The sequence below is a fragment of the Magnolia sinica genome, chromosome 6, assembly GCF_029962835.1.
Source record: "Magnolia sinica isolate HGM2019 chromosome 6, MsV1, whole genome shotgun sequence".
Classification (NCBI taxonomy): domain Eukaryota; kingdom Viridiplantae; phylum Streptophyta; class Magnoliopsida; order Magnoliales; family Magnoliaceae; genus Magnolia; species Magnolia sinica.
In genome coordinates this window covers 20,791,376-20,863,464 of record NC_080578.1, presented here as the reverse complement: position 1 = coordinate 20,863,464, position 72,089 = coordinate 20,791,376, and the positions used below count along the sequence as shown (strand labels likewise).

General features: G+C 38.8%; 1 protein-coding gene across 6 annotated transcripts; it reads right to left on the bottom strand.

The window, feature by feature from the left end:
* Nucleotides 1-20,090: 20,090 nt before the first annotated feature.
* On the bottom strand, nucleotides 20,091-43,692 carry LOC131248489 (uncharacterized). 6 transcript variants are annotated; one of them, XM_058248771.1, is made up of 7 exons: nucleotides 43,179-43,691; nucleotides 23,765-23,880; nucleotides 22,611-22,699; nucleotides 22,405-22,500; nucleotides 22,217-22,327; nucleotides 21,478-21,573; nucleotides 20,091-20,537 (listed from the first exon to the last, which is right to left on the bottom strand). In XM_058248771.1, exons 1-7 carry the CDS (start codon nucleotides 43,565-43,567, stop codon nucleotides 20,268-20,270), a joined length of 1,167 nt encoding a protein of 388 aa, XP_058104754.1. In that variant the 5' UTR covers nucleotides 43,568-43,691; the 3' UTR covers nucleotides 20,091-20,267. The 6 variants fall into 6 exon arrangements, with proteins under 6 accessions (XP_058104754.1, XP_058104755.1, XP_058104760.1 ...); XM_058248772.1 differs by having other exon boundaries at nucleotides 22,426-22,500; XM_058248777.1 differs by having other exon boundaries at nucleotides 22,426-22,500; nucleotides 23,765-23,893; nucleotides 43,179-43,193.
* Between the last annotated feature and the right edge of the window lie 28,397 nt (nucleotides 43,693-72,089).

Genomic DNA, 72,089 nt, shown 5'->3' with positions numbered 1-72,089 from the left:
CGAATGGAGCGACATGATGCGCACGTGCGAAGTGCAAAGTGTGCCACTAGCGCCTTTACAATCACACTGCTTCACATGCCCATGCCTACGCCCTCGCACCGAGCCCGTGACCGAGACCGAGCTCGTGCCCGAGCACAAACGCGCGTGCGGGTGTTCCAGTGCTATGCACTGGAACATGCAAGTTTCATTCTCCTTTGGACCATGCGGGTAAGTACTATAATATTCCACACTTCTCATATAAACTACAAAAATTCCTCCTTTTTTTTTCAATGTGGGACTATTCTCAAAAACCACAAAAAAAGTGTTTTTCAAACACTTTTTATATATTATTTTTTATTTTAAATTATATTTATAAAATTAATATTTTATAATAACCTCCCACTGATTTTTATAAAAATATATTTTCTCGATAAAACATTTCTGCCAGAATAATCAGCTTATATGCATAAAGAAATATATCTTTCGATTTTAATTTTCCCTTGGTGTAAGTATCTCAAAACTCTACCAAAATGACTAGTAGCCGTAGCATTGAACCAGTTATTCCTAAATAACAGAGTCAGAGAAACTATACACATATTCGCTATGTGTTTGTTAGAGTTCTCACAATCTTATTCAGCACAATTAATGGTCATGTGCTTATCCTAATTCGTGAACGATCCCAAGAGAAAACTCCTAACTCTTATAAGAGACGGCACCATCTCTACGTTCATATAGGTGAAATCCTTCAAGTGTCTTCGTTACTATAAGACACTTATTGTCACACCCCAAACCCAGAGATCGGACTCACAGGAATCCCGATCGCCGAATCCGATGCCGACAGCCTCCGTAGTACTCCATTCTTGGCTCCCAACGCTCATACGCCAGATTCCGATCCTGAGATCTTACAAGGAGAATTTTCAACATAAATTTGTTTCATAGGAAGCATAATCACAGGTATACCCAATTCATAAGAACAACATCATCACCACATATCTACTAATATAATCATTTTAGTACAATACTGAAAAGGGAATACATGCATATAATAAAATCTCCAGAAGATCTGCCGCACGCTCTTGCCCTAACCCGACTGCGTCCTATCGTCACCTGCACGCATCTATCGTGCATAAGCTTATATAAAGCTTCTGAGGGTGGTGTAAGTGTGTGCACAAGATAAGTGTCAAGTATTCAATACAATGCCTTAATCATACAATATCAGAATTACTAGCATGAATCATACGATATCAGAATAGGCGGAAGTACTGTAAGTCCATAAAGATATCATCAACCTTATCCAGGATATGTGATAAAAAAAACATAACAAGTCAATGTCATATAAATCGGTTATGTAATGCGGAAACATAGTGAACTAAATATCAGATATCGTTGATGCAATACAATATGTAATTCGGAAGAGCTACGAATACCATCAGCCTTATTTAGGTCATATAAATGCAGAAATATAGCAACCCAAAATGTCATATGCCGCGGATGTAATGCAATATGCAGTGCAAATGGAATAACCATGCTGGAGTGTGAAGTTGGGATGATAGTACGTAGTATCGCAGGCTATGGAGTCCATCACAAACGACTTCTATTCAAACCAGTCCCATACCTAATTTGGATAGTCAGACTCAATGTGGCAAACTCCTGATCTCAGGTTAGTCGCGCGCCCCAACCGAAATCTCGGCCATTGCGGAGGTACACTTAACGAATAGTTGCGCACCACTAACCTGAGTGGATAGTGAATGAATGAATGAGTATGCAACTCCTGCTCCATAAATCAGTATTATACATCTCTGGAATCATCACCGGGGTCTAGTACACTCTACATGCAAATCGCCGCCCACTGACGTGCGACCATGCAAGTGGAAGAGACCTCACTATCCGCTTAGCCAGTAGTCAGCCAATATCTACCCGGCACGTCGATAGCGGACCCATTCACGAGCTAGTCAAACTCAACCTAGCTATGCCCCCTACTCTCGGGTGGGTAAGGCCATAGCCTCTCTCAATCGACCACGACATAGTAGGAGACGTAGCCTCCTGGTATTCGGCACTTGGTCGCTCATGTATCCACTCCGTCTCGACGTTGGGGTATCTCCTGGCCTCAGAGGTTTAGGGACTTTCACCCACGGACATCCAAAATGCCCAGATGCTAGAACCAAACATTTTCGGGATCCCATCTAACCATCCACGACATGCCTGTGGAGACTACGACCCTGATGTCACTAGGGCATATAGTAATCATAACACACAATCCAGTCATGCATCAATCCTGCATATACCATGCGCTCATATGAGGCAATCTCCACCTATAAGAGAGTCTCATTATAACCTACCCAATGACATATGCAATGGTCAACCACATCTCATAACAAACATGCAAATGATACATATGTGCATGAATCATGGTGTATGTCATGCACGATCATCAATCATAACAATGCTCGACCTCACACAATCACAATGAGCCTCATACATCGTAATAGGCCTCATCCAGTCAAGACGGGCCTCGCACAATGGGCCTCATACAATCACCATGGGCCTCATACCATCACAATGAGCCTCCTATAATCACAATGAGCCCCACATGGCCACAATGGGCCTCACATGATTACAATGGGCATCTTAAAATCACAACAGGCTACATATAATCACAACGCTACACTAGCTCATACACAGTGCGTATATTAACTCAATCGTAGTCAATAATCGGCTTAAATATGGCGGGGTCCATAGAAGGACAGTAGACCTAATCAGTAACATGAGGATCAGTCCTCGACAATCAGAATCGGCCTCGACAATTGGACTCGGCCTCGACAATTAGAATCAACAATCGGCCTCGGCCTCGACAATCGGCATTGGCCTCGACAATCGGCCTCGATAATCGCCTTCGATAATCGGAATCGGACGAACAAGGCCTAAGGGAAGGTCACAATGTGGACGTTAAACCATCATTGCCCAACAATGTGGCCATTTAACCAACATTGCTCCCAAGGAGTGGCCCACATAAACATTATTACATAAATCATGGCAAAATCACATATCACATCGGAGTTTGAATACACAACAGGTGGGCCCTGCACCTGGCCTCAAATACATCACGTGGGCCTCTCATATACATCACGCCGGGCATCGCCAAAGGTCACGAACACATCACAGTGGGCCTCCTCACGTGGGCCATATATACATCAATGTGGGTCTCGCCAAATGGGTCACAAATACATCATAATGGGCCTCATAACTGGGCCTCAATTACATTACGATGGCCCACAACTCATGGGCTTCAAATACGCAATAGGTAGGCCCTACACATGGGCCTAATATACATCACGGATGGGCCCTGCACATGGGCCTCATACACATCAGGTGGGCTACATCAATGGGCCGTACCAATGGCCTCATACACATCAAGTGGGCTACATCAATGGGCCGTACTAATGGGCCTCATACACATCAAGTGGGCTACATCAATGGGCCGTACCAATGGCCTTATACACATCAAGTGGGCTACATCAATGGGCCGTACTAATGGGCCTCATACATATCAAGTGGGCTACATCAATGGGCCGCACTAATGGGCCTCATAAATGGGCTATAAATATATCAAGGTAGGCCTCACAGATGGGCCACAAGTATATCAAGGTGGGCATCTTGAATGGGCCACAAAATACATCAAAGTGGGCCTGACAAATGGGCCACAAAATACATCAAAGTGGACCTCACAGATGGGAGCTTGGATTACATTTAAAATCTAAATAGTTGCAGGTACAACATGTGTATCACTATACACATCATTCCATGGGGCACATGGCCCACATATGATGATAAGCACCGTCCAAACATTGTCCATGTAAATCAGCATTGTCCAAACATTGTCTAGCACCGTCCAAACATCTGGACGGTGTGGATGAAACAAATACATCGCGGTGTGGCCCACATAACAAAACAGGTGGACGGCTTGGGGATCCCATACACCAAATAGGACCCACAGAGCTTGCTGACATCAAGTATAGCAGTTATGACTGCTGGTGTGAGGTATTCCAGTGGACCCAGCCTCCCACTGTCCAGAGGTTGGACGGTGAGGATGCAACACAGCCATCGTGGTGGGGCCACACGTGTGGCCCACCATAACGTCTATTCTCCATCCAATCTGTTAATAAGGTCACAAAGACCTGGATTAAGATGAAAAACAAATTCCATATAGATCTAAAACTCCTCTGACCAAAAAAAAAATTTCAATCGTAAACGTTCAATCATCTGCTGCTAGTGGTGTGGACCACTTGAGTGCCATGGACGGCAGATTTTTGGGGTAATCCCATGCTTAGAGGGGGCCCATCAAATGCACAGTGTGGATGCTCCACATGCATCACAGTGGGGGCCTGAGGTGGGGCCCACTGTCCCTGCCTACGTCCCAGCAGCAGCTTCAGCGTCCTCTGGACGCTGGACGTCAGCAACCAGGGCGTCAACCCCTGCCAATACATTTGTTTTTTTTTTTTGAAAAATTTATTTTTCCATGGTTTTTCATGGGTGGGACCCGCATCAGGTGGATCCACTCCACCCATTGGATTCTACAACTCAAGACAGTCTAAATGAGCCCAATATTCGAAGTATTTTGGTGTATAGAAACATCAAAGTGGGTCCTAACAGATGTAAACGGTAGAAATCACAGCTTTCTATGGTATGGCCCGCTTGATTATCGGATTGGCTTCATTTTTCGGCTCAACGCCTAAAATGGGTTGGGAATTAGAATGGACGGCGTGGATTAAATTCATACATCAAGGTGGGGTCTGCATGAGTGGCCCACCCAAACACTTTGAATCAAGATGATATCTGGTTTTTCCCAACCAGCATCCAGACGCTACTGGACAATCGTCCAACAAGTTCTGGCCCTGGCCATCTGGCCATGCTGGGCCCACCTAATATTTATGTCTTCCCATCATCCAGACCCTCCAAGAGGGGTAGCAAAACGGCTGCAACGTGGGCCCCGGTTGGGTCCACTTGGTGCCCAATAAGGATGAAATACATCCATTACAAGCGGACCATAAAATCAGGGAAAGAGAGAGAGAAAGAGAGAGATCAAGTGATGGAGGGACCCTGGTACTATGAGTCCTCCCTTCCATACATCACAACATACATTAAGTGAGTCCCATTACATGTGGGTCCACCGATCAAAATCAACGGTGGAGATCCTTTCTCCACTAAAATGCAATGTCTAGATGACCCTATTCATGCAAAGAAAATAAACATCATGATGGGATCCATGGAGAATGGCCCCATCATTAAATGATCATGAGAGTGTGCCATCGGCCACATCTAGGGTCTAAAGTGAGATCCATACCATCAATCAGTAGGCCACACTTGGTCCATCATCAAAGCATTAAATCTAGGCCTATAAAGCACCTACCTATTGACTTCCTCTTTAGCTCCTTGAACTTCTAGGCTCCTTGGCTTCGATCTTGATGGAGAGTGATAAAGATTGGACGGCTAAGATGGGAGATTAGGGTAGGGAAGTGGGCCACACTTGGGTTAGGCTTGGGAAGCTTAGACGTTGGTACTCCCTTGGTGCTTGGGATGGAGTGAGAAAATGAGGGAGAGAATGGGTTGTTGTAAGGGAGATGGGATGGAGGGTATGGTTTCTTTTAACTTTTGGTAAGAAGGGAATGGTTAGGTATGGGTGTTGTTGACTTGGTGAAGAGAGAGGTATGGGTGAGTGATGGGTTGTACTTGACTTATGATTGATGTGATTAATTGTAGAGATTCTCTCGGTATTCACAACGCATGGCGTTTTTCTCAAACTGAACATAGGCCCACATCTCCTGACCTAGGTATCGCTTCGGCTCGTAATACGCGGCATCGGAATCGCGACGATAGCGCGGTCGCGAGGATAAAAGTTTCGAGTTGAGCCGACTCTGATATACGGGACATGACTTAGGATCGCGAGCAAATATTGATAACAGATCGTGGGTCATCGAAATTCGACCGGGAGGACCGTGGACGTCTACGGAACGATACGGGCTAAGATACGGATCTTACAATTGTCTTTTAGACTAGATTTCATCAAGAGTTCTAAGACTCAACCCTCTTTCATAATACTCAACACTTATCTATTATGGATGAGGTTTTATAATTTAGTGTTGAAAACTTTTCACATATCAATGACTTGTTCTTACTAATTAAATCCGAAATTAGAGATTTTCTGACTTCATGTTGAGTTACCATTACTGGTGAAACTTTGGTTGAAGAGTTTCAACCCCATCCCTCTAGATGTAGCCTTTACTACCTCTCTCGGTAGAGGTTTAATGAAAGGGTCTGCTAGGTTATTGCTTGATTTCACATAGAAAATAGCAATGATTCCATCTTGAATCAATTGTCTGACATAATCATGTTGAAGACTGATATGTTTAGACTTACCATTATATGTGCCACTATAGGCTCTAGCTAATATGGCTTCACTATCACAATGTAGTGACACAGCCAATATAGGCTTTACACAGAAAGAAATTTCTAATAAAAGATCCCTTAGCCACTCAGTCTTTTTGCCTGTTACAGCTAGGGCAATGAATTCAGACTTCATATTCGAGTGCGTTATGCAAGTCTATTTCTTAGATCCCCAAGATACAGCCACACCTCCTAGGGTGAATACCTACCCTGTAGTAGACTTGTTGTCCCCTGCACTCGATATCCAGCTCTTATCGGTATATCCTTCCAATACGACAGGAAATTTTGAGTAAAATAGTCTTAAGTCTTTGATTGCTTTTAAGTAACCAAGGACTCTACTGATTGCATTCTAGTGTTCAGTATTGGGGTTACTAGTAAACTTACTAAGTTTACTCACGGCATATGCGATATCAGGTCTACTGCATTGCATAACATACATAAGACTCCCTGTAGCACTCGCATATTCTAATTAAGCAATTGTTCTTCCGTTATTATCTTTTAGCTTAATACTTGGATCAAATGGGGTCTTTGCTTCTTTTGTATTTAGATGGTTAAACTTGTGTAGTATCTTCTCAATATAATGAGATTGACACAAAGCCTAACCCCCACAACGTTTTTTAACTTTGATACCTAGAATGGTATCAACTTGTCCAAGATCCTTCATTTTGAATACGGAAGATAAAAATCTCTTTATTTCAGTCACACCTTCCATTTTATTACTTATTATTAACATGTCATCAACATACAGACAAATAATAATGATATAACTACCATCTACTTTAGAATATATGCATTTGTCAGCTACATTATGCATGAAACCATGAGATAATATTTTGGAATCAAACTTCTCATATAATTGTTTTGGTGCATGTTTTAATCCATACAAAGATTTGATTAATCTACATACTTTGTTTTCATTTCCTGGTAGAACGAATCCTTCAGGTTATTCTATGTATACCTCCTCATTGAGGTCACCATTCAGGAATGCGGTCTTTATATCCATCTGGTGGATGTAAAGATGATGTATGGAAGCTAGTGCAAATAATATCCTAATGGATGTTATCCTAGATACAGGAGAGTATGTGTGAAAGTAATATATCCCTTCTTTTTGTCTAAAACCCTTAGCTACTAGTCGAGCTTTAAAGGTTTGGATAGTCCCATCAGTGTGATATTTCTTCTTAAATACCCACTTACAACATATGGGTCTAGAACCTGGAGGTAAATTTACTAGTTCCCATATTTAAGTTGACATTATGGATTCCATTTCATCGTTTATAGCTTCTTTCCAGAAAGTTGAGTTTCTAGAGGATACAACCTCTTTATATGTTTTAGGATCATCTTTTATAGTCATCACTATAAGTATTTTTCTTAAACATTTTCTCTATCTCCTTCTACAAGATGGAAAACGCATTGTGAGTATATATAGTCATCTCCTAGACTCTTCTCTATTCTTGTCCTTTGACTCATACGAGGTTCAACAGGAGCTTCCACTATCTGTAGAGTTGTGTTACTGGTTCTCTATCAGGAGTTTGGATTTCATTATCCTTTGACTCCAAGGATAGTGAGTTCTCAAAGAACTTAACGTCTCTTGATTCTATTATTGTATTAGACTCTATATCTAGAAGTCTATAAGCTTTACTATTTTGTACATATCCTATAAATGCACACTTAATAGCTCTTGGTCCTAACGTAGTTCTTTTTGGATCAGGAGTTCTGCAGTATGCAAGACACCCCCACACTTTAGGATATCCTAGGTTAGGTTTTCTACTTCTCCATGTTTCATATGGAGATATTTTATATTTTTAGATGAAATTCTGTTTAGTATATGGCACGCTGCAAGCAATGTCTCACCCCATAGACTTAGTGGCAACTTTGTTCTTATCAGCATTGAGTTAACCATCTCTACTAATGTTCTATTCTTCCTTTCAATTATTTTGTTTTGTTAAGGTGTGTATGGCGCAGTACATTGATGTATTGGTTCATGTTCTTCACAGAAGTTATCGAATTCATTGGAGAAGTGTTCTCCTCCTCTATCGCTACGGAGAATTTTTATCTTCTTATTTAGTTGATTCTCTACTTCTGCTTTATATATTTTAAACATATTCAATGCTTCATCTTTTCTCTTTAACAGATAAACATACACATATCTAGAACAATATAAAGGTTATGAAGTACCATTTACCTCCCTGAGTAAGAATGTCGTTTAACTCATAGATGTCACTATGCACAAGATCCAACACTTGAGACGATCTTTCAATACTTGAAAAAGGTTTCTTCGTCATTTTGGATCGTATGCACACTTCACATTTATTGATTTTATTATCTATGTATGAGATTAAGTCATTCTTAGCCATGAACTTTAAGGTACTATACCCTATATAGGCTAGTCTATCATGCTACGGAGAATTTTTATCTTCTTATTTAGTTGATTCTCTACTTCTGCTTTATATATTTTAAACATATTCAATGCTTCATCTTTTCTCTTTAACAGATAAACATACACATATCTAGAACAATATAAAGGTTATGAAGTACCATTTACCTCCCTGAGTAAGAATGTCGTTTAACTCATAGATGTCACTATGCACAAGATCCAACACTTGAGACGATCTTTCAATACTTGAAAAAGGTTTCTTCGTCATTTTGGATCGTATGCACACTTCACATTTATTGATTTTATTATCTATGTATGAGATTAAGTCATTCTTAGCCATGAACTTTAAGGTACTATACCCTATATAGGCTAGTCTATCATGCCACAATTTAGCGGATTCAACCATATACGTAGAAGTGCTACTTTCATTCAGAGAAAACCAAGCATATCCCTATTAGTGTTCTCTACTGTATGTACCTTGGACAAGGTATTCCTGTTATCATTTTTTTCTGCCTAATTTACCCAGAAGATTCCCAGAAACTAAGTTTCGCCTCATGTCTGGGACATGCAGTACATTAGTCAGTATCACTTTCTTCCCAGAGGTGAATATCAGTTCGACAGTTCCTTTGCCGATGTCCTTCGATTAGACTTCATTATCCATTTGGACTTTTTGACCATCGGTCAATTCCTCATAGGTTTTGAAGGCTGATTTGTCGTAGCACACATGTACTGTAACGACAGTATCATACCACCAACCTGGAACTTTGCCTTGGATGGTATTCACCTCAGTGATCATAACTATAATATCGCCTTCTTTTACTACACTTGCCTCTTTTTAAGATTTGCGATATCGGCATAATCGAGCATAGTGCCCAGTTTTTCCACAGACATGGCATGGGCCTTTGAACTTTCCATTCTTCTTTTGGGCATTTTTCTTGAATTTTCCTTTATCGGGTTTTAGAGAATCGTCCTTTTCGGGATTCTTGTTAGTGTTCTCTACTGCATGTACCTTGGACGAGGCATTCCTGTTATCATTCTTTCTGTCACGGTTACGGGATTCTTCCTCAATTCTAAGGTGTTTCTGGATTTGTTCCAGTATGTAGTTCTCAGTTTTATGCAGTAACTTCTTTTTATAGTCTTTTCACATCAATGACAATTTAGCGATTATAGCCCCAACTTGGAATGATTCAGGAAGATCAATTTTGATGTCTTTGATTTTGTTTACTATTAGCTACAGTTCTTGGATTTGGGGCAGCAGTGGTTTGTTATTTACCATGTTGAAGTCAAAATACCTGGCGATGAGGAATTTGTTAGTACCTTCTTCTTTAACCTTATATTTGAACTCCAAAGCGGCCCAAATCTCCTTTGCTGATGATGTCTATTGGTACAGATCGTACAGGCGGTCGAAGAGTGCATTCAGAATGTGTCCTCGACACAAGAGTTCGTCTTCAGCTCGTTTGGTGCAGGCAGTCACTTGTTCAGGTGTGTCTTTGTCGGATGCTTCAGGTAGTGCTTATAGATTTGGATCTAATATGTAGTAGATCTTAAGCGCCGTCAGAAGAAATTTAAGCTTGTCTTATCACCTCATAAAATTGGTTCCATCGAATTGATCAAGACGTATCAAGTCCTGATTCATCAACTTGATGGATGAAACACTATTGGCTTCCATAAAAAATAACTCTTTAAGATTGTTGTGACTTCTACAGAATAATAATATTTCTGTAAAGTATGGGACCCGAAAATCAAGATGATCTAAACTAAGGACAGGCTGAAGCATGTCTGGGACACTGTCCTTAAAGCGTTATTTGCCCCTACTCAAAAAGATTGAGTATGTTGATAGGTTACAGGCAAACCACTTCTAGGGTACGACAAGCCTAGTGTGGGTCTACGTTCAACAAACACGAAGGCCCACAAATGGAACTCTTTTACACACTGTCTGGCAAAATTACAATAAAAGAAAAATCCCAAAAGAAAAAGAGAAGAGAAAATTTTGATTTAGACCACTACACTAGTCAGTTCTTCAGCCATTGGTTCAGTTGAACTGTTCTAGACTACTCCGTTGGTCTGTTTTCCAAGCGATGGTTCTGATCAACCTTGCTATATTGCTGATTTTTGGTTTGTAGGAGAGGAGAGGCCTTGATTCGTATTGGTATTGTTGGAGTGTGGTGAGATGGTTTGGAAACCCATCCAAGCCTTATTTATATCGGCTATGGTGGCTGGGGGTTATGGTCTAGGGAAATAAATCCTATGACTGTTTTCTAACTGTTGGAGAAAACTAGCCATTTTATGGCAGTTTTCTGATTGCTGTGCATGAGCCATTAAGCTGTTGTATGCTGACTGTCGTGAAACAGTAACTACCTGTTTTCTAGCTATTGGGCTAGCCATGCAGCAATTACGGCATGGTTTCTGCACTAATGGCACAGTTGTTACAAATCTGCTGCAACAGCTCTTTTTCAGCTCTCTATATATATTGAAGAACCTCTCTCTCAGTCCTCTAGTCTCCCTTCCAGCCAACCACTCACCTTAGCCACCTAGTCACACTGCGACTCGCACACGTCTCGCTTCGATTCGCCAAGGGAGCGACCCTCTGCGACACGATGAGCACGTGCGAAGTGCGCTACTAGCGCTTCTACAGCCACACTACCTCACATGCCCACGCCCTTGCATCGAGTCCGAGACCGAGACCGTGCCCGTGCCCAAGCCCGAGTGCGCGCGTGTTCCAGTGCTACGCACTGGAACACGCAAGTTCCATTCTCCTTTGGACCATGTGGGTAAGTATTATAATACTCCACACTTCTCATATAAACCACAAAAATTCCTCCTCTTTTTCCAATGTGGGACTATTCCCAAAAACCACAAAAAAGGTGTTTTTCAAACACTTTTTATATATTATTTTTTATTTTAAAATATATTTATAAAATCAATATTTTATAATATTCGACAAACCTCTATTCCAAGGTTAGTTTTTTGGGACAACTTTTGAGACATGGTCACTCAACAAATCATCAATCTAGCACTCTGCATTGCATAACCATGATTTCACTAGTAAGAACTGAAAACCTACACAAACTATGGAAATATTAATACTATCACCCGACGGGCCTGTCGATTCAACCAAGAAGCCCTCAGCCCCTGATGGAATGAAACAATTTCATCTCATGGATTGGTTTCTTTAAACTAAACAACCTTCTTGGATTTTTATTTTTATTTTTTGCTTTTTATTTTGCTTTTTATTTTTTTTTTTTTCAATTTCTAATGCATCAACATCACACCGGGAACCTGCTCCCCGGTCATTCTCTCCTTAGAAGGCGCCAACTACCCTAGTCGACCTTAGATCTGAAGACTATTCCATGTACTTTTACAGTAAAATAAATATCCACCAATAATATAATTGTTGAGATTTGTCAATATCAAATTATAAATTTATAATTAATGTTAAAAAAATGAAAATCGAAAATACAAAAGATTAATGACAGGCTGAAACACGTGTAATCATGCCATCCTTGAAGCGTTATTTGCCCATTCTCAAGGTAATTGAGATGGCTGACGGGTTGCAGGCAAATAGGTTCCAGGGTATGACGAGCCTATGTGTGGTTCTGCTTTCAACAAACACAAAAGAATCACTTGTGAAACTTTATAAAAACAATTTTATTGGCAAACGAAAGCTAAAAGGAAATTTCACATATGAAAATAGAGAGAAGTAAGATTAGCTCTACTAGCTTAGATGCACTAGTCTGAATCTTTAGACTTGTTGGCCTTCACACTCTTAAGTTTGATTTGATCCTGCTGACTTGATCAAAGAACACTTGGAGTTTGTTAGTTCAGATGAGAGAATGAATTGATTTGCTTGTGTTAATCAAATGAACCATCAAAGCTCTATTTATATAGGATAGTATAACCGGACATTTTTTGTCCAGAGTCAGAAACACAATACATTATTTTTTAACTATTGGAGTGAAACTAGCCATTTTTTATTTTTATTTTTTACAATTTCTGACTGTTTGAGAGGAACTAAATATTTTTTTTAATAGTTTCTAACCATTTTACATTTGAGAGATTAGCTGCATGTTAGCTGTTTAGACACAGTGGGTATATCATTTCTGACTATTGGGCTAGCCACATGCAGCAGTTTATGCATGGTCTATTTAATTAATGCATGAGCAATTACACCGGGTCTCTTAAACAACTCCACGGCTCCTATATGAGACAGAGATGTCTCTCTTAGATCTCTTGATTTAGAGCGGGTCATGGACACTTTCATAGCAAAGATGGACTAGAGAAGGCCTGATCGGATGTGAAAATGATCCAGACTGTCAGAACATTAAAACAGTCGTATCTCACAAACCGAAATGAATTTGTTTTTCAACGTATCATATATGATTTTGGGGTAGGAGAAGATACTTTAGCCAACGGATCCTTACTCTTGCTCCGGTGGTAGACTCTCAGGAGTTTCAACACCCGGTCAAGGGTTCGAGTATCCATAGGTGGTGAAATCCCACTATGGTGTGAGTGTGTGTGTGTGTAAAAAAAAAAAATTTAAAAAAAAAAAGATACTTTAGCTAACCAACCTGCTACGCCAGGTTTCCCATACCGGATTTGCGAGATTCCATCAGATTGACAGTCGAAAGTCCATTTTATTTGCATTTTTACTATAAATAACAAGTTTTAAGTCGATCATAACTTTTGATCCTTTGAGTTGTAAAAGTCATGCCCAACATGAAAAGGGCTTAAAAAAATTAGGAGAATAATGTGTTTAGGCCAAATTGGACATTTACTATTTTTGGCCGAAAACCATGAAATCTAGTAGGAATCATGACCATCTATAAATAGTACGTTTACTATTTATAGCCAGTCACGTTTTTTAGGGAGTTTGAGTCTAAAACTTTGTCTAGATTTGAGTTCACTATTTAAAGGATTGTAATTTCATTTTTTTTTAAATTATTAATCAATTTATTTTGAATTTATTAGAAATTATTTTTATTTTCATCCCTTGTGGATTCGAGGAATCTCTATGAGGAGTCTCGAGAGCTCCATGGATTCGGAGTAATTATCCCATGAGGAAGATGGTGATTGACCTCATCACGTCCTTCCCTTCGTTAATTGGTATCAGAGCGAGGACTCCCCTTGGGATAATGGCAACTAACAATAGAATGGACCAAAATCATGTAGATGGTGATTTAGGGATTCGTTATCTATTGGAAAGAATTGAAGCTTTCTACCGAGAGAGTTAGTTGACCATGTAAGGGCTGCAGGCGTTAATTCTTCCCTGAGCCCAAGGTGATGTTGAGTCGCTCGTGATTGTTGTAAGACACAACTTTGATTTTCGTAGAGCACTTCCGAAGGTGAATTATAAGGCTACCCTAGATAAGTTGAGCTCCTACGACAAGGACATTGGTGATGTCGTTGCTCGACGATCGATCCATTGAAACAATCGACTAGATTGTGCTGAAAAAGACTATTGAGGTAAGGCCAAACTCTCTAATTTTAATGGCTTATTACGTATAAAAGACTTTATCGATTGGTTAGCCGAAGTAGAACAATATTTTGATTACATGGACATGTCAGAACATAAGAAAGTAAAATTGGTAACGTTCAAATTAAAATCTGGTGCTTTTGTATAGTGAGAGCAATTACAACTCTCACGTGCCCAACAAAATAAGGTACACATTTGATCATAGCCACGGATGAGATGCCTTCTTTGATCAAGATTCATCCCCAATGATTAGGAGCAAGTATGTTTCAGTAATACTAAAATTGCCGACAGGGGAATCGAATCGTCACAGGTTACATTGAAGAATTCCAGCTATTGGCAACGCGGAATGACTTACTGGAGACTGAATCGAAAAAGGTAGCATGGTTCATAGGCGGTTTACGATCGACAATTTAGGAGCAAGTTTAAATGCACCCGGTCGGGACCATGGATGAAGTGTTTCAGTTGGCATGTAGGGCGAAAATGCAGCTTGCAAAAGTTTCTACTCGGCCTTATCCTTTGACTCGGCCCACCATGATAGGTCACATACAGGATTTAGCGTTGGCCAAAGGAAACGAACTAGTAGAAGGACGTCCTCAACCTCCTACAACCACAAACCATGACACAAGGAGCTGTCCATTTAGGCCCCAACGTATGACACCAACCATAACGAGTTTGAGTAAATTTCTAAATCCTTATAGTCGGCAAGGTCGAACAATTGTTACCATTATGGCCAACCGAGCCACTTATCAAACAGTTGTCCTCAACGCCCTACAATCCACTTGGCCATTAACGAATGGGGCACTAAAGGTTATGCAGCGAAAGAAGGCCCTTGATTTTGATGAAGATGAATAAGTCGTTGAGGAAGAAGCATGGAGAATGGAAAATCCTTGATCGTGAGGTGATTATTGTATACTCTAAAAAAGGAGGTGCACCCGCAGCGATACAATATATTACGTACGTAGTGTACTGTCAACGGCAATATCTGTGATGTAATCATAGACAGTGTCAGTAGCGAGAACATCGTCTCGAAAGTGATAGTGGATAAATTGCAGCTACCAACGACAAAGCATCATTCCCCTTACTCGATTGGCTAGATAGAAAAGGTGAACGAGACCAGGGTAATCGAACAATCACTGTCTTGTTTTTAATTGGTAAGAATTATAAGAATCAAGTACTTTGTGACGTGGTCAACATGAAAGCATGTCATATATTATTCGGTCAACTATAGCGATCGGACCATGATGCGACTCACGGATGATGAGACAATGTTTATGTCTTCGTCAAGGATGATCGAAATATAATCATTGCCCATATAGTACTAGAGAATCACTTTGAAGCTTCTAAAGTGGAGGGGGGCTCCATCTTGACCATTTGGGATTTTATGGAGGAATCCAAGAAAACTGGCAAGGTGTACGACGTGGTGGTAAAGGGCAAGGAATCGAAGCCCTTAATCATTCCTCCAAGTTTAAGGTCGTTACTGAACGAATTCAAAGAAATTTGTTTTGGAGAGTTACCCGATAGATTGCCCCATATGCAGGATATCCAATATCACATAGACTTCATCCCTGGAGCTAGCTTGCCGAACTACCCTCACTATCGGATGAATCCGAAAGAGTATGAGATACTTTAGGGGCAGGTGGAGAAATTGATCCGTAAGGGTCTTGTGAGAGAGAGAGCATAAGCCCATGTGCCATGCCAACGTTATTAACGCCTAAGAAATATGGGAGTTGACGTGTGTGTGTGTGTCGATAGGCGAGCAATTAACAAGATAACTATTAAATATTGGTTCCTAATACCATGGTTGGATGACATGCTCGATATGCTAGAAGGTGCCAATGTGTAATCTAAACTAGATTTGAGAAGTGACTACCATCAGATTCGTATCCGGCTCGATAATGAGTAGAAAATGACACTCAATACCAAGTAAGGGTTGTATGAGTGGTTGGTCATGCCTTTCAGTCTATCGAATGCACTGAGCACTTTTATGCATGTGATTAATCAAGTGTTGAAGTTGTTCATTGACCAGTTTGTAGTAGTATATTTTGATGGCATCCTGATATATAGCCATGATAAGACAGAGCACATAGAACATCTTAGGCAAGTGTTATAGGTCCTGATAATTAATAAGTTATACCTCAACTTGAAGAAGTGCAGTTTTTTAACAGATAGCTTGTTATTCTTAGGATTTGTTATGATGTCCATGAGCATCCATGTGGACGATGAAAATGTGCGAGCCATCAGAGAATGACCAATTCTGATGAACATTCATAAAGTGAGGAGTTTCTATGGGTTAGTGATCTTTTATCGCTGATCTGTGTGGAATTTTAGCACTATAGTCACACCTATTATAGATTGCATGAAAAAAGCCTGTTTTAGTGGACTGATGAGGTTGACAAGAGCTTTGTTGAAATCAAGCATCAATTGTCCACAACACTGGTCTTGGTTCTTCCCAGTTTCGATAAGTTGTTTACGGTTGAATGTGGCATTTCATATGTCGGAATTAGAGGAGTCTTATCATAAGAAGGCAAGCCGGTAGCCTCCTATAGCGAGAAGCTCAGCGAAGCTTGAAAGAAGTGGTCGACATACGAGCTTGAGCGCGCTATATGCAGTGGTTCAAGCGCTGCGATATTAGCAACATTATCTAAATCGGAGAGAGTTTGTTCCTTATACTGACCATCAAGCCTTAAAGTTTATTTATAATTAGACTAACGTGAATCATGTGCATGCTAGATGGGTCACATTTTTGCAGGAATTCACGTTCATTTTGAAGCATAAGTCAGAGAAGCAGAACAAGGTAGTTGATACACTTAGCCGTCGTGCAACACTACTTGTTACGATAAGCGATGAGGTTGTTGGCTTCGATTATCTCAAGGAGTTGTATGCCGAGGATGAGGATTTCAAGGATACATGAATGGGGTGCCAAGAGAGTTATCCCAGTGACCTACATATGCAAGACGGTTTCCTCTTCAAAGAGAAGAAACTATACATCCCCTAGAGTTCTCTAAGTGAGTATATTATTCAAGAGCTACATGAAGGTGGGCTTGGTGGATATCTTGGGTGAAACAAAATGTAGGCTCTTGTTAAGGAGCGGTATTATTGGCCTCGATTGGTACGTGACATGGGTAAAATAGTATAGCGCTGTCATGTTTGTTAGACCTCCAATGGGTAGTATCAGAACATGAGCCTCTACACTCCGTTAATTGTGCCTGACAGCCCTTGAGAGTACTTGTCTATGAACTTCATGTTTGGTCTCACACGAACACAACGTGGCATGGTTCAGTGTTTATTATGGTAGATCGTTTCTCAAAGATGGTGCACTTTATCACATGTAAGAAAACCCTCGATGCAACACACGCGACGAATCTATTCTTCAGAGGTTGTGCAGGTACATGGGGTTCCCAAGACCATTACATCTAACCGTGAAACGAAGTTCATTAGCCACTTATAGCAGACTTTGTGGAATTGGTTTAGTATGCAACTTCAGTTCAATAGTGCCTACCACCCATATACCGATGGGCAGACTGGAGTTGTCAATTGCACGTTGGGAAACCTCTTCTAGTGTATTTTAGGTGACAAACCGAAAGTGCGGGATTTGGTCTTGTCTTAAGACAAGTTTGCATTCAATAATATGGTGAACCGCTTGACAGGGAAGTCCCCATTTTAGATTGTTTATGGTTGAGTGCCCCCGCCAGACACTTGACTTGGTCCATTTGCCCAAGCTCCCAAGCATGAATGTTACAGCAGAACATATGAAGGACCGAATTGTGGGCATTCATGCAAATGTGCAAGCCAAATTTGCTCCCTCGAATGACAAGTACAAGGAGCAAGGTAACAAGCATCGTCGGTGAAAGGTGTTCGAGGTGGGCGAGCATGTTATGATCCAATCTATGCAAGGAGAGATTTTCGACTGTGACCTACAATAAGTTGAAGAATAAGAATATTGGACCGGTACCGATCCTCTGAAAGATCAATGACAATGCTTACGTTGTTGATCTTCTGGACAACAAGGAGATCTCGTGTACTTTTAACGTTACAGACCTAACCGAGTATCATGAACCGAAGCTGGATGAGAATTTGATGTCGAGTTCTCTTGAAGTGGGCGGGACTGATGTAGAGTGGGTCACTAACACTTTCATGGCAAAGATGGACCAGAGAAGGCCCGATCAAAGGCCAAAATGATCCAGATCGTTAGAACATTAAAACATCCGTTTCTCACAAACTGGAATGAGTTTTTTGATATATCATATATGATTTTAGGGTAAGAGAAGCTTCTTTAGCCAACGAACCCACTACGTTGGGTTGCCCACGCTGGATTTGTGAGATTCCATTAGATCGGTGGTAAAAAATCCATTTTATTTTTGTTTTTACTATAAATAGTAAGTTTTAACTCCATCATAATGTTTGATCCTTTGAGTTGTAGGAGTCATGCCTAACATGGAAGTGGCTTAGAAAAATTAGGAGAATAACGTGGTTAGGCCAAATTGGACCCTTACTATTTTTTGCTAACAACCATAAAGTCTAGTAAGAATCATGACTGTCTATAAATAGTAAGTTTACTATTTAAAGGATTGTAATTTCATTTTTTAAAATCATTAATCAATTTATTTCGTATTTATTAGAAATTATTTTCATTCCTCGTGGATTCAAGGAATCTTTGTGAGGAGTCCAAAGAGATCCGTGGAGCTCCGTGGATTCGGAGTAATTATCCCCTGAGGAAGATGATGATCGACCTCATCATGTCCTCCCTGCGCCATCTCTTCCCCACAATACTCCTCACCTTCAAATCCATGCGCCATCTCTTCCCCACAATACTCCTCAACTTCAAACCCATGCACCATCTCTTCCACACAATACTCCTCAACTTCAAACCCAACCACCTAATCCATCTCATTTAGCCATCGTCGCACTACGACTCACACATGCCTTACACCGGGAGCGACCCATCTATGATAGGTGCATACTAAGTGCAAAGTACTCCACTAGCGCCTCTACAGCCACACATGCCAATGCCCATGCCCATGCCCTCATATTGAGACCGTGCGTGTGTGTTTCAATACGAACAGGCAAGTCTCAGTATACCTCTGTCCCACCAAGCAAATACTAAGGTACTCAACACCCTATTTATAAAGTGGTTTTTTTTCTTCTTCTCTCCTATCATATATGAGATTATTCCCAAATGTGAAAAAATAAAAATAAAAATAAAAATAAAAAATTCACAAATACTAATATATAATACTCATTTTTTGTTTAAAATATATATTTTTTTTAAACCAACATCATTTTCCATAAATGATTTATGGTGCTATGTGCATGGAAACCTTCAGATGCACACGGTTCATTTTGAAATCTGGCATGCACATCGCCTATCTGGGCCATTCAGTACATCCAGTCCACTCTTCTCCACTAAGCAAAAATTACAGAAAAAATAATGGTCCTGGAAAAGCCTACCTTGGACTAACAAACTTGTCCATCCATTTACATGCCATTGACAGGACGGACTGGGTCATTCTGTCAGTGTGATTTTTATCAAGCCAGCCTATGAAGAGTGAACTAATGGAAGATTCAGACAGGTGATGCACATGCCAACAAATCCTTATTCAACTATGTGCATGGGGAGGTTCTCATACACTTAGCTAACAGTATAGAGGTTCCAAGTTTTTGAAGTTGCACTGTAATGATGTCGCATAGCACCATACACCACTTGCCACTTTAACACCATACACCAAGTAACAATATAATGAAACATTTTGACGTAATTCGCATGACATACATGCATGCTACCATTTTTTTTTTTTTTTTTTTAATCACGTATCACCTTTCCAATAGCCAAGAAATGGATCTCCCATATTATCTACAGAATTAATTTGGCCAGATGAACTTAACTGTCCAAACAATGGTCTCTGGAACAAGTTTGAAACACATTTGATTCCATTTTCCACTCAAATCATCAAATATCCAGTGATGCTTGCAAAATCAAGAACTGAAATCTTGTCAGTCATGCTATAATAGTGCAGTCTTGAGCTGTTCAAAGAGTACCCAAGCGATGATGCCTATCACAGTGTCTCGAATTAAACTTTTGAGAATGGTCTTGATCCAGCCATTAGAACCATCACCAAATGGCCTCTGACCAACAAGATCGCGAAAGCGCAAGTCTCCTTGATCTGACACTAATGCATATATGACTCCATTCATGTGGCCTCTTCCGATGACCCCAACCACGCTCTTGCTTTTATTTACAGCTTTGCTCCTCTTCAGAGACCATGCAAGGTACTGAAAAAACATCACAAATTGCCAATTTCATTTTGTTATACCTAGGAGCTCAACCAAGAAATAATGCAGTCGAAAGAGAGGAGAGAACATGCAGATTATTTTGCAACTCAAATACAACGAAATCTAAACAACCAACTGCTGTCAGTTACAAGGAGTGTGCTTTAGTGGTACTTATACACCAGCATAAGCTACAGCAATACCGAGCAGGTATGGAGCCTATGTGATGCATGTATAGAATCCAACCCATCCATTATGTGTCAGCATATGTACCCCTCTGAATCCTAAAATCAGGCTGACCCAAGGAATAAGTTGGGGAGGGAACATCCACCCTTGATTTTTGCAGAGGACCCACCATGCTGTATATATGAAATCCAGGCCATTCAGGTTCTTCATCTGATCTGGATGAAGGGTCAAGCCAAAAATCAGGCTCTTTTAAAATTCATGTGGGTCCCTGCGTAAATCAAGGGTGAGCGTCCCCTCCCACATTATTCCCCATTTTGTGGCTCACCTGAGTATTGAATCAGGCTGATCTTTGGCACCTGTAGGGGAAGGGATGCATATGATGGACGGGTTGGATGGGTTTCATACATCAGGAGGGCCCTGCATCTTCCTGATGTCACTGTAGCTTACAGTGGTACCCATACTACTTGAGTGGGACCCTAAGAGAAAATCTTAAAACTTGTATATTTTATCATCAAGAAAGAAGAGTCTGAAATTGCTAAAACTGCCCGAGTCTTTTGACCTTCACATAAGATTTTTGAAATTTCCTAACACCCTATGTGCCAAAAAAAGGTCATGCACATTTATATTGTTCTGTCACTTGGGAAAAGGAAGAGCTTTGCAATCATCAAGGAGATTTGGTGGTAAAAATCAAGCATCTCCGATTCCTTTCATGAGAAGTGAGGGGATATTTTGGTTGTTATGTAGTGGTTTAGCATACCGTGTCGCGCTCATGTACAAGAGGCTGCAGCAGTGAGGGATATGAAAAGCTTAGCAACTCGTACAACTGAAATGGGCTTCCCTCCATTTCCTGGTCCTACATCAAAATTAAATGGACAATAACTTTAAGAACACAGGAAAGCTACAGATTCAGAAATGAGACTAAACTTACCAAACACTCTCACCCTATAACTTGTGTTTCATGAGAGTCGACTACTTTCTCCTATTAAGGAAAATAAGCGCAGCAGTTAATAGCAGAAGCAACCATCCGTTTCCTCGCCTATGCTTGTTCCAATATCAAAAATCCCTACTTCCTCTTTATCGAGATTATCAATCTGAGAATCAGCAAAGACAGCTGGCTCAAAATTCTCATGGTCCAGATTAATAATGTTCTAATCCCGTGTTCTTTATGGATTCCAGCTTTGTGCCAACAACATTCCATTGTTCTTCCATGTATGCATGTCATTATTTAACAACTGCCTGCAGTTATGTTCCCTGAATGTCGCTGACCAAATTGTTCTATCATTTCAAACAGCTGCCATTTTAGGCAGGGACGGTTTGTCATGCGTTTCCAGTAATTGTGTGTGTGTGTGTGTGTGTGTGTGTGTGTGTGTGTGTGAGAGAGAGAGAGAGAGAGAGAGAGAGAGAGAGAGAGAGCTACTGCTTCAGCAAATAAATGGAACTGATAATAAGCAACAAATTCCGAAAATCTTGATGATGGAAGAACTTAAGAGAATTACCTTCAAATTGCTCCCAGAGGCATCTAATGATGGAGAACTTATGCCTCGAAGAATTGAGAGAACCAAACTTAGTTTCTCACTCCATTTGAGAGAGCTCCAAGCCCTTCCTAGCTGCAACAACAGATTATACCATCTGATAAGGCAGATAATTTCAACCTCAATGAATCCTAAAGCAATATCGCATGTACCACATGAATAAAAATGTATACAGTTATTTCAATTGGCCGATCCCCCAATACTATTTGAGCTCCAATCTCTTCAGATGATCTCCGAGCAGCACGAAACTGCAAGTCGGAGAGAGTGAAGAAAATGTGAAACAATGCATATTTTCTTTAAATTTACCTGCTTATATTATTTAGAAGTAGATTATAGCCAATTATCTCTAATCTACTACCTCATCTCCAAAAGGCCGGTTGGAATTGGAAGAGATTTTTGAAGAAAAAACTGCCAGAAGCAACCGTAAAGCAAGAGCAGTTTGGCCCCCTGTCATTGCAGGGCGCGATGAATTACTTCTATATGTAGTCAATATAAAATAATTTTATTTTACCCAAGAAACAATTAACATCTTGCATAATATGTTTAAGAACAGGGGGGGGGGTTGGGGGGGAGAGATGGCTAATTTTATTTAACTAATCCTCTCTGGTACCTGTTTATTCACATGAATGGGAGGATAAAGTTCTGTCACACATGCAGTGACACATTGTAATCCATGTGATCATGAATTACTATCTCAGTAATTTTTTTTCTTATGCTTTGCTTGAAAACCACTGCTATGATCTCATTTAACAGGGATAGAATTCAATAATACAATTAATCATGGTGAAGTAGAAGCAAATAATCATAAGAACCTATAACACCAAGAAACTAAGGTCATGTTTGGATTATAGTATTGTAATGTAATGTATCATTCAATGATTACTAACAATTCAATACTTCTGTAATTATATAGAAATTTTTTTTTTTTAATCAATGAAGATTGTGTTTTGATAGAAATTTTGGATGGGAAAACTATGTATTGTGGCTGGAGCTGGAAAAGCTCTATGGGCCCCACCATGGTATATGTGTTTTATCCACTCTGTTGATCCCTTTTGTGAGCTCATTTTGGGACATGAGCCTAAAAATAAGGCTGGATGGCAAATAAACATTACAGTAGACCTTAGGAAGTTTTTGATGGTCGCATTCAGTCACTACTGTTTCCTGTGGTGTGGTCCACCTAAGATTTCAATCTGCTTCGTTTTTGACTCATGCCTTGAAATGAACTCGTATAATGGACAGACAGCATAGATAAAACATGAGGATCATGGTGGGAATCATAGAGCTTTTCCAGCACTGACCTTTTAAATACCATTGACATGACGGCTCAGTAAGTCTTAAGTCAAAGTCAAAGCACCTGGTTTTCTTAGATGCTATCCAAATAGCCATAAAAAGCCATTATGACAAAGATACAGTAAAATACATTACTACAATACAAACATTCCCTAAAAAGTTGGTAACACATCCATATTTATCTGAAACCCTTAAATATTAAATGTAAATGTTACCACTCACCCAAATTTATGCTGCGACCGATTGCCCCCCAGAACCTTGCCCCACTCAAAGAGAACATATTTGACCTCAAAAGCGGGAGGCGCTCATCATCATCAGAAACATACATTATCCCAGCTCTGAAAATGAAATCTGCAAAAATTGAAGTTAAGCCGCAAGACAAAAAAACAAACAAAAAGTGTGATCAGCTCTTCATGTATGCATTCCTTTACGAAAAGAAACACACTTTCAACAACCATTTCTGCACAACAGTATAGTAGTAACTGGATTATAGTGATAACCAAGGTGATGGAAGAAACAATCTGAGATAAGCTCCCTTCACAACATAATCAATATTTTGGCATGATTTTTACATAATTGTTTTGTTCAAATGCTCACCATGTGTTCAGATCGCAGATTCATTGTCTATTATTAAAACCAATACTCTTCAAAGAGGGTGCCAGAGCAGAGACACCACTTTATTTCAAAATGGAACTACTGTACCCATACCAGAGGATAAAAACAGCTTGAAGTCACCTATCACAGTGCTGAATTATCCTACATTCATTTAATTTTTGACACTAATTCCTCCCACCATGACATGAAACAGAAGTCCGCTACAAAGGGAGGAGCATTCGCTTGCATGATGACCATTGACTGCACCCATGGTACCGCGGCTACCATACATGTAATCATGTACTATTCTCAAGCAGTGTTTTAAATATTGACGATATCAGCCGATATATCCCACGATATATCTTGTATCCTACCCGTGCGATACGAAACGCAGAAGTAGTGCCAATATATCCCACTTATTCGATCCAATGAGCATTTCGATTTTTGATCCATGTTTTTGTTGTTAGTCACGTTAAACTAGTATCGAATGGTTACAAATCTATAAATCTTCATATTTTTCATGAAAAATCATAGATTTGGAACTTCAATTTCGAGATTTAGGGGAGATGGTCAAGTTGCAGAAAATTGAGAAAAATCGAAATTTCTCAATTTCTCGCAAATCAATTGCAATCTTTCTATTCAAATACAAAATTAAACATATATGTAACCTGATCTAGTGATTTTTCTTTTGCTTTTGAATGTATTGCCTATGTTTCCATACATGTCTTCTTACATTTATAAATTATATGAATAAGACTTTTAAATATACTTACATCAGTTCAATTGGAAAGCGTATATATTAGGACCCCATACAAAAGAAACCCTTATCATGTGCAATTTTATTTTTGTAATGTTTTGATTTCTAAGTGTGTATCGATGTCGTTTTCAACAATCCCTAAAGTTTCATTGAAAAATTCGACCAATTTCCCAATGTTCCCATGTTTACCAACAATAGCGATACAACCGATACATCCCATACGATAACTGATATGTATCCGTATCCCAAGGGTGCGATACATTACGCGATAACGATATTTAAAACAATGTTCTCAAGCCTTACAACAATGAGATTCCAAATTTTTCAGAACTTTCCATGTTAGACATGCATGGCATGAATTTTGCTGGCTTTTCGGATTCAATGAAAGGAAGGGAAATACCATTTCCAAAGGAAAGGAAACTAAACTAATGGAGAGGATAATAGGTTTCTCCTGTTTGTTTTCTAGTAAAATTTTCCATCAAAATTGGGGCCCTTTTGCAAATCTTTTGGTTGGAAAACAAGACTTTCCATGGGAAATTTTACTTGCTCATCACCAGGGAAATTTCTACAATGGAAAATTTCCTTTTATGATAAGAAAAAAAGGTTTCACAAATAGAGACGAGGTAATTAAGTGGGAAGAAACTTCCTTCCATGGATCATGCACTTGGTAACATTTCTCTCTCTTTTTATTTTTCTACTTTAACTTTATGATACTGATCTACTTTTTGGCATCTAGATATGCTTCTCTATATTTTATGCTTTCCCAAACTAATATTACAGTATGTGGCGCTATGGTGCACCGCTAATGTCACGCCCCAAAATTCGAATACAGAGTGAGCACCCTCAGACCTGAGTTTCGGCTCATGACCCGTACACTGAGTGTACTTAATTCCTTCTTCATACAATTGTCTAGAAGCACAATTTAATGAATTCAAAGTTCACATCCAAATTTAACATCCATTCATTCACGTTTGTGTTATATTCATATAATTTCAATCATGATATATTCAAAACCACATCAACAAGAATCATTTGAGTCCACTCATTTGAAGCTTCATTCAACTTAAAAAAAATAAAAAATCAAATATCGTTCACCATGATCAGATTTACAATTAATGATGAATCACATTTAGGTACAAATATATGCAATACAGAAATCAAACTCCTAAATAATAAACATATAAATAATTCGTTAATCCAACATAGCAAGTTCATCTTTCGCCAAATACGGCAATTGGTCTCGCAATTCATCTGACAATCGGTCCTCTTTTTTTTCTTTTTTTTTGGCACTTGGTTCGGATTTATTATTTCATTCATCTCTGTATGGTTGTCAATGAGCAACGTTAGCTGGCCAAGCTAGTGAGTAAACCCATCATGGTTCATGCACATCATAATTAAAATAGAAATACATGAATGTTATGAGACACATGGATGCGTCCAGTGGGTAGATCTGTCTACTTGCTTGAGTTGGATTCCATCAACCCACCTCTCCCCTTTTTGGGTAGGCTTCCACATATTGTGGGCATCCAGGGATGATCCCCTAGGTCACCTTGTACTGTAAGTACCTACGGGTCATCCAGGGAGTGCCCCTAAGTATTCAGTGCAATTATGCGAGACATAGTAATGGATGTATGAGAATGACTTATGAATGGTATTAAAGTTTGTCACATATATACATAACAACATATGGTATTTCAATTCTCAAGAAATTCAACAACCATTCAATACAAAGGATAACAATCATCAAAACAATGAGATGACTATTCTAATTACAACGGAGAGGAAACATGTTAGGATCACTCACCTGGAAAGATAATAAAAAGGAACTTATGTATTGTTGGAATAATACGCATGAACGATCGAGATTAGCTTCACTTATACACAATTCTATGCAATTGTATGTTATTCGACTTGGTGGACGTTTCCACATGAATTGCCGGGATTTTCTACATGAAATCGCGTCTATTATTATATCAGATCCTAATTTAGAGTTTCTGGTTTAGAACCAAAACACAACCAAACAATACGTTGACTCAGTGAGTCGACTTAATGAGTGGCTATGAATCAAACTACAATTGGCGAGTGAATAAAAATCTAAAGTGTTGAAAGAGGGAAAAACTTATCTATTCGAATACCATGTATGGGCCTGACTCAGTCCTGGAATCAATTTGGATAGTTGGGGAAATAGGTCGAATCGCCAAGTCAACCCGATCGTTTATGCCTTCACTTTTTCCTCTCTTTCTTCTTTCTTATTTTTTCTGCTTTTCTCTTCGATTTCTATTCTTTTAAGATAGTTGGCAAGGCTTGGATTCGGATCAACTCAGTTAAGTTACTGAGTCAACTCGACATTGCACTTGGTTTTTCTCATACTCTTTTTTCGATCTCTCATCTCTTTCTGTTTCTCGATTCTTCCCTTTTCGTTTCTTTCTTGATCTCTTCTGATGGAAGGTTTTTATAACTTTCAAATTCGGAAACCACAATCATAACAGGAGAGGTCCTCTCACATCGATTTCTTGCACGGAAATTCCCTCATAACATGTTTTCAACACTGGTTTAGGTTATTACGAATAACATTCATCATATCTAATCATATCTTGATTAAAGAGCTCACATTAGGATCGTTTTTGCTACAAAATCGATGGTTCACAGATTCTAAGGGTGACAGATTGTTGGCGAGGAAGATGATGAGCTTTAATGGCAGTCTTCGACTCGATGCGTTTCTCTTCATTCTAATTCTTGGAGACGACTCAAATTGGTTGTAGGAAGCTCAAGGAATCAATTTTATTTTATTTTTTAAAGTTTCAAACTCATTTACCCAACAGGTTTGAGAGGAGAAGCTTGCAGCTGTAATACAAGGAAACACTGAAGGATGGTGTGCCAGGCTCTTTTCGTATTAATTCTGGGCTTCTAAAAGCGTTGGTGGACTATGATCCGTTAGATATATCCAAAACAGAAACGGAAAAGAGTTGGAGATGAATACGCATTCGATTTCATCTCATGTGTTGTATGACAAATTTGTTTCCTTCTTCTTTTTTTTGGACCAAAATCCACTCCATTCATTAGTTTTATCATATTACGTTGGGCCACGGACCCAAATATGAGACAGATATGAATCTTCGGTGGGCCACATCATAGCTAGAAAACTGTTCACCAATGAAAATTTTCCTAAAATAATTCAAACATACGTAAAACACCTTCTACACTACTTATTACAATTTTGCCATTTTTATGTCCAAATCTTTCACCTCGGGTAGAGTATAAATGCACCGTCCATTAGGGATAGAATTTCAGTATGACCCGCCAATTTGCGTGCTCTATTAACAGACTAAGTTTGGGCCTTGATCTCACAATGATGACTAAGATGCCATTTAATGGGTTCTTTACACACATCTAATGGAAAAGTTAGCCGGTAGATTTGACGTATACCCTACGATCTTCTAAATGATCGGTTTATTTAGGCATTGGGATGGCCTAGTTGGCAGATCAAACTGTGATAGATGATCAATTGATGGTCTAAAATTTAAGTAATTGGATGGTTATGATATTAATCATGTTTACAGGTTATTGTACTATCAGTTTTGTAAACGGATACGTTGAAAGTGGTTTTTGGATGTGGTCTATGTTAGGATTGTATACAGTTAGATTCAAGTGATTGGTTCACAGGTGTAAAATGCTTAGATCATAGATTTAATGGTAAGTTAAGCACGTTTATAAGTGACAAAGAAGATGAGTGGATTCAAATTTTAATTTAATGTGTGAACGAGTGGATATGAAGATCTGGTAATCACTTTACTTTGATCGGATGGTCCAAAATTAAAGTGGATGGTCAGATATATTTGTTCGATAGTAATATGTTATATCAATGGTTCGTTTTAATGTACGGATAAGAATACTAGGGTATTTGATGGTTCGTCTTATCAATTAACAATCGAAAGGTACTCCTTATGGTTTAGATTTAAGCTAAACTACAGATAGACGATTAAAAATAATGAGTCTACCAGTATACAGTTCAAACGAGTGTAATCGTATATTATTACGTGTAGGTAAACTTGCACTCAAAATTTCGTGTTGTTAGTTTTCAAATCTCGAGGACGAGATTTTATTTTAAAGGGGTAGAATGTAACAACCTGAAATTTTGAGTGGAATTTTATTCATACGTAAGAATACACGATTATGCTTGTTCAATTGTATACTGGTAGATCCATTATTTTTAACCATCTATCTGTAATTTACCTTAAATCTAAACCATGGGGAGTACTTTTCAACCGTTAATTGATAGGACGAACCATCAAATGCCCTAATATTTTTACCCACACATTAAAACTAACCGTTGATATAACATGTCACCATCAAACAAACATATTTGACCATCCACTTTAATTTTAAATCACCCGATTAAATTAAAGTAACTACCATATCTTCATATCCACTCGTTCACACATCAAATTAAAATTTAAATCTGCTTTTCTTCGTCACTTATAAATATGCTTAACTTACCGTCAAAACTATTGTCTAAGCATTTTCCACCCGTGAACCAATCACTTGAATCTAACAGTATACAATCCTAACATAGACCACATCCAAAAACCACTTTCAACGCATCCGTTTGCAAAACTGACCGTACAATAACCTGTAAAAATGATTAATATCATAACCATCCAATTACTTAAATTTTTTACCATCAATTGATCATCCATCACAATCTGATCTGCCAACTAGGCCACCCAAATGCCTAAATAAACCGATCATTTAGAATATTGTAAGGTATACGTCAAATCTACCGGCTAACTTTTCCATTAGATGTGTGTAAACGTTATTTTAGATCACGACGTATGAGAACCCATTAAATGGTATCGTAGTCATCATTGTGATTTCAAGGCCTAAACTTAGTCTATTAATAGAGCACGCAAATTGGCAGGTCATACTGAAATTCTATCCCTAATGGACGGTGCATTCATACTCTACCCAAGGTGAAAGATTTTGACATAAAAATGGTAAAATTGTAATAAGTAGTGTAGAAGGTGTCTTACGTATGTTTGAATTATTTTAGGAAAAATTTCAATGGTGAACAGTTTTCTAGCTATGATGTGGCCCACCTAAGATTTAGATCTATCTCATATTTGGGCCCGTGGCCCAACGTAATTTGACAAAACTTATGAATGGAGTGGATTTTTGTCCACATCGTTGTAGGTCCACAAAAAAAAAATAATAATAATAAGAGAAAAAAGAAGGAAACAAATCTGTTATACAACGCATGAGACGGAATGGAATGCGTATTCATCTCTAACTCTTTTCCGTTTCCGTTTTGGATATCTTCTCGACCTGTGAGATCCTCATAGACCAAATCCAGACCGTCCACTTAACAAATCTCCTTTCCAACTGTTAATCCTAAAATTCTGATCAGCCTCATCTTTATGCTTTTGCCATATCAGGACCCAACAAACCAGCTGAACAGAGTAGATTTCATAACAATCATCATAGCGGACCCCACTTAGTGACCCAACATTATAAGCATTATCTAGGTATCGTCCGTCTCTAGGTTTCATTCCAGCGCCAAATCAACTAGTTAGCTGGCAAGCTTTCTCCACTGCCGGATCACCTCTTCCTTATCCTATATCTAACGGATCATAGTCCACCAGCACTTTCAGAAGCCTAGAATTAATACGAAAAGAGCCTGGCACACCATCCTTCGGTGTTTCCTTGTATTACAGTCGCAAGCTTCTCCTCTCAAACCTGTTACGTAAACAAGTTTGAAATTTAAAATATAAATAAATAAATAAATAAAAGATTCCTCATGCTTCCTATAACCAATCCGAGTCGTCCCTAAGAAGTAGAATGAAGATAAACGCATCGAATCAAAGACTGCCATTAAAGCTCATCATCTTCCTCGCCAACAACCTTTCACCCTTCGAATTTGTGAACCATCGATTTTGTTGCGAAAACTATCCTAACGTGAGCCCTTAAATCAAGATATGATCAAATCTAATGAAATGTTATTTGTAACAACCCAAACTAGTGTTGAAAACACGTTATGAGGAAATTTCCGTACAAGAAACCGATGCGAGAGGACCTTTCCTGTTATGATTGTGGTTTCCGAATTTGAAAGTTATAAAAACATTCCATCAGAAGAGATCAAGAAAGAAAAGAAAAGGGAAGAATCAAGAAACAGAAAAAGATGAGAGATCGAGAAAAGAGGATGAGGAAAAGGGAAGAATCGAGAAACAGAAAGAGATGAGAGATCAAGAAAAGAGGATGAGAAAAACCAAGTGCAATGTCGAGTTGACTCAGTGACTTAACTGAGTTGATCTGAATCTAAGCCTCGCCGACTATCTTAAAACAATAGAAATCGAAGAGAAAAGTAGAAATAAATAAATAAATAAGAAAGAAGAAAGAGAGGAAAAAGAGAAGGCGTAAACAATCAGGTCGACTCAGTGAGTCGACCTGCTGCCCCAACTATCCAAATTGATTCCAGGACTGAGTCAAGCCCATACATGGTATTCGAATAGATAAGTTTTTACCTCTTTCAACTCTTTAGATTCTTATTCACTCACTAATTGTAGTTTGATTCATAGCCACTCATTGAGTCGACTCGTTGAATTGACTCACCGAGTTAACGTATCGTTTGGTTGTGTTTTGGGTCCAGAGGACCAGAAACTCTAAATTAGAATCTGATATAACAATAAACATGATTTCATGTAGAAAATCCCAGCAATTCATGTGAAAATGTCTACCAAGTCGAATAGCATATAACTGCATAGAATTGTGTATAACTGAAGCTGATCTCGATCGTGCGTGCATATTATTCCAACAATATATAAGATCCTTTTTATCATCTTTCTAGGTGAGTGATACCAACATATTTCCTCTTCGTTGTAATTAGAATAGTTATCTCATTGTTTTGATGATTGTTATCCATTGTATTGAATGGTTGTTGAATTTGTTGAGAATTGAAATGTTATATGTTATTATGTATGTTTATGACAAACTTTAATACCATACACAAGTCATTCGCATACATCCATTACTATGCTTCACATAACTACACTGAATATCTGGGGGCACTCCTGGATGATGTGTAGGTACTTACAGTATCGGGTGACCTAGGGGACCATCCCTGGATGTACACAATATGTGGACGCCTACCAAGATGGTGAAAGCCTACCCAAAAAGGGGAGATGCGGGTTGATGGAATCCAACTTAAGAAAGTGGATAGATCTACCCATCTGATGCATACATGTGTCTCATAACATTCATGCATTTCTATTTTAATTATGATATGCATGAACCATGATGGGTTTACTCAATAGCCTGGCCAGCTAACGTTGTGGATTGACAACCGTACAAAGATGGATAAAACAATAAATCCGAATCAAGTGCCAAAAAAAAAAAAAGAAAGACCAATTGCCAAATGAATTACGGAACTAGTTGCCGTATTTGGCGAAAGATGAACTTGCTATGTTGTATTAACGAATTATTTGTATGTTTATTATTTAAGAGTTTGATTTCTTTATTGCATCTATTTGTACATAAATATGATTCATCATTGATTGTAAACCTGATCATGGTGAACGATATTTGATTTTTTTTTTAGTTGAATGAAGTTTCAAATGAGTGGACTTAGATGATTCTTGTTGATGTGGTTTTGAATATATGATGATTGAAATTATATGAATGTAACACAAACATGGATGAATAGATGTTAAATTTGGATGTGAACTTATAATTCATTAAATTGTGCCTCCAGACAACTGTATGAAGAATGAATTAAGTACACTCAGTGTACGGATCATGAGCTGAAACTCAGGCTTGAGGGTGCACACTCTATATGCGAATTTCGGGGAGTGACAACTAAAGGTAGCGGCGTTTGCTTCACTAGTGGGGAAGAAGATGGTGCTAGCATTGGAAAATCTTTGCAAAAGTAAGATGATTCTTCCGAATGTTTGCTTTGTATGCCAGATGTAGAAGCTGTGGACCATCTCTTTATTCATTGTTCGTTCGCAAAAGAAGTGTGGGATAATTTTTTCCAATTATTTGGAGTAGAATGGGTGATGCCGATGTCTATCGATATCTTCCTCTTATCATGGCATGGCGGCGGTATAGGGAAAATGGGGGTAAAATCTGGAGATTAAGTTGGCGGGATTTTGGGCTTTGTGGTTAGAAAGGAATGATTGTTCTTTCAGAAATCGCAAGGGGAAAGCTGCAGAGGAGACCAAGATCGACAGATTTGCACGCCAGGGATCCAAGAAAATCGAGAAATTGAAGCTCAAGTGGCATGAAAAGTGTCCAGAATGCAAGATCATAGGGTTCCCAACATCTGATCAGTTCGAAACTCCATACGTGGCCTGAGGACCATAAATTAACCGTACACGTAAAATTTCACCCATCGGATGCCTCTGGAAGTGGCACAACTGTCGGATCAGCCCATAAACAGTTGATTCTGGGCCCACCTAATTTTCAGATATGCTTCAACTTTGGTCTCAACCACTTAATTTTGATGATTCAGAAGATGGACGGTGCAGATTTCTCGCGAACATCATATGTGGACCCCATATGAGACAGGTGTGCATAGTGCATAAGTGCACTAGCCGTGCACGGCATAAAAAAAAGGACCCACTCCGTCTCTGACCGAGACTCCTTCCCGCACCAGTTGAAACTTCCGTCTTTTTCTTCCAGCGTCCGCACACGGACGTGCGGACGGATCTTTGTGAGCCACACCATGCATCAACGGTCAGATCCAGACCGTCTATGAGACTCACATGTCCCCTATCACTCAGGTCTAGGTGGATAAATTTCAAAATATTGCGTAGATCGGCTTTTCATCTTTCAAACGCAGCTCGGACGGTGGAACAAAGATCACGGGGGTCACACCGAAACGAACTCAAAATCAGCCATTCCAGACCGAAATTTCGTGGGGATTCGAATGGACGGACTGGATTTCGAAACTGAAATCGATCATCGGCCCCACCACTCAATCAGCGTAAGGCAAAATACGCAGGCCCTGTTTTCCGCGTCCAGACGAGTCCGGGATTTGCGGGGAGCAGTGGGTCACGATCGTTAATGTTCCGAGTGATCCAGACCGTCCAATGTGTCCACAGGGAGGCCAATACCCTAGCCAAGATTTCAGAATTGACAGGTAGGTCGATATCATGCCGCAAATACACTCCAAACGCAAGACGTTTTGCGCTTTTGCTGCGCATACGAACTCAGTTGCGTAAACAGATTACGAAAGCTCTCTTGGTGCGGGAAGGGGACTTCGACTGAAGTTGTACAGGGGGGTCTTCTATAAAAGAGAAGGGATTCAAGCTGAAAGGAGGAGAAAACGGAGGGATCGGTTTGGCTTGGACGATTGCACAAGAGAAAGAGGAAAGTTTTGGAGGGCTGGCACGTGAGGAGGCTGGGTTTTCTTCTCTTTCCTTCTTGTTCTTTTCTACTTTTTTTCTGTTTATTTACTTTGTCTAAGGGGTTCTAGCATGATCATGTTAGGCTAAACCTCTTAGCTAGGGCTAAGAGGTGAAGCTTGTAGTGAGATGGAAGACTCTATTTTTATGCCTTGATTTAACTATTAAATTTATGAATTGAATTTTTGTTGAGTATTAAAGGAAGGTTTTCTTAGTCTTTAATGGTCTGTTGTGACTGAAATTACAAAGGGTTTGTAATGGCTTTGAATATTTCTTTTCCCTTTTGATGTTTATGACGTCAGAAAGCCCTGTTGTTCACCATCGTCTCTTGGGCATGGTTGGATGATGGTACCCTTTCTAACTTTCATGCACTATTGTTTGGTTGGTAATTAGTTTAATCCTGTTGTTTGCTTTGTCTCCTGAGCATGGTTAGATGATGGAATCCATTCTAATTCATGTACCTTTCATCTTGTGAAGACTAGATCAAGTAAGTTCAGTTTGATTTCCATGATTCTTAATGCAGGCATAAGATCTCCCTGATCCCTACAAGTGGATCCTCTGAATCCCTAGTTTCCTTCCTCTGAATTCCTTAAAGTTTTAGATAATTATTCCACAATTATTCATTAAATTCTATTCGATTTAGATTACGTCTTAGTCCAATTCTAGTTCTACTTGGTTTCAGATAACGTACAGGTATCAGTCCTTTAGGATTCGACCTCGGTCTTACCGAGTTTATTACTATATCACAACCCTGCACTTGGGGAGTAGAATGGGTGATGCCGATGTCTATCGATATCTTCCTCTTATCATGGCATGGCGGCGGTATAGGGAAAATGGGGGTAAAATCTGGAGATTAAGTTGGCGGGATTTTGGGCTTTGTGGTTAGAAAGGAATGATTGTTCTTTCAGAAATCGCAAGGGGAAAGCTGCAGAGGTGTACAGAAGGGCTAAAATGTTGTGTAATGGAATGGGCTCTAGCATTGAAAGGTCATTGCTCATTTCCCAGGTTGCTGGTGGGAGTTGTAAATTTTGCTTTGTAAATTGTGGCCTCAGCCTCTTACTAATGATATTGTCAATGTTCAAAAAAAAAAAAAAAAAAAAAAACATTGTGTGTGTGTGTGTGTGTGTATGTGTGTGTGTGTGTGTAAAGAATTTTTATGATATATCTGTACAGATATGTGACCATGTCAATTCTTTTATTCCTCCTGTCCATGTCTGGCATGCATGACAGACATTCAAAAAGGAATTTATCAGATATGCATGTTTAGCCATACTTGCAAGTTTCATCACTTGACAGTTAACCCAGCAGTATGGCATGCATGACTCAATGGAGTGACAGGTGATGCTGGCAAAAGGTTTCTGCAGCTAAAATGCCCAGTCCAACATACATCATTAGAGATACAACGGTGGGCAGCTAAGAACATACTGCTTATGGGCCTTAAAATTGAACCTAGGTGATGTTTGACAACAAAGCAATTTGACTCTTACCACCTATATGCTGAGTCTGAATCTACCCATTGCAGTTGTTTTAAGATATTTTGGCAACATAACAATATTATGGTGTTATAGAACCTTCGTTCTAACAGCTGTGCATTACCAGTTCCAATCCCATTCAAAAAGTCAGCTGACCCCAAATAGTTGGGATCGGGGTATAATGATGATGATTAAATGCATGATAGTCTTATAAAAGAATGGATCTTTCTAATTAAATGATTATAAACATTTCAATTGAGTGTTAAGAATACGGATGCCTAGGCTAAATTGATGAACATAGTGTTTTCTTTACTGTCTTGTCAGGGTCACAGGCCAATTCTGCTTTCAGATGTCTGCATAAAAGCAATTTTTGAGGAATGCCTTGTCACCTTATTATGGATCAGACCACCCTATATGGGCAATGATCCGAAGATCATTCTAACGGTCCTACCTGTCCAACCAATAGACTCGATGCCATTGATTCAACTCATTTTCTATCTATTTTACTGGCAGAGTCTTGGCTATTGATTGGATGGTTAGGATTGTCTGATCGGAATGGATTTCTAGGACAATGGCAATCGAAGGTGGAGGCCAACTATTCCACAGTCCAAATGGCCCAAGGTGGAACCCACCTATCAAATGCATGTGTTCATTCAACCATTCCACCTAGCATTTAACCAATCAAGATTTCATGCTGAAACCAATCTAACACTCATTTCCTATAACTTTGTGTAAGACCTGGATTTTCTGAGTCGGTCCAGAAAGAAACTTATTTGTGCCCCATGGACAAGCAACGGTTGTTTTCGAGCCATCGATCTGACAGACTATGGCTCTTTATGCGATCACCACCATGTGAGAGAGCAAACAGACTGAAGAGACTATGTAAACTTCACCCATGGGTGCAGGATGCATGGGTCTCAACTTACCACAACACAGCCAGGTACGTGCAGTAACTTAGTTTATGACTATTCAAATTCTAATCAGATTTCATTTATGATTACATAAGATGAACAATGAATTAAAAAAGGAATGAGCTTGAATAAATGTAAAAGAAAGGAAAGAACTAATTTTAAAAAAACGGAGAGAGAGAGAGAGAGGGAGAGAGAGAGAGAGAGAGAAGGAATGGTTCGGCTGCCACTAACAGTGTCACTTTTAGACAGTGCATAAGCGCCACTGACAGTCTCTTTTAACATGATTTCAGGCCTCTGAATCTTAAAATAGCTATATCTTTCAATCCACACATTGATTGCCTTGAAAACTCAATCGTAGGTTGGTCTAATATAGTACTACCTAACCTGCGGTTAGTTTCCAAATCTAAGGTACACATTTCCAAAAAGAAAGCTGGACAACCATTAATCTTTGTTACATGAGCTCTTCTAATCTAAGAGTTGGATTGGGCTAAAATTTTAATCAGCTTTAGATCTGGTTATGTTCTATAAGTATCCAGGCAATTTCGGAAATTGAGTTACAAATTTCCAAAAAGTGTCCAATCAGTCCGTTTTAGCTTATTTGGAGCGAAAGCGCCACTAACCGTGGCATTTTTTGTCAAAATTTTCAATTTCCTAAGCAAGGACCGCTCTAATTCCCTCTTTTCCAAAAATAAAAATAAAAGGAACTTCAAACCTAAAAAGGGTTGGTTGATCAAATTTAGAAGGATCTTTCCCATCTCACCGAGCCCCCTTTTTTGTAACCTTGATCTAGAAATCAGGTAAAAAGCTAGTGCTTTTGAAAACATGATACATGCAATGATCATACGATTTGTGAAGAATCCCTTCGCTAGAGCCTTCACTGCAACCTCCTTAGTGGGAGTAGTAATGCAGGGGCAATTTCACACCGGGCTCGAGTGGGGTAGCCCGTGGGATGAGGGGACACACTCGGGGTGGGACGGCTCGTGTAAGGCGGTACCCATGTAATTTGGGGCCCACAAGGGGGGTTCGGCCGCGCTCCTAACCCATGAGATGTGGGTCCTGTGCTACGAGATAAAGGGATTGATTCGCCATACTCTAACAGTTCGAGCTTTTAGAGCAAGTGGTTAATTGTCCTGCATCAAATTGGTATCAGAGCGGGAGGTCTCGTATTCGAGACTCCTCACCGGGAGTGATCAACACAGGGGCAATTTCACACCAGGCTCGAGTGGGGTAGCCCGTAGGATGCGAGGGCACACTCGGGGTAAGGCGGCTCGTATGAGGCTATACCCATGTGATTTGGGGCCCACGGGGGGGTTCGGCTGAGGTCCTAACCCATAAGATGTGGGGCCTGTGCTATGAGATAAGGAGATTGATTCACCATACTCTAACAGTTCAAGCTTTTAAAGCAAGTGGTTAATTGTCCTGCATCACATAGAGACCATGAATGCAAGTGTGTCACATTTCCACAAAAATATGCCGTTGAAACTCCTCAATAGAAGTGGCGTCCCCTTTTGTGAAAAGGAGAAGGGAGAAAAATGAAAGACTGATAACCTAATTCATGAATTGAAAGGAAAGGAAAATAACTAATTATTAGAAAAAATAAATGAAACTAACCATTTAGACCTCACCTTAGGATATCCATCCTCACTAAGCCTTTAATTTTGGCCCTCCTTGTTTCAAAACTTTGATATCTTTGAGTCTATAACTTTGATATCTTTGATTCTATAGGTTCCTTGTCTAGAGATTGGAGAATTCTCTCTATTGGCTCTTATGGACTCACAGCCAAGAAAGAGAAATTTCTCTAATTTCTAACCATGGAATCCATTGAAAAGGTTTTTTTAAGGTGATGCAAGCCCATAGCCCACTGTAGGGCCCAACTCAATTAGGCCCATCTGGGCCCACTATAGAGCCTAGCAGGACGTAGGCCCATAGCCCATAATAGGCCCAACATGTGCTGATTTTTGGGCTGGTTATTTACGGAATTGGAGGCTTAAATCAATAATTATAATTCACTATTTTTTGGAGACATGGGGAACTGATTTAAAGATGTGATAAGAGTGTAATTGATATGATTGAAGCTATGGGCCGGTTTACAGATATAGTTATTTTTCATGTTTACTCTTTTATTAGGCTTTTACTATATTAAGGAAAATTAGATTTGTTTGTAATTAATTGTGATTGATTTTCTAAGTTAGGGGATTTCAATTAAAGATTCATTTAAGATCTATAAAAGGGGGTAGTAGTGTAAGAGTCAGTCGTTCTAATAATGTTCTGAGTGTGGTTCTTCATTAAGTTTTGTAAGAGAAAAATGTTGATATGAATAAAACTTCTCTCCCTCTATATTCCATTGTTCTTGTGACTTGTGAGTATATATTTCTTTAATTTTCTATACAATTTGGAAATCGAGATCTCATTGAATCGATAACCGGATTGCAACATTTTGATATCAGAGCGGGTTGTCTTTGAGATTTTTCGACTTTACATCATCTCCTAATGGCATTGAAAGAGATGACTCAGGAAGAGTTCGCACAACCTAATTAATCCACACACTCATAGAACGCATAGATTGACTCACACATGTGGTAGGCAATTTCACTAATTAAGTGGGGGAGCTCCGACATGGAAGGAATCCGGAGACCGAATTTGGAGCACGTGGACATGTAGGGGAAGGTCCCCACCAAGGTCTTAACCAATAACAAGCGCCCCAGCTTATGAAGACACAAATCATTGAATCCTTCAATTGTTGGAACGTGACAGAGAGCTTGGAATTGCAGTAGAAATTCCAGAAACAACAAAGAGATCCGCAGAGTTGAAGGAAAAGTTAACATATGAAGTGATTGATATGTTAACGTTGGACCTACACGTGAATTCACCAATGGATCAAATGGTGGATCCAATGATAGTGACAGTCACATTGGTAGACATGCAAGTGGGTTTCAATACTCAAATTGAAACACTTTTGCAAAAGATGATTGTGGCACAAAAAATGAAGCGACTAATATTTTAGGACCCACGAAGAACTTTAAAGTTACAACAAACAACTTGGCACTCACAAAAGTACAAGCAAAAAAGACATCATCTACGGTGGACTCCAACAAAGGTTGTGTTGAGTCGATGCTTAAGGTTACACCATTAACTTCTACCAAAGAAGAACACGATTCATTGTCGAGATATTACAAGTCTAAAGGTTGAGATTGGTTTCCAACTTGAGGACAAGTTCTTTCAAAGCCGGAGAGAATTGATGCAGGCCCACGGCCCATCCAAGCCCACTGTAGGGCTAACCCACATAGGCTCGTCTAGTGTTTTAAATAGAGATAGCATGTTGTGTAGCACTCAACCCTCTGTAGCGTGTAGCGTAAATAGCATAGCGTGTAGCATAAGCTACACGATAATTCTATTTTTTATTTTAAAATATATATATATATATATATATATATATATATATATATATATATATATATATATATATATAGGATTAATAGTAATAGAAAAGGAAAAAAATTATAAAATTGCCTAAAAGATGATTCATTTTTTCAAGTATAAGCATGTTCAAAAAGTGATTGATTATCATTTATCAAAAGCCAATCATATATATAAACCAAATCAAATAATTATCACATCAACAACTTTCTAAGCGAACCACTTTAACTAAGAATGAACCACTTTAATTAATAATGTCAAATTGAAACCACAAGTCACAAGTATGAAAAGAAATAAAAATCTAATTGAAACCACAGGTCACAAATATGAAAAGAAATAAAAATCCCACAGGTTAAAAGTATTCAGTAAAATTCAAGTCCCAAAATTCCTCAACATTAGACACAAAGAAAATGTAAAATAAATAAAATAAAATAAAATAAAATAATACATCGTAGCATACGCTACACACTATGTAGTTGTAGTGTACGCTACGACCCTTGTAGTATGCTACAAGGAATTTACGCTATTTAGTACGCTACCCCTACGCTACGAGCACTATTTGAAACACCGATGACCCATCTAGGCCCTCTGTAGGGCCCGGCAAGACGTAAGCCCATAGCTCATCATAGGCCCGACATGTGCTGATTTTTAGGTTGATCACTTGCCAATTTGGGAACTTAAATTAATGATTATAATTTACTATTTTTAGGAGATATGAGGGACTAACTTAAAGATGTTCGCTTTTTTATTAGGCTTTTATTAAATTAAGGAAAATTAGATTTGTTTGAAACAAAATTATGATTGACTTTCCTGATTGGGGGATTTCAATTAAAGATGCATTTAATATCTATAAAAGGGGGTGGTGGTGTAGGAGTTAGTCATTCGAATTATTTTCTAAGTGTGGTTCTTCTTTAAGTTTCATAAGAAAAAAAAGGTTGATATCAATTAAAGTTCTCTCCCCCTCTACTACATTGTTCTTGTGAGTGTGTGTGTGTGTGTGTGTGTGTGTGTGTGTGTGTGTGTGTGTATTAATTTCTTTGCAATTTAGGTATCGTGGTCTCATTGATTCAATAACCAGATTGCACTGAAAGGTAAGGAAAAGTGCATTATAGACAAAATGCCAAAAGGCAGAAAAAAGTTTTGAAGCAAGGAGAGCCATAATTAAAGGCTTAATGAGGATGGACGCCCTAAGATGAGGTTTGAATTTTTTTATTTTTTTTTTCTTTTGTTCCTATATAATAATCAATTAGTTTCCTTTCTTTTCAATATACAAATTACATTATTCGCCTTTTCTTCTTTTTATTTCCTTCCCTTTCCACAAAAGAAGTTGTCACTCCCACTGAGGAAGTTGCAGCGGCTATTTTTTGTGTGTGGAAAGGGAGAACATTATGGTTAAGAATCCATTGCCTCCACTAAGGAAGTTGTAGCGGAGGCTTTGGCAAAGGGATCAGTCACAAATCACATAGTCATTTGATGCATAATTCACAAATCACACAGTCATTTAATGCATCATGTTTTCAAAAGGACTAGCTTTATCTGATTTCTTGATGAGGCGACAATGAAAGGAGACTCGGTGAGACAGAAAAGATCCTTCCCAAGCATATTTGATGAACCAACTCCTTTTTAAGTTAATTTACTCTTCCTCTTGTGCATTATATTTCATTTTTGGGAGGGGAAAAAAAAAAAAAGAATCAGAGTTTTCCTTACCTAAAAAATTGAAGAATTTGACAAAAAATGCTAATATCAGTAGCACTTTTCCCAAAAAAGGCTAGGACAGATAGAAATTCCGTAATTTAGATTTTGAAATTGACCGGATATTCTATAGAACAAAACCGGATATACATCTAGTTAAAATTTTAGCCCAATCCGACCTCTGGATTGGGAGATCTCATGCAATAAAGATTAAGATTTGTGTGCTCATTTTTGAAAATTTATGCCTCAGATCTAAAAATAGACTGTAAGTTAGTACCCTATTAGACCAGCCTACCATTAAAGTTGCAGGCCAATCAGACATGTGGATTGAGAGAGATAGCTATTTTAATATCTGGGGCCTGAAATCATGTTAACAGAGACATTCTTCATGACGATCATGCACCCTATCCAAAAGTGACACAGTTAGTGGTGGCTAGACCGTTTCCAAAGCAAAAGTGACACTAACAATGGCACTGAAGGCTAGTTTTTCCTCTCTTTTTCATTTATTGAAGTTTATTCCTGATTTCATTTGCTGTTCATCATCCATGGTCATAAAATCTAATCTAATTAAAACCTGAATTATTAAAAGGCCAAGTCATTGCAGAAAGTTGAGACCCCACACATCGCACACACATGGGTGAAGTTCACAAATTCTCTTGAGCCCGTTTGCTCTCTCAAATGGTGGGGATCACATAAAGAGCCCTAGTCGGTCGAATAGATGGCCCAAAAACAAACGGTGATTGTTCACGGAGCACAAGTGAGTTTTTCTGGACAGACTTGGAAAATCCATGTCCTACACTCTGTTCTCATGCAACTCCTGATTTTTCTTCATAACATCACTTACTGAGAATATAAATTCATCAGTGAGGGATAATCATATAGAACTAGTTGTACCTTATGTGTACAACACTACATTTGTACTGGAAACATGAACAGTCCAATTGTTTCATTTCAGCTATGCTTGAAAGGCCATTACGCGAAAAATAATGGCAACCAGAGGATCCCAATTAATTAATCAATACATGCAAAATGGATGGCCAAGATTGTGCATAGTTTAATAATCAGCTTGAATAATCCATTAGGGGGGCCCAACTAGAAATGTTCGTGATTCTAAAGAATCACTTTAGTCAAGTGATGCTAATGACTTGAGAAATGGACGGTTGTAACAAAAAATGACTGGCATTCAAATGGTTAAGGACATCCATAAAGTGTGATTTTCGCATCATAGCCTAACAAGAGTGCACTGGAATGAATCGATGGTTGGACTGTCCATGTCTCAATGCCTCTGGAGGCATCCGAGGCCTTGTTGCACACCACCATTCCTCCACATCAATCAATTCAATTCCCTCAAATCCCCAACGAAAAGAAGAAACAGGGAATCGAAAATAACCTTACCTGCTTCGGCAAAGCTCCACAACAACGCTCTCTGGCCTCACCGCCCTCACGACACGCTCGACATCGGCAGCAGATTCTTCCGATATGTGGGAAGTCCCGACCAACCAGATTGCCTCAGGCTCGACAAACGCATTCCTCCAGCTAGGGACGGGGCCGAACCGTCGCTTCTCGATCAGGACCAATCTCCCCTTCTCGACCAGATCCAGCAGCTCTGGATGCATCGCAGCGACAGCGGAACGAGTGTTGTCGCCGATCTCAGACCTGTAGTCGAATTCCGGAGGAGGTGACTTTATGGAAACCCTAGAAACTTTTAGGGTTGAGTGCGTTGGTGAATTGGAGGGGGATTTGAGGAAGGGGAAAAGAGGAGAAGGAGACGTAAGGATTTCCATGGGCGAAAGCTAGAGTTTTTTCGTGGATGCTCTGCTTGTCGAGGATAAGAAAACCTACTTCAACGGTTATAGAGCAGAGCGAGCTGATAATGTTCGGGCCGGGGAATTCTAACGTGAGCCGTTGGGGTTAAGTGCGAGCGCGCTCATTTTGTTGTATGACCGCCTCGTAGAGCTGTACACGAACCCAGCTAGCTCGGTTAGCTCGCTCGATTCGACTCGGTTCGAGATGAGTCAAGTTGATTTTTTGAGCTCGAAAATTGAGTTCATGCCGAGTTCGAGCTGGCCCTAGCTCAACTCGGATCAAACCAGTTCAGTGACTCGGTTACTTTGATATTGATGTTGCTCACCAAGTGTTTGATGAAATGACTCAACAAAGTGTGGCCGGTGGCAAAGAAGGTGTGTGTATGAAACAAATATTCTTTTTTTCTTGATTTTTATGTTGCTTAGAAAGTGTTTGATAAAATACCTATAAAACTATTGCTGCTGTTTTACATACAATGGGATTTTAAAGGTGTTTGTGAAAATGCTGCAAAGGCGAACTCGGCTCGATCTTGGCTTGAACTCGGCTCGAACTGGCCTGAGCTACTGACCGAATTGGGCCGAGCTGACCAGTCAAGACTCTCTCTCTCTCTCTCTCTCTCTCTCTCTCTCTCTCTCTCAATATAGCTTTAAATAAATAAAAATAAAATAAAGAAATAAATAATAATAATAATAATAAGAGAAAATGACCCTCTCTCTCTCCTCTAATAGGAGAGAGTGAGGTTTCTTCTTAACTGCTTAAGAAGAAACCTCACTCTCTCCTATTAGGGGCCGTTTTGCAGCATGAATTCCATGTTAATTAAAATTGAAATAATAACTACCATGAAATTCATGTGAATTAGAGTCTTAAATAGTGTTTGGAACTATTCATATAGATTTCATGTGAATCCAAAGTTTTCGTTTGGTACATTTCTCCGTGCATGACATACATTTCACTAAAATTCTTAATAGTGCCCACCATAAGGTTTATGTAAAATCCACACCGATCACCAAAAATATTACTCCATATCAATAGGGCCCAAAATTCAACTTGGTTCGTGATTTAAGTGTACCATACAATTGGAAATAATATACAAGAGATACCTCGCCCAACTATTTCCCTTTATATGGCCCACTTGAATCACAAACTGGCTTGTTTTTTGAGCCCTATGACTAAATGGAGTAGCACACCTAGTGATCGGGGTGAATTTTACACAAACATGAAGGTGTGGCATACCAATTCTTGAACTGGATTACACACTAATAAAGCACTTAAAATGATGTAAATTGCGCATCCATTCAGTTTCAACCAACTAGTATGTCTGTATGTAAACGTAAAGACTACATCACATTTTTGTCATCCTTTTATGAATCCACACTTGAATTCACCATATTTCTCAATCATCCTTATTATAAAACTTTACTGAGCTGAATATAGGCTTAACCTTTCACCACGTTAGAAACGGATTCTCATTGTTTCTTTATTGATCAATTGGGTAAATGGTGGATCTTACCACCTAACTCAAAAGTCATGCTTTTGTTCTCAAAGAAATTTTTAGGCTTTGTTTATCAAAATTTAACATGGATGTCCTATTGTCCTTTAAAGGCCATGCTTTATATGGATATGTACTTCATTTTCTTAATGCCATAATGGGAACAACCATCTCTAGATGTGATGTTAGCTTTTGTTCAAATTACATATAAGTATTTATATAACACATTTGAAATGCTAGATTCATTACTAGCATTTTTCTTATTTTCATTTCTATATGTTATTTATATATTATCACTCACATGCACATCTTCATGCACATTAATGGAGAATGGGGCTTGATTCAACATTTAAATTCCAAGTAACAATATTTTTCCATTTTCAAAAGAAATAACTAAAGTATTAACGTATGAAAAATGTTTTAATGAGATTCAAATGTAAATAACTTTTATTTTTTAAAAAGAAAGCTAAAACTTCTATTTTATTGTCATCCCTCATAACTACGTAGTACCTCAAATCACTGAGTCTCTAACTCCTTTAAAAGCCTTTACATAAAATTTAGGATATAAATAAGTATTGACCATAAATTAATGCACCATAAGTACTCATGTGTATCAATTAAATTTAATTTATTCCAAACAATAAATTTACTTTTATTTTGATATTATTATTATTATTTATTTGCTTTTGAAGTCATTCTTTATATTCATAGCACCACTTAAATGATCTTTCTTATCACAATAGTAACAAGTTCAATTATAGTTTTCATTATTTAACTTTGAGTCATTGTTTGCTACCTTCTACCTACTTTTATCTACATATCATTTCTTCCTTTTCTTTGAGTTATTCTCTTGAGATGAATATAGGATATGAGCACTCTTAGGTCGATCTCATTTAATTAAGTTTATCCAGCAATCAGCTTAATGAAGGTCCAATTTTTCTTTTGTGTATTGTAATTGACCTTGAATGCTCTAAAGCTAAATGGAAGTGAAATGAGCATGTAGTAAGCTACCAAGTCATCAAATATATTTAATTGGAACTCCTTGAGCTTAGAGGTGAAATCGATAATCTTTATAATGTGCTATTTTATATTCCTTTCATTGTTATACTTAAAGATCGTGAGTTTACTAATGATTGTTATCATCTCTACCTTATTAGATTTGGTTAACCTTTTTCGATTTCGGCTAGGAATTTCTTCACATTCTCTTTCTCGAGTATATTTTCACCAAAAATCTTTAAAATGGAATATCTAATACTTTTTAAACTTAGCATATTTACTTTATTTGCACTTTTCATACTTGGTTATCTTGGTAGCCAAGTTTGAATTAGTAACTTAGGAGGTTGACTATCTTTTTAAGTTAAGTTCAAATCCATACACCCAAGGTTGATTCATAGAGCTTTTTTTTTTTTTTTTTTTTGCATATTAGAAAGTTAGTGCCAGTAAGAGAGAGAATATTATTCAATTGGGAGGTAACTGATGTAATATTCGTAACCATGATAGGAAGGTGTAAAGACTCACATTAGAAAGGAATCTCATCATACTTTATTATGATTGAAAAAAACTTTATCATGCTAGTCCTTTATTTAGTTGATAGGGCAATCAACTTGATTATCCAAAATGATAGGCCTAAACATCCAACTTAAATGTGAGCCTAGTATATCATTATGATTCACTTCTTTATATTGAGGTTGTAATACATAAGCGGTTCTCATAACATGAGACTCTTTAAATGCCAACAACTAATGGGGACATCACGTACACACGTGCACGCACGCCACCCCCTACGCACGCACATATGAAGGAGGGCCCCACCATCGATCTGGCTCGATGACGACATCCAGGGAGGGCCTCTTACTTAGAAGACGAAGTTTTGGTTCAAGAGAATGGACCCGATAGCCAAGAAAAACCCATCATGGGATCTCATGATCGTGGCCCACTAGTAGAATTGATTTCATATTTTAGGTTTTGCTTATTTATGTTATTTAAAACATCATGAATGCTTTAGATTTTTTTAATTAGTTTTTATTTTAATTTACTTCATCACCAAGTAATATATTGCGCACATGGTATGAGCTTTGGGGTATAGGGTTTTCCTATAAATAGGCACCCCTTGTAATCTTTTGATTCATTCCAAGTTTAATAAAAATTCCTAGTTTATTCTTCTGCTCTCTTCATGAGTTGTGGAAGAATTTAAAAGTGGGTGCGAAGCCGTCCCTTCTTCGAAGAGCTAACTACCGTGGTGCGAAGCCACATTTATCCTCATCCGCCCTTAACCTCTTCCATCCATATCTCTCATATTCTATCATCATTATTGCTTTGAATTTTTCAGTTTTTGCAACTATTCATTCCCCTACAGCCAGTTTTCAAAATCTGGACCCGTAAGAGGGTTGAAACTTCAGAGGAGCACTACGCTTCGACCTTACGTCGGATCGTCGTCAAACTTGGAGGGATTGGAGGTCTCCCCTGGCCGACCAAGGCTTAGGTGTCACCTTGGGAAGGCGGGCTTCCATCACATGTGCGGCCAACCCACCCGCATACGTGCGTCAGCCACAGGCCACTATCTGCACGCAGAAGCTTTCTCCGGGTCAGGTTTTCCTTTGGTTTTCCTCTTTTCATTCCTATTTCCTAAACCCTAGCCTTAGTTTGCATTAGCCCTAATTTATTTGCCCTTTTTTTTCACCCTAGGGTTCCTTGAATTGAAATTGGGGAATTCCTTGGATTAGGGATTGATTTCTATGCATATGTGGTTGATTTCTATTTCCCTTTGACATCGTTTGGTTTATAAATTTTATTAGTCCAGTTCTAGCCTGTGTTGGCCTGGACCTGCATAGATTTCCCTTTTTAATTGAATGATTTGGATTGTCATGTGGGATGTAAAATTTATGTAACTGTTTCTGAATTGGTATGATTTAAGCAAGAATTCTTGCATCTCATGCTTAAATTTCATGTCCTGCATTAAATTTGGTATCAAAGCTTAGGATTCTTATAGGGGAATACATTATTTGTTTAAGGTTAGTTTGTTTGAGTCCATCATGCATCTAATCCATCACATGTAGCTTTTAGGAGTCCATAGTCCCTTATTTTATTAACTATATTGTTGGAGTAATATTGCATAGTCCCCATATATAGAGTCTCATAGGATCATTTAGTCCCATATAGTCGTCGTAGAAAGTCCTTAGGTGGAGTTAGCAAGTTGTACGCCCACACGTATAGGTCATGGTTTTGGTTAGCACCCTACACTAAACATGGAACAACTGCTAGAGTCACTAAACAAGCTATCTCAACAGATCGAGTCTTAGGGTAAGAGCTTGGAACAAAGCATAAATCAACACCTTGACCAAATAGTGGCCTCCCTCAGGACAAACCCCACCATTAGAGAAGATGATTAATCTCAGGCAGGTGGTCAGGAGGATAGACCAATGAATGAAGGTGGCCAAGGAATCAGTCATGGGTGTGCACCTGTAGCCTCACCTCATGAGGGACATCAAGATCATTATTTTAAGGGGTACAACATATGCGGCCTCGTGACTAGAGAGAGTGCACTAGAGGCTAGTGTAGAGTTACCCACTGAGGCCATTCCGGTAGTGGATGATTTTTGTGATGTCATTCCTGATGATCTACCAAATGAGAAGGGATATAGAGCACACCAGAACATGAGACACCGTAATACCTATAGCCGAGTTTATGTTTAATAGTTCTATCGATAGGTTCACAAGTCTCAGTCCTTATGAAGTCGTTACTAGTTATAAACCTGAAAAACTTATTGATCTTATCTCTATGTCACTGTCTCATATGCCATCAGAGCCTACAGAGTCTTTTGCACATCACATTCATTCATGACATCAAGAAATCAAGCAAAAGATCATGAATAGTAATGAACATTACTCACTTTCTGCAAACTAACATAAATGTTTCAAGAAATTTAATGTAAGGGACTTTGTGATGGTCCACATCAGACCCGAGCCGTATCCTTCGAGGGTCATTCGTAAGTTACAGGCGCGTAGCACTAGACCCGTCAAAATTATAAAACGAAATGATCTCAATGCGTATGTGGCAAATCTTCCACCCTCCATGGGAATTAGTTTCATATTCAATGTAAAGGATCTAGTTGCATTTAAAGGGGCCATTGATGCATTGTCCAGCCTTTCGCCTAACCATCCTGATTCATCAGACATTTCTCTTGATCTATGGCTCTCTCCCGACCCATTTTCCCAGCCTCTACCTCCCATACCTATCCATCCCGACCCATTTTTCCAGTTGCTACGTCCCATATCTACCCCTCCCGACCCATTTTTTTAGCCTTTACGTCCCATACCTACCCGTCTCGACTCATTTTCTCAGCCTTTACCTCTCATACCTACCCTTCCCGACCCATTTTCTCAACCTCTACCTCCCATACCTACTTTTTCCAATCTTTTTTCCTAGCCTCTACCTCCCATACCTAGCATTTACACATCCAAAGAGGAAATACAGGATATCCTACACCATCAGATAGTTTTAACATCGGATGGTGGGTTTCAAAAGTACCTGGTTAAATGAAAGTCATGCCCACCTTCAGACAACACGTGGCTCATTGAGGAGGAGCTTCAGACTTGACCTTGACATCTTGGAGTGGTTCAGGAGTTTTATTTCGCTAGTGGCGAAATCTTCGCAGCCAGAGGAATTGATGGGGACATCATGCGCACACGCACACGCACGCCACCTCCCTACGCATGCACGTATAAAGGAGGGCCCTACCGTCGATCTGGCTCGATAACGACGTCTAGGGAGGGCCTCTTAGTTAGAAAATGAAGTTTTGGTTCAAGAGAGTGGACTCGATAGCCAAAAAAAGTCCATCATGGGATCTCATGATCATGGCCCACTAGTCGGATTGATTTCATATTTTAGATTTTGCTTATTTATGTTATTTAAAACATCATGAACGTTTTAGATTTCTTTGATTGGTGTAAGTTTTAGGGTATAGGATTTTCCTATAAATAGACACCCCTTGTAATCTTTTGATTCATTCAAGTTTAATAAAAATTCCTACTTTATTTTTCTGCCCTCTTCGTGAGTTGTGGAAGAATTCAAAAGTGAGTGCGAAGCCCTCCCTTATTCGAAGGGCTAACTACCGTGGTGCGAAGCCACATCTATCCTCATCCACCCTTACCCTCTTCCATCCATATCTCTCATCTTCTATTATCATTATTTCTTTAAATTTCTCAGCTTTTGCAGCTATTCATTCCCCTGCAGCTAGTTTTCAAAATCTGGACCTATAGAAGGGCTGAAACTTCGGCGGAGCACTATGCCTCTACCTTACGTCGGATCGTCGTCAAACTTGGAGGAATTGGAGGTCTTCCCTGGCCGACCAAGGTCTAGGTGTCACTTTGGAGAGGTGAGCTTCCATCACACTTGCGGCCAGCCCACCCACGCACGTGTGTCAGCCCCGGGCCACCATCTGCATGCAGGAGCTTTCTCCGGGTCAGGTTTTCCTCTAGTTTTTCTCTTTTGATTCATATTTCCTAAATCTTAGCTTTAGTTTGCATTAGCCCTAATTTATTTGCCCCCTTTTTTCACCCTAAGATTCCTTGAATTGAAATTAAGGAATCCCTTGGATTATGATTGATTTTTATGCATGTGTGGTTGATTTCTATTTCCCTTTGACACGTTTGGTTTATAAATTTTATTGGTCCAGTTTTAGCCAGTGTCGGCCTGAACCCGCATAGATTCTCCTTTTTAATTGAATGATTTGGATTGTCATGTGGGATGTGGAATTTATTTAACTGTTTCTGAATTGGTATGATTTAAGCCTGAATTCTTGCATCTCATACTTTAATTTCATGTCCTGCATCAACAACACAAGCTCAAATGACCCAACACCTTTATGGTAAAATGGATTACTTGATCTTGTATCATTAATACCATCTACCACACCATGTTTTGCTCCCACAAAATGATGAACTTTTTTTTGGTCGAATGCCACCTATTTGGAGACAAATGTCACTTTATTGATCCTTAATGCCCAACGTGTATGTCAATGCCCTTTAATTCTAATAACTGATAGGCATCCTCGATCATGGTCACTTTGGTGGAACACGCAACTATATACCCACCAATTCCTAGAACTTAGAATCCCACCTAATGCATCACCCCTAATAGATATTCTCAATATTTGTACTTAGAATCCCACCTAATTCATCACCTCTAATAGATATTCTCAATACTTACAAGTAAAGAGACATGTAACTGGGTCAATTAGGTCATTATTTTTTAACTGTCTAGGCATTTTATTAAGCTTAGATGCTTTAGAATTTAAACATGCACAATATCCATATTTTGCCCAATGCCTTATAGGATGGGTTGTTTAGGTCTAAATTACCAATACATGAATTTCTTGATACACATGATCCGATGAACCTAACAAGACTTTTTATTTGATTTAAAGATGAGATCCCATGTGCTGTAACCAAGAATATATACCCATGCACTGTCCATATTTGTATAACAATATTTATTTGTTCTCATACATTATATCAACTAGTATCTATAGCATTTAGTATTATAAAGTCATTGTAGGAAGAAGCCTCATATTAACAATACGTAAATATGCATGCATGGATCGTTCTTGCTATTCATTAACTATATTTATTCCACAACGGATACTTCCTTCATAACATACAAAAATATAGATACGCGCGCATTGCATAAAGTACATTAAGGATTTAAAAAAAAGAAATAGAAAAAAGAAAAATGATGTAATTTTCAAATGAAAGAGTAAAGTTATGTACATATAGCAATGGGCTTAGTGAACATTTTTTATTGGCCCATATTATAGGCATGGTTATAAAGTGAGATGGGCCCCAATATATGTATGGGGTCTAATGTCCTAGTTTGGCGCCTCAATGACATTTATATCCATTGAGGAATTAAGAAGCAACAACATTTTGTTATTTACAGGAGTTTCAACAATGCCACAAATTAAAGGTAGGCCATTTGCTGATGACAAATGTATAGCCCACTATACAAATGGCATTGTTTCACAAAGGGTTTAATCATTCAGGGCTGGTGTAGATGTTGAAATCGGTGGTTTTTTGAAAAATAATTTCAAATTTCAAATTTTCGGGATTTTGCCGCCGAAACAATTGATTTTCGAGATTTTTCAATTAAAAAGTGTGGCGTGTGATTTTGTCCCACATTGGAAATGATAGAAGAAGTTTTTGGGTTTATATGTGGATGTGTGTGTAGTATTCTTGCTTGGAAGTTTTTGAGAATGAGACGCTTAGGTTACACATGCATGCATGCGCACGCGCTCTCAGGCACGGGTGTGACCAAGGGCGAGGACATGGTCAGTGTGGCTGTAGTGGTGCTAATTGGCACACTTTGCACTTCGAAGGATCTATTAGGAGCCTAGGTGCGATGGATTTAAGAGGAGTTAGGGCTTTATAGGTGACTGAGAATGGTCGGATCCTTAATCTGAAAAGTGTTTCTGAAAATGGCTAGCTGCCTTAAAAGCCACAACTATCCGAAAATGGACAGGCCTTGATGATCCAACGGTCAAATCTTCCGATCCGACAATCAGAAATGGCCGAAATTAATGATCAACGGTCAGAAACATTTTTCAAACGTTTTGAATCATTGATGGCCACTAGCAACGGTCCATTCCCTTGTGCCTATATAAAATGGACCATTCCAGTCCAAACATCACTAACTCAAAGTCAAATCTCTTCCATCCATCAGATTCTCCAGATAGTTTTTCATTTTAGAATACGGTTAATATACATCCACAGTTTGATTCTGCTAAACGATCTGTTGCGTTGAATTGTTCCTAAGTGGACCCATCGTTATTGCTGTACGCCAGGTCCAAATAAGCTTGTCTTGTCCTGGAAGTAATTTGCCTGTAACCCATCAGTAATTGATAAGGGGGCGAATCACGCTTTAAGAACAGCGTATCAATTTACGTGATTTAGCCTAGTGAAACGAAGAATTGAAATTTATTTTATTGCATTTTTTATTTTTCAGTATATCCAACCTATGTTTTCTAACAATCTTAAAGCGTGATTATGGATATCGAAAGTGTTGCATCGGTTAAACTGATGAATTAGGATATCATTCGATTAGACCAATTCAACGGTTTAAATTTCATTAGGTGGCAGGACAAGCTGAAATTCCTACTAACTGCTCTGAAGATTTTTTACATCCCGAATCTCCAGCCTCTACTTGAAGCAACAGATGTTGACACTTCAGAACAGGTCGCTGAAAGAATTAAGTGACAAGAAGACGAATTGTTGTATCGTGGCCACATTCTCAACGCTCTCTCTAATCGCCTGTATGATCTATACACGGGGACCATATCAGCAAAAGAAATCTAAAGCGCGATGGAATACAAGTAAAAGGCTGAAGAAGAAGGTACACAGAAATTCCTAATTACTAGGTATTTCGACTTCACGATGATAAACAATATGTCGCTGCTGGCCAAAATCCATGAATTACAATTAATTGTAAATAAGATAAAGACTTTAAAAATAGACCTGCCTAAATCCTTTCAAGTCGGAGCTATTATCGCCAAATTGCCTCCGAGTTGGAAAGATTACAGGAAGAAGCTACTGTATAAATCCGAAGAATATACCATGGAACAAATCCAAAAGCATCTTCGTATTGAAGAAGATTCTCGTAACTGAGACAAGAAGGATGACGCTAATGGTGCATCCTCATCCAAGGTGAATGCAATAGAAAAACCATCCCAGAACAATAACTATGAGAAAAATAATTCCTTAAACCTAACAAAGATTAAGGAAAATTCAAGAAAACCCAAAATAAGAAAAACGACAAACACATATGTTCTGTAACACCCTATACTTTTAGTACATGAGTGTTATTATGGAAACTTAACTTAGTGTAAACATCGACCAAACCTACGTAAAAGTTCAACTTCATGCTAGCCCGAATTCAACCGTCAAGTATAGTCATCATTCATGGATTGAGCCATTCATCCATTGATTCTCAAAATGAACCGTTAGATCGTTAGATCCACCAATTGTCACGTCCTTAGCAACCTAAGGACCTAAGCCTTAAAGCTAATCGATCGATGATCTACATCCGGACTAGGCTATAAATCCCATCATTGGATCCTTTGGGATTGGTAAATAAAATTCTAAACCCACATTTTGTGGCCCATTCAGGGATCAAGATGTTCTGGCTATCAAACCAACTGTCAAAGGGTAATTTCACTAACTTTGGAAACCTATAGAGCCACTAAGACTAATCTATATTTGCAAATCAAGTCCATAATACACAATTTTCCAACCAATCACTAGATCAGTGAATCAATAGTTAGACTCCAAATTAGCAATTCCTAGGGATCTAAGAACCCACGTGAGTCAAATATGGAATAGATCTAACCATTAGAGGAAATCTGCATCAACAATTCGAGTCATCCATTCATTAATCCCCAAGACGAACCATCACACTATCTAAGAAAACTTATTCATAGGACCTTAATCTACTTAATGGATGAACTAACCATCCATTTCAGCTTATCAAACCTAATCTATAAGATCCACCATCCATCATGTTATGGACAACCCACGATAATCTACAATTACTAATTTTTAAACCCTCAAAAGATAAACACTTAACCATTTGAACATGCCAACTTTTTATCCGTAGCCATTAGGGGACCTTCCAAGACTAATGGACGGTGTTGATCGGCCTAGATCATGACGTTGACCCCACATCTGATCTGTCCGTGTGCACATGCCACGCACCAGACTTAAGGTCGGAAAAATGAGCTTTGACCCGATAAAAGCCAAACGAATTCAAAAACGCCAGCCGTTTCTCCCGCTCGACGCACTTTCAAACAGAGACGCCCGTTTGTAGCTGTTAATGACTCACTAGCGGATCTCATCACAAAAATCCAGACCGTCCATATTTCTGGACGGGAAAATTCGACCAAGACCTAGGTCGTTTTTCATTGATTAATACACGTGTGTGAGCATGAATCCAGGCGTACCTAGACTGTGTATAGGTCAGCATTCATTGGCTACGATGCAGCCCACCTACCATCACAGTTTGGAAAATCCAAACCATCCATCATGTTTAGGGGTTATCTTCGACCCAATCCTAGTAAATTTCACATTCTATAACACGTGTGAATTCACACCACCTTTGGCGCAAGTTGGCTGTTTGCGGCCACTTCCAAAAATGGGAATCCGGTCTGGCAATCCGATCCACCACTCCCTCTTCAATCTCGACCGCTTACCTAAGCCAATCGCAGCCACACACTGCTGAAACCCTAGCCTCTACCTTACTTTCTTTTTTAGAATTTTTTCTTCCGCCAACGGAAAGAGCCGAAAGAATCTTTCCGTTATAAGCATGGAGTAATCTCGAGCGTCCTTTAACTTTAGAAGCCATCCGAAGCATCCTAGCAGCCCATTCTAGGGCAACTGACGAGAACATCTCGCTAGAGTAGGAGTTCTTGCAATAAATTCGTGGGTGCACGAGTTAAACTGTCGCGGCCGAGATTCTCGAAACCCACTGGGTTTTTGCGCAAGTACCTCCAAAAAGTGGGTCCCATAGTGCCCAGTAGACTCATCCACACCGCCCATACGCCCCAGATCATGGGATAAACCCCTCGTCCAAAATCTGTCATGGACGATGGGTCATCTTCTCCGTTCATCCAGTAAAACCATCGCCCAGCGATGGGGCCAATTTTCCCTGATCCGAGTCGTTCATCTGGTGGCTCATAGCCTCAGATGTTCATCCAAATAGTTGGATTTCAGTCATACAAACGATCTATAGAAAGATCATCAACCGTCTCTCCTTGTTAATCTATATTAGTGGCACAACTGTAACTAATCGGCTGATTAAGGGCCGATGTTTCTAGGCTTTTATAAGGCTATAAATAGCCACTTTCTTTTAGGGCAAGGGAGACCAGAAACGGAAAAGTTCAAAGAGAGAGAGAGGTGTGCGTCGTTTTCTCAGCCGCACCAAATTGTAGGAGCGAGTCTAGCTGGCTGCTCGAGACACGAGCTCGTGCTGGTAACTCTAGGCCGTTTTTAGGGCATTCTTTCCAAGGAAGGAAAGGGAGAAAGAGGATGAGAAAAAGGGGAAAAAGAGGGCGTTGCTTTCACATCTGGTCAACTCGGTTCGAGTCACTGGGCGTCGGGCTGAGTTTGACATCTCTCCTGGTCAAGAAATCCAGGAAAAATGTAGAAGAGAAGAAGCAGAAGAGCAGAAGAAAGAAAAAGGAGAAGAATAGAGGGAGAGTGCGGCAGAAACGCCGCAGCTGCAGCAGTCGTGTCCTGTCTCGACCGAGTCAGCACCATACGATTCAGTTGGGCCTGAGCTCATTCAGACGCTGGTCTGAGTCTCAGCGACACTTAGATACCTATGTATCCTTAAAGCGGAGAAGAAGAAGAAGAAAAGAAAGGAAAGGAAGAAGATCAGTGTGTGCGAGGAGTGATGGCGGGCGAGTCAGTGACTCACTGGCTCGAGTCAATCCGGTCAAGCCACGGTGAATACAGGCTGAGTAGGGACTCAGCTGGGGCATACAGAGAGTGAAGAAGAGAGAATAGATTAAAAAAGAAGAAAGAAGGAGAAGAGAGGAAAGAGAGGAGTGCTGCTGCCGAGTTGACTCAGCTGAAACTCGACGAGTCAGGGCGAGTCTTGCTGATCCAGAAAACTTGCGAGACGGGCATTTCGAAAGAGAAGAAATAGAAAGATAAAGGAAGAAGAAGAAGAAGATCGTGCTTTTCTTCAGTTCTTACCAAGTTGACTCGGTGAGTTTTCATTGGATCCATTGAATTTTATAAAGCTAGTTATTGTTTATTCCAATCCAGCATTTAGCCTATACCTTTAAACTCTCTCCATGATGGAATCATTTGGTAATTGAATTGAAACATCAAGCATGTTAATCTAATTGAGTTAGCTTAGTTAGGCTAGGTAAGTATACTTAATTTCATTATGCAAATTCTAAGTTTAGTTGGTTAATCCTTAAATTCACAAAGTGTGAAATCTAAATCTCCTAGGTGCATATCTATAGGTATGAAGTGGATCGAAATCAATTTAGGTTGGAGGTTAAGAGATGGAGGTTTAAATCTAAACCGTGAATGGTGTGTGTGGAACATAGATCTAACCCGTTCAAGTTGAATTCATGCATTGGAGCATTCATGTTGCGATCATCTTATTTAATGGTGAGGATTACCCTTTAAGCTTTTCTACATCTAGATAATTGATTTGTCTATTCGCTTTTGTTCATATATCTTATCGATTACCTAATATGGTTGGTTGCTCATGTTGAATTCGAATGTTATAAATAGTTGATGAATTAAGTTTAAAGTCAAATATTTGAATATGTGATGAATTTCAATTATCTCTATCCTGTTTTAAGGTCAATACTTTAGTTATGCATGTGTTATCAACATTATACCTAACAAAATTTATTATTTATGATTACTTGATGGTGTTTTTAGGAAATCCTCGAACTAGTGGCCACTTGTGTTATGGATTAAATAAATTTACGTTGTGAACTTATCATCTTGTGGATCATTTATGCCTATATGGCTTTTGGGGAATGATCCCTTCTTATCGTACCATTAAATGGAATATTCAGCCATTATGGCTTCTATGGAATGATTGCCCCACGTGACTTTAATGGTTTATTCCATATAACCTTGCGATGGTAAGTTCCACTTGTTGGGCTACGATTGGCCACTAGTTGCGTAGGTTACTTTTAAACACCTCATTTGCTAGCCTCATGAGCCAGGGATGGTGGAATGAGACATTATGCTTGAGCTGTCAGCCTATGCTAGGTGACAAACCCCCCATAGTGACCTTTGAGCTTCTCTAAAATGATGGTTTGAAATTAGAATAATAATGGTTGAGCTAATCATGTATTTTCATGGCATACGATCTTTTCTGAGTGGTTAGTTCTCCTTGGGCGTACCTTTGTGTACTTTTTCGGGTGACTAATTGTCCTTAGGTGATTTATATTATTTGATCTTTTCTGGGTGGTTAGTTCTCTTTGGGCGTGCCTTTGTGTACTTTTCCGGGTTATTAATTCTCCTTGGGCGATCTATATCATATGGTCTTTTCCAGGTAGCTAGTTCTCCTTGGGCGTACCTTTGAGTATATTTTCGGGTGGCTAGTTCTCCTTAGGCGTACCTTTGAGTATTTTTCTGGGTGGCTAGTTCTCCTTGGGTGACTTTGTACCAGCTGGATGTGCATCCCTAGGTCTGTGAGCATGTGCATATATCCATGCATTTAAACAAGATTATCTTCTGTAATTTATTTAATGAATGCGTATTGATGAACCCCACCTGATTCCATGATAATCATTATCTAATAATTGTTATACGCTGTCTATGATAATTATGTTTAATTATCTTAATGATACGATAAATCTTGGGCGTAATACCTCACTGGATAGCCATTGACGCTATCAAACTGTATTCAGTGTGCAGGAGATGCAGAAGATGAGTATGCTGCTGTTCATGTGGAATGGGAGAGAGCCAGATGATCTTGCAACTCTCCATGCCTGATTTTATTTGTATTAAATTTATACTGTTATGTTTGCAAAGGTTAAGACATTGGTTTGTATAAGTTTTTGGGTAACCACTTGAAACTTTGGTTATGTATATTTAGACTCCCTCTTATACTTAATTTGTTTTTGTTCCGCTAGTTTATTAACTCTGATAAAAGAAAAAAAAAATATACCTGAAATTTAGGTATTTTTAAAGGTTAACGCTCGGATTTTTGGAACACGAGTAATGTACAAGGGTTTCGGGAACTGGGGTGTTACATGTTCTTACTATGTCTGCGGCAAGACCGGATATTTCACTCGAGTCTGTAGGGACCACAAAAAGCCTAAGAAAGAGGCTAATGTGGTAGAGGATAATATCATAGCAATGGTCATAAAAGTGAACTTAGTTCAAGAGAAAATTCCCGGTTGGTGGTATGATACAGGTGCCACAATCCATGTATGCAACGATCGATCTGCCTTCAAAACTTATGAAGACATGACCAATGTGGTCAAGAGGTTCAAATGGAAAATGAAGGACGATCGAAAGTCATAGGCACAGGAACCGTGAAATTACTCTTTACCTCCGTAAAAAAGGTAATACTGACCAACGTACTTCATGTCCTAGATATAAGGAGGAACTTAATCTCAGGGAATCTCTTAAGCAAACCTGTGATAAGGTTTATGTTTGAATTGGGCACGCTGATCTTGTCCAAGAATGAAAACTTTATGGGTAAGGGTTATACTTGTAATGGGATGATTAAATTTTCTTTGAATGAAAAGAATTCTTCTACTTATATGATTGAGTCTGTAACATTGTGGCATAGTACACTAGCACATATTAGCTACGGTACCATAAAACTCATGGCTAAGAATGACCTAATATCATACAATAATAATGACAAAGATAAATGTAAAGTATGCATACAGTCTAAAATAACTAAGAAATCATTCCCTAATATTAAGAGATCATCTCAAATATTAGACCTAGTGCATACTGACATATGTGAACTACATAGCGTTCTTACCCGTGAAGGGAAGAGGTACTTCTTAACGTTTATAGATACGTCTTTGTATGATATGCACAAAATAGTAAGGCCTACAGACTTTTACACTTAGACTCCAATGTAATCATAGAGTTTAAAGATGTAGGGTTCTTTGATAATGCTTTATTCACGGAGAATAAGAATACTGAAATTCAATCTCCTAATGAAACTATAGAAGAAATATAACAAAAAGTTATAACACCAAGTGAACCTCGTACGAGTCAAAGATAAAGAGTAGAGAAGAGTCTTGATCTTGATTAAACAGACTCTCAGCGTCTCTCTTTTCATCTAGTAGAGGGTGATAGAGAGAAAGTCATTAGGAAAATACCTATGGTTTTAACTATAAAAGATGAACCTAAAACCTTTAATAAAGCTATGATTTCAAGAGACTATGCTTTTTGAAAAGATGCCATTAATGATGAAAAGAACTTTTTCTTTCACCAGTACTTTAGCTTAATGTTCACATCCCAAGTATAGGGTTGTGATGTAATAATAATCTTGGTAAGACCGAGGTCGAATCCACAAGGACTGAACCTTGTACGTAATTTGAAAGTAACTTGAATTAGAATTAGGTGAAAATGTAATCTAAATCGGAGAAAATTAAGAGAATAATTATGAGTAGATTAATTAAAAACTAATAAAAATAAAGGTGGGAACTAGGGTGCCAAGGATCCACTTGTAGCAATTGGGAAGCTACCTTACATTGATTCAAGGACATAATTGGAATCAGAGTCCTATCTTATCCAGTTGGTAAGAAGAGATTTGTCAGATTTCTAAACTTCTCATGGGTCTAATCATTAATAGATAAGAATGGCAAAGATTTGAAAGTGATTCCGTCACCTAACCATGCCCAAGAGACCATGACAAACAACAACAATGTACCAATTTTATAGTCAATCATGAGAGAATTGTGAAAGTTAAAAAAGGATTCCATCACCCAACCATGCCCATGAGACGATGGTGAACAACAGGGTTCCCAAGTTTACAATCTCAATACATGAAAAGAGAATATCTCAAGCTATTGCAGATCTATTATAATTTGAGTCATAACAAACCATTAAAACTAAAAACATTCCTTATAATCAAACTAGAATCCATGAGAGTTCAATAAACATAAATCAAAGCAAAGCTAACACCCCAATCACGCTGCAAGCTTCACGTCTTAGCCATAGCTAAGAGGTTTAGCCTGACATGGTCATGCTACAACCAGGAAAAGCATGAACAAAGAAAAACAAAGAACTCCTAAAAAACCGGCTGCACTCCACGTCTCTCTCTTCCCTTTCTTCACACGTCCAGATCTGCCTCCACGGCTGCCCAGGATCCAGGATATTCCTCTCTCTCTTTCTCTCTCCCTTTTTATAGACAGCAGGGGGCGTCGGCTAACTGAGGCTTGCAGAAGTCAGTGATGTTACGTGCGTTTACGCAGCAATCGGACTGCGCAGGAAGGAAAACGCAAAGCGTCTTGCGTTTGGAGTGTGTTTTTGGGATGCAGACTCATCTTAGTTCCTGACTTTCTCCATGGATAGGGTAAGTTCCACCTTTTGGAGCTTGTGGACAGTTCAGATCGTCGAAACAACCGATGATCGTGGCCCACAACTCCCCCGAATTTTTGGATTTTCCGGATGCGCGTAAAGCTTACGTGAGTTGCGCTGGGCTCTCGGTGGGCCCTTGATCAGATCTGGAAGAAACATCCACTCCTTTCATTGAATTCATGGAGAAAACCCAGTAGGGAAGGAGTGGTTTTTCTCGGGTTTTGGTGCGGTCCACTTTATCAAACCAACTCGCCCTTCATCTTGCGTTTTTCGACGATCCACGTGTATACATGTGCAAGGGGCCAAAAGGAGAGCTTGGCGTGGGTCTTAGTCACCCCCTGGATAAAATGGATGATCCAGATCATCATCCCAGGTGATGGGTGGGGCTCACAACGACCAACCGGCAGAAACAACGTTGGACGCTATTGAATCCTGGTAAGAGTTGGGTCAGCCCGGCTTTGACTGGGCTAACCGTCCAGTGTGGCACGGCTAGTGTGTATGCTATGCACATGCATTGTGTGTGTGGGTCCCAAGGTGATGTATTCGAGAAATCTGCTCTGTCCAACCATTCTATCGCCACATTTAAGGGGTTAAAACTGAATTTGAAACATTTCCAGATATCAAGCGGGCCCCAAATTGAGAATTTATGAGCTGATCTATCCATTGGCCCACTTCAACAATGTTTCAATGGTTGAAATTGACTTGTATAGTTAATTTAGGGTTCTTAGGTCAGATATAAAGTTTTGAGTCGAAGGGATGGTGGGGACTTTGTGATCTTGCATTCTAGACGATTTTCGGGCCCATTTTACGTGAGTGGACTGATTTTCTCAGATCTCTGGTATGTAATTTCTTTGATCTCGCTCCCCTGGGGTCCGTTCCTTGCCTTAGTGATGTCTGAGCATTAAATCCATACTTTTAGTACCCTTTTTCAATCCAGGTTCATAAATTCACCTTGCAGCAAAAACACGATTAAAATAGGGTGTTAAATGGTACCATGTTCGTAAAATCAGGTAATAACTGGGGTCTGATATGCAATATTTGACGCTCAGCACAACCCCCAACCAACATTTTGCTAGTCCCGAGCAAAGTATGCGAAAAATAAGTTAAGAATTACAGGACAAGTTATATAACTTCGAGTGATTTTTGAAAAACAATCCAGATACTAGAATTCTAAGATTCATGAATGTTGGGCATTACTTTCTCTTGGACTCAAGCACACGGTGAACTTCATAATCAGGTTCAAAGCATTAATCCAACAATTAGAAAAAAAAATTCTAAACATTGAGTTCCATGGGTGTATAGTGTAATATTTATCATCATTAAGAGATCTAATCGTCAATTTCATGATAACATTGATAATCAAAAAGGGTATTCAGGACAACCAAAACCTAATCCAAAACTTGTCTCACAGATCATCATTTTATTCTACCAACTTTTTATTTTTTCATTAAAAATAACATTAAGGAGGGGAATCAAATCCTCACCTATAGGGAGCAAACCTATGGTGAAGACCATTCGCCTAACCCTTTCCGAATGTCAACCTTGGGGAATCGAACCATCACCTATAGGGAGCAAACCTATGGTGAAGACCATTCGCCTAACCCTTTCCGAATGTCAACCTTGGGGAATCGAACCATCACCTTTCATGCTTAGTGATTACTAAGTTAATCATTCAATATCGAGTTGAAACCTCAATATGGAAGCGAGATGTGACATGCGAAATCATAATTCAATCAATGTTTACAACTTTTAATCATGGATTGATAATTCGAATTCAACTGTGGAATCTATCAGATAACTAAATCCAAGAGACGTAAATCCCTAACACTCCATATCGTATATTTCTTAGATCACGACTATCCTTCAAAATCACCTCGAATTCACAAGAATGTTAAAAATTTTCACAATTTTTGCTTAAGACCGAAAAAAACACTGATTAGGTAACTTAATTTCCTACCCCCAACGTAAAATCTACATTGTCCTTAATGTAAAAGATATGAGTATACAATTCACACAAGACAATGAAAGTAAAAGAGAAGTGATGGAAAGATAGTACTTGACGAGGAAATTGAACGGCCTTTCCAAAGAGATATTAGCGTGAGAGCGGGTCAGCACAAGAGTGAAACTAACGGAAGCAACCTATCCTAAAATAACTTAGAAAGCAAACTAACCTACGGCATAAATTCGACTATTCTAGAACGGTATAAAGCAAACTACCCTAGTCCTATGAAAGCAGGGAAAAAGCTACTCAGTCATGTCGCAACGTTCCTCTTCCGGCCAATATCTAGATAAATTTCTCAGTAGCTTTCTCAATAGGATCATCCAAAAGCCCCTTTTGCAATAGGCTTGGATACCCTGGAGCATGAATGTTTAGAGAAATTTATTGACCTCATCAAAAATTTGTTTTTGATTTCCCTGAGGTATCCAAAGTATATATGATTCACCTGTAACAAAAAAAGTTTCAAAGTTAGTATCCCATGGTGAATCAGAGACTACAGGTAAATAAAATTTAGAAAAATTCTCAGTAGATGATGTAGTCTTAACACAATCCAAAGTTTCAGACTTCTGTTCAATTTCCAACTCCTCCTCCTTTAATGATAAACATTTAGGATTTGGTGAAGAAGGGGCTTCAGAAGAAGGGTTCTCTCGGTCAATGATAACTACCGAGATGTTGTCTTCCAAGGCATTCACTATGTCTTTTATCATAAGATCATTTGAATCTGTAAAGTGTGCCAAACAATTATCCAAAGAGTAGGAAAATTTAGTTGAGAGTGACTCATTCTCCACATTGAAGTTTGTGATGATCTGCCCAAGGATTCCATCATCTTTGAAAGTGGATGGATGCATGCTCTCTTGCTCTTGCCCTGTATAGACAGATTGACAATTAATAAGGGAAACATTAATGTGAACACTCTGTTCATTGAAACTTCTTAATGGAGGTATTGAATTGTCAAAAGTATACAGCTCAGATGGTAACCTCAACTGGGTGGTTTCAAATTCCAGAGTCATATCGAGCGACTCATCCCTCTCCTGAATCATATCATCATTCAATTCAGGGAAGTGGTCTAAACATGTCTCACAAGAGTTAGAAGGGTCTATTGTAAGGGGATCATCCTCCACTTTTAAATCATGTATGTCAGATGAGTGGAGTAGATCCTGATGACCGATCACTTCGTGTACTTCTTGATCACTGACTTGGACCATACTTGAGATTGATTCCAAGAGAATTTGGGTTAAACATTCATGATAGTCGTCCCAATACGCATCATCGTCTAATTTTGTGTAGTGCACACTTGAGATGGGATCACTTTCCTCACATTCTATTCCTAAATTGGGTTGAGGTTCGAATAAACTAACCTCTACCTCATCATTGAAATCATGTGTGTTATGTGAGTGAAGTATGACATTATCATCATATTTAAAAGACACCCACGTCTCTTGACGATTCCTTTGGATCATCATCGAGATCGACTCTTCGAAAAATTGAACCATATGCTCATTAACATAGTCTAACTCTTCATTCTAAATTTCAGAGTTTTTCAAAAGTGAGTTAGGATCACTTTCCTCGCATTGTATTTCTGGATTGGATTGTAGTTGGGATGAACGAGCCTTCAGTAGCTTATCAAGGCGCAAATTAACCGCTTCCAATGTTTTTCTAATTTCTGTAGGATAGTCCCTGTGACTCTGATGTGAATCCTCTTAGATCGTTTTTGTTTGGATCTTAAAGGTAGTGTATCCAAGAGAATAATTATTATAACATGTTGTTGATTCATCTTCCCAATTTTGATGTTTCCACTGCTAATAGTCATACGGATCATATGTGGGAGAATATGATGGTTGATAATAGTCCACATTCCCATAATTATGACTGCGTAAGGACTTCTTAACCGATGGAGTATAATATTTCAGTCGGTTCTCGATGATGGTTTCAGAAAAATCTTGAGATATAGGTTGAATTACATCGTAATCATTATACATCCTTCCCCAATATCTCTTATCCATCTCAACATATTGACGTACCCACTCTTCCATGGTGAAACCCTAACTTTGAATCTAATCCTAAGAAAAATAAAAGAAAAAATCCTACAGCAATATGGAAAATAAGAGGAGAAGTTAGAAAGAAGTTACCAGATTGGAGTTCCTACGTTAAAATCCTACAAAAAGAAATAAAAGAAATTAGTTTCTACAAATAGAAATCCTAAAGTTAGAAAGTTTTTTAAAAAAAATAGAAAGATGAGTTAGTTTCTAAAAAGAAGACCAAAAATTAGAAAGTTTCTAAAAATAAACTAGTTCTTAAAAAGAAATTCTAAAAATAGAAAGTTTTTAAAAACAAGTTAGTTTCTAAAAAGGAAAGTTTTTAAACCGAAAATTAAAAAGTAAGAAAAAAAGAAATCCTAGAATTAGAAAGTTTTTAAAAATAAAAAACCTAATCCTAAAAATAGAAAACAGAAAAAAGCTAGAAAATTAGAAAGAGATTACCAATTTTGAATGTTTATGTCAAGGTCGTACAAAATAGGAAAGTTAGGTTAGTTTCTAAAAAAAAAAAAATTTAAATAGAAAAACCTAAACCTAAGTTAGAAAATCTTAATCTTAACCTAATTCTAAAACTAGCTAATCCCAGAAAAACATAACCGTCAGTCCCCGGCAACGGCGCCAAAAACTTATTCACACCCAAAGTATAGGTTGTCATGTAGTAATAATCTCTATAAGACCGAGGTCGAATCCACAGGGACTGAACCTTGTATGTAATTTGAAAGTAACTTGAATTAGAACTAGGCGAAGATGTAATCTAAATCGGAGAAAATTACGAGAATAATTGTGAATAGATTAATTAAAAACTAAAAAAAATAAAGGTGAGAACTAGCTAGGGTGTCAAGGATCCACTTATAGCAATTGGGAAGCTACCTTACATTGATTCAAGACACAACTGGAATAGGAGTCATATCTTTTCCAGTTGGTAAGAAGAGATTTGTCAGATCTCTGAACTTCTCGTGGGTCTAATCATCAATAGATAAGAATGACAAAGATTTTGAAGTGATTCAGTCACCTAACCATGCCAAGGAGACTATGGCAAACAACAGTAATTTACCAATCTCACAGCCAATCATGAGAGAATTGTGAAAGTTAGGAAGGGTTCCATTACCCAACCATGCCCATGAGATGATGGTGAACAACAGGGTTCTCAATACATGAAAAGAGAATATCTCAAGCTATCGTAGATCTATTGTAATTTGAGTCACAACAAACCATTAAAACTAAAAACATTCTTTATGATCAAACTGGAATCCATGAGAGTTCAATAAACATAAATCAAAGCAAAGCTCCCCCAATTACGCTACAAGCTTCACCTCTTAGCCCTAGCTAAGAGGTTTAGCTAGACATGGTCATGCTACAACCAGAAAAAGCATGAATAAAGAAAGAGGGAAGAACTCCTGAAAAACCGGCTGCATTCCACATCTCTCTCTCTTCCCTTTCTTCACACGTCTAGATCTGCCTCCACGGCTGCCTAGGATCCAGGATATTCCTCTCTCTCTCTCTCTCCCTTTTTTATAGACAGCAAGGGGCGTCGACTAGCTGAGGCTTGCAGAAGTTGGTGATGTTGTGTGCGTTTACGCAGCAATCGGACTGCCCGAATTTCTGGATTTCCCGGACGCATGTAAAGCTTACGTGAGTTGCGTTGGGCTCTCGGTGGACCCCTGATCAGACCTGGAAGAAATATCCACTCCGTTCATTGAATTCGTGGAGAAAAACTAGTCGATAAGGAGTGGGTTTTCTCGGATTTTGGTGCGGTCCACTGTATCAAACCAACTTGTCGCTCATCCTATATTTTTCAACGATCCACTGTATATGTGTGCAAGGGGCCAAAAGGAACGCTTGGAAGGGCTCGGCCACCCCCTGGACAAAATGAATGGTTTAGATCATCGTCCCAGGTGATGGGTGGGGCCCACAGCTATCAACCAATGGAAACAGCGTCAGACGCTGTTGAATCCTGCTAAGAGTTGGGTCAGCCCGGCTTTGCCGAGTTGACCGTCCGGTGCGGCGCGGCTATTGTGTATGTCATGCACACGCATTGCGTGTATGGGTCCCACGGTGATGTATTCAAGAAATCTGCTCCGTCCAACGGTTTTATGGCCGCATTTAGGGGGTTGAAACCGAATTTGAAGCATATCCAGATATCAGGTTGTCTCCAAATCGAGAATTTATGGGTTGATCTATCCGTTGTGCCACTTTTACAATGATCTAATGGATGAAATTTTACGTGTACGGTTAATTTAGTGTCATTAGGCTAGATATAAAGTTTTGAGCCAAACGGATGGTGGAAATCTTATGATCTTGCATTCTGGATAATTTTCGGGCCCGTGAGTGGCCTGATTTTCTCAGATCTCTGGCCTATAATTTCTTCGATCTGGGTCCCCTGGGGTCCATCCCTTGCCTTGGTGACTCTGAGCATTAAATCCATGCTTTTAGTACCCTTTTTCAGTCCAAGCTCCTAAATTCACCTTGCAGCACAAAAACAATTAAAATAGGGTGTTAAACGGTATCATGTTCATAAAATCAGGTAATAACTGGGGTCTGATTTGTAATATTTGACCCTTAACAATCTACCTCTAGGCTTTAAACCAATAGGGTGTAAGTGGGTATTTAAGAAAAAATATCACCCTGATGGAACAATTCAAACCTTTAAAACAAGATTAATTACTAAGGGTTTTTGACAGAAAGAATGAATCAATTATTTTGACACATATTCGCCATTGGCTAGAATAACATCAATTAAGATTTTATTCGCTCTAGCATCCATATATCATCTTCATATTCATCAAATGAATATGAAGATAATATTCTTAAATGGTGACCTCGATGAGGAGGTATACATAAAGCAACTAGAAGGGTTTGTTCTACCAAGTAATGAAACGAAAGTGTGTAGACTTGTTAAGTTTTTGTATGAATTAAAACAAGCACCTAAACGGTGGCATGATAAATTTGATTATAAAGATTTATTTTATGGTTTTGCACATAACATTGCTGATAAATGCATATACTCAAAAGTATATAATAATTATATTGTAATCATATGCTTGTATGTAAATGATATGTTAATAATGAGTAACAAAATGGAAGGTATAACTGTAACAAAGAAGTTTCTCTCTTCAGTTTTCAAAATGAAGGATCTTGAACAGATGGATACTATATTAGGTATTAAAGTTAAAAAACATAGTGGGGGTTATGCATTGTGCCAGTCTCATTATATTGAGAAAATACTAAACAAGTTTAACTACTTGAAAATCAAAGACGCAAAAACCCTATTTAATCCAAGTATCAAGTTGAAAGAAAACAGTGGAAGAGCGGTTGCACAACTAGAGTATGCTAATGCTATAGGCAGTCTTATGTATGCGATGCAATGCACAAGACCAAATATAGCATACGCTGTGAGTAAACTAAGTAAGTTTACTAGTAATCCAAATATTAAACAATGAAAAGATATACGTAGAGTTCTAGGTTATCTAAAAGAAATCAAAGAACTAGGGCTATTTTACTCGAAATTTCTGGCAATATTGGAAGGATATATCGATGTAAGTTGGATATCGATGCAGGAGACAACAAGTCCACTAGAGGATGGATATTCACCTCAAGAGGTGCAGCTGTATCTTAGGGATCCAAGAAACAAACTTGTATAGCACACTCAACAATGGAATCCGAGTTCATAGTTTTAGCTGCAATAGGTAAAGATGCTGAGTGGTTAAGGGATCTTCTATTAGAAATCTCATTCTATGCAAAGCCTATACCGGCTGTTTCACTTCATTGCAATAGTGAAGCCACTCTAGAGAGAGCCTGCAATGGTACCTATAATAGAAAGTCCAGACACATAAGTTTGAAACATAATTATATAAGACAATTGATTCAGGATGGAATCATTGTGATCTCATTTGTGAAGTCAAGTAATGACTTGGTTGATCCCTTTATTAAACCTCTGACGAGAAAGGTAGTAATGGCAACATTTAAAGGGATGGGGTTGAAACTCATTAATCAAAGTTCCACTAGTGATAAAAACCCAACCCAAACTTAGAAAATCTCTAAATATTGAGTTCAATGGGTAATAACAAGTCATTAATAAGTGAAAAGCTTCAGCATTAAATCTAAATAACCTCATCCAGGATGAAAGTGCTAGCCGTTATAAAAAGAGAGTTAAGTCTTAGAACTTTTAATGAAATCCAGTCAAATAAGACAAGTGTTTATGTAACGGAAATACTGAAAGGATTTCACCTATATGAACATAGAAGTGGTGCCGCTTCTCATGAGAGTTAGAGTTATCTTGGGATTGTTCATGAAACAGGATAAGTATACGACCATTAAAAGTGCTAAATGAGTAATATAAAAGAACACATAACGCAGAAGCTATTACGTGTGTAGTATTTGTTTCAACAAGAAATGAAAAATATTTCGTTTGAGGAATTATTATTCAATAATAACAAAGAAAATAGAAGAATATTCATCATTATAGATTTTATTAATTCTGAGTTTCAATTACATTCTCGTATCTCCCTTGATTCTGAAATAAAGTATAAAGAATTAGTGCAAGCTTGAAAGGAGAAGCAGTTCAATGGCAATTTTGGCAGCATTTTGATGTGTTTTCATTCGTCGTAGCGATAGAGGAGTTGTGCGGATCCAAAATCCTTGCTTTAAACCAATATACAAGAAGTGTATTCTTCAGAAGATAAAGTGTGGAGAGAACCCACAAAACTGCTTCGCACAACAAAGCTCATGTTGCATAGAGGCGCATAACTCACTCGAGTTCGCGCAATTCATCTTTAGTTGCGCGGGTCCGCACAACTTATTTTGAGTTGCGCTGGTTCGCACAACCCATCTTTAGTACTCATATCAAGTTGCGCGGGTCCATATAACTCATCTTGAGCTGCGTGGGTCTTTATAACAGATTTTGAGTATCATGGGTCCACACAACTCATCTTCTCTTCTCTCTCTCTCACTCTACTCTTGACACCTCTTTAAAACTTTTAATCCTTCAAATGAGAGGGGGAGAGGGTATTTATAGGCTTATGCACGTGTGAACCCTCGAATATTGTGCCATGTGGCCCACTCCGTATTCTCTGGGTCCAATTTCTCAAATATCACAATTATTAGTTGCGCGGACTCCCGCAACTATGATGAATTGTGTGGGTCTGCGCAACTCTGCTACTTCCTCACAACACTATTCGTCTAGGCTACTATTCATTCGCGCTATTATTCATCCCACAATAATATTCATCCATGCTACTATTCATCTAGCGCTACTATGCATCCTACATTATTCATCGTAGTAGATTTTCCAAAGAGGGATAATAGAGAGAGGGCCGTGTAATGGGCAGGGCTGCCTATCTTGGATCCTTGATGCGCAACAAACCAAACTCCTATCAACTCATGTATTTTTTGTGCCCCAACAGTATTTTTGGTTATGTCATTAAGGAATAACCAGTTCAATACTGTGACAACCAGAAATTTCGAAATAACTTTAAAATATTTATACTAAAGAAAGATTCAAATCGCAAGATATCTTTCTATATGCATAATAACTATTCCTCTATCTCTGGCAGATATATCTTTCTATTATTTTAAAAAAACAAATGGCGGATTGTTGAAATCGGTGGTTTTTTGAAAAATAATTCAAAATTTCAAATTTTCAGGATTTTACGTCAAAACGATTTTTGGGATTTTTCAAATAAAAAGTGCGGTGTGTGCTTTTGTCCCACATCGAAAATGATAGAAGAAGTTTTTGGGTTTATATGTGGATGTGTGTGTAGTATTCTTACCTGGAACGCACGCGTGCTCGGGCACAGGCACAGGCAATGTAGCTGTAGTAGCGCTAGTTGGCGCACTTTGCAAATTAATGATCAACAGTCAGAAACATTTTTCAAACATTCTGAACCATTAATGGCCACCTAGTAACAGTCCACTCCCTGGTGCCTATATAAATTAGACCATTCCAGTCCAAACATCATCAACTCGAACTCAAATCTCTCCCATCCATCAGATTCTCCAGATAGCTTTTCATTTAAGAATTCAATTAATATACATCCATAGTTTGATTCTGCCATATGATCTGCTGTGTTGAATTGTTCCTAAGTGGACCCATCGTGATTGCTGCACGCCGGATCCAGACAAACTAGTCTTATCCTGGAAGCAATTCGCCAATAACCCATGATGAGGGGACGAATCACGCTTTAAGGACACTATATCATTTTACGTGATTCAGCCTAGTGAAACGAAGAAATTAAAATTTATTTTATTTCATTTTTATTTTTCAGTATATCCAACCTATTTTTTCTAACAATTGATGATACTGTCCAAAATTAGGCTGGTCCATACATGAACAATAGGATGCATTGTGGCTCATGTAATGGTTGGATCAACATGAATGTTTGCAAAGAGAATTTAAACTTGGGGGCCACCAGATTGGACCACCTGTCACCACCATTAGCTTTCCCCATTCAACTAACAACAATGTTAGCAATGACAACACTAGTAGTTGCTCTTCCATGGCTAGAAAAGGGCACCACCATACAACACAAATTGTGGCGAGGAAAATAAAATAAATATTTCAAACTTTTATTTGTCTTGTAGCGTATCAAGGCCATTATGAGGTGGGACCCAAAGTGATCATGCCTAGCATGGCACATCTAAAATGTGTGGTCCATCTAGAAAGCTTAGATCTCACATACATGATCTGTCATATTGGGATGTATATATGGTTGTAATGTACAGGTTGAATTTATGTAATGTCACATAAATATGATCAAGTAAAAGAAAAGCATAGTCAAGAGCTTTCATATACACACACACACACACACACACACACACACACACTTAGGCTAACCATCATAACAATGGAAAAAAATAACTCTTTTTCTCATATCCGTGCTGGCCATTTGACAGTAGTTATCCATC

What these genes read in the sequence shown, in the direction of transcription:
- LOC131248489 (XM_058248771.1), bottom strand. Translation starts at nt 43,567, where the DNA reads ATGGAAATCCTTACGTCTCCTTCTCCTCTTTTCCCCTTCCTCAAATCC. An exon ending in CGGTCGCAGCATAAATTTGG is followed by an intron (nt 22,700 to 23,764) that starts GTGAGTGGTAAC and finishes CTGCAATGACAG; the next exon opens with GGGGCCAAACTGCTCTTGCT. An exon ending in ACCGGCCTTTTGGAGATGAG is followed by an intron (nt 22,501 to 22,610) that starts GTAGTAGATTAG and finishes TCCGACTTGCAG; the next exon opens with TTTCGTGCTGCTCGGAGATC.